Here is a 60,242-nt window from a genome sequence, read left to right as displayed (position 1 = left end):
TTGCAATTTTTGAACGATGATCGAGCCTTTCAGCCCTAGCCTAAACTATTTTAACTTTAAGAAAGTTACGAACGAAACCAGAATGAGAAAAACTTCAAGAACTTAGATACTTTTAAGTGTGTGTTCCCGCATCCATTTCATTGGCCACTTCAAAAGGATTGAAATGTCACGACAATATTAAACATTGTGTGTATTTATCCGACAATATATAACTATGAAGTTTCAAATAGTTCTTGTAAAAGATTTCCTTGCGCCATGTATGTCATGATTAACCCACCAAGACAAGGTAACGAGGATGGTTTTGAAATTTGCAAATTAAACTTCACAATTTGAAATGTGGCACTTATGATCTTCCAAATCGTGAACTTCTACATGCCAAGCGCTTTGAACTATTAAAAGTTCCTTTTAATTCTTAAAAAAACACATTTCCATGAAGTGGACATAGTTTAGCTGGTTAGGTTCCTTGTGGTGGAACCATCTCATCCGAATTCAAGTCTTAGACTTACAACTGACACGGGTGCTCGCATTTACGGCTAATTATTCTTTCAGCGGTAAGCGACACACCCGTTGATAGCGGTCTAGTCTTCTGGAGGCACTCATACAGGTAGGGTGTTTGTGTGTATGTTTAAAAGAGTGAGGGTGCGTGTTTTGTAATTGTCTATGCTTGTACTGTGTCTTAAAGAAACACATTCCTTTTTTCCCCTTTCAGAGCATCAAAACATTTTTCTTTGGATGAAAACCGTCTGAAACCTACATAAATGATATTATTTTTTCATAAACAATTCTTAGTTGTATTGCCAATTTAATTAGAAATTTTCATATTTATTAATTCAACTATTTAGTGTTGACTATGACACCATGCTAAAAGAAATTAGAAATCCAAATTTTATACCCCCTATGAACCCTAAACCCATAGCAATGACCAAAATTAGAATAGATAAAAAAAATAGTGCCACATTTACAGAAATTATACTCCGTCAGTTGGAAATTTTCGTAACACTTCATCCTTTTTTTAATAAGTCCACTTGTTGTTTCTCATCTTTACTTCAAGTTGAATTGTTATCACTAAACCGCAATACTAAAAATCTTCACCCCATCTTAATAAAATCATTCAAGTCAGGTCCCATCCCATAATAGTACGGATGGTTGGTTTTACTGACGTGTCATCCTAATCAGTAAAAAAAAAATTTAAGACATGTGGGCTCACTTGCAAAGTGGCCCTCTACTTTCCACATCCTTTCTTCTCTTCACCTCATCTTCATACTGATAAGCTCCTCCGGCTAGTTGTGAGCTTCACTGTAGTCAGGCAGCCAACGGTGGCGAGGCAGTCCTCGAAGGGCGCTCGTTAGGATTGATTCGGGTGGCGGTGGCTCTGGTGGCAGCCTCAGCACTGTTACGTGGGAGCCCGAACCAACTACCCTTTCTCCCTCATCCTCTCAATCACTTACATGTAACATTTTATTTTCGGTGACTAGGATGACGTAAGCAACCATCCATACTGTTATGGGACCTGACTCAGACGGTTTTATCAAGATAGGGGTGAAGATTTTTTGTGTTATGATTTACGATTGGAAATTAAACTCGACGTAAAGTTGAGGGATGGATAATAGACTTATTCCTCCCTTTTTCAATGGTTAGGTCCGCCCAACGATAACAAACCAATATTTTGTGGCCCATATGGATGCATACATAAGCAAGGGGCAGTTCAGGCAGCAGCCAAGCAGGTGAAACGAAAAGGTAAACCGTCAACAAAAGAGTGTTTCACTTTTGACCCCATACAAATACGAATGACTTTGCGGAATTAATGTATCGGAATAAATTTGTTTCAAGTAAAGTTGGAACAAAATGGTTATATTAAGCTACCAAAACACTCTATCTGGTCTACAACAAAGGCCCACACAATATATGAAGTTACAGAAGTTTCCCAGTCCCACTTGATTCCAGTCTTTCGTTGCAGTAGAACGCTCTTTCGTTGCAGTAGAACGCACCGGTGAACTGAACGATCGTAACATTCATCGTAACATTCCTGTTAGACACCAAATCCTCATAAAATCTCTAGGTATTTAGCAAAATTGTGCCCTGTTCTTTATCATGCAGGGTTCCTAGCCTTTTGTAGATCACTCTGATTGCTCCGCGACTTCACTATCTTCATTAGTTACACCAAATTCCTTTTGGCAAGGAACATTCATCTGCTGCTGTGATGAGATTATTCCCGCTATCGCTTTCATGGCGGCAGCAGTCCTGTCACTACTCACCCCTTCCTCATCGGATTTCTCCACAGGTTCAGCTGTTTCAGATGGACTATCTTCACCTTGCTGTGGTGGAGGCACAAAAAAGGGAATCTTGCCCCTCTGCCAGTCATGAAGCACCATCTTGGCCGTTGTTGTAAGATCAGGCTCCCCACCCTGTGAACCACAAGTGTAAGCACCATCAGAAATTGTTGGTTAATCTTCTAAAGATAGTTTTTTTTTGCTCAGAATCTTCTATAGATGGTTAATTTAAGCTGTTCATATATTTAGAATGGCATGGATCCAATTAACCCATCTTATTGACACATTATATTGTTAAAATTTGTAAAACACTGTAAATCAGTATACAATTACAATTCTCCAATTCTCCAATTCCCCAATCTCATAAAGCCTCACCACAAGAATAATATATTTGATAGAAACATGACTGACAACATGTCAACATATATGCTAAAGCCATACCCTGAGTAGCTTTCCAGTGGTCTTGCTCAGTTGGACAAGAAAATCATTATCATCAACCCTGCAGAAAGATAACATATCCAACATAAGATATGTGCTGTCTCCAATGGTTTAATTGTTTCCATGCACAACAGCATCACAAGGCTAACTACAAGCAAGCGCATCCTCTTCATGGATATACTTTATCAAAAGAGAGCAAATATGCTATGAGTAAACTAACAGAATAGTGTCATAAAAAATGCCAAGTCTTAATGTTCAGATTTATGAGAAAAGAAAAGTAACCCAAATACTAACATACTTATCCAATAGGGAACGCATTGTGTGGAAATAATAACCGTTATGTTCATATCTATATAGAACAATTGTACCATAAACTAAATGTTAAAAGAAGCATACCAGTCTTCAATTTTGTAAGCTCTTTTAAGATGCTCCTTTTTTACACGTCTCAGAACTTCACCAATGTGCTCAGAAGCATCCGCCAAATTTGTCACACGCACCTGACAACAAATGCAAATACATGATGAATGAAATTACCCATCTAGATAAGTACACAAACGTAGCATCTTTAAAATGCCTGGTAATCAACTAGGATAGACATCCATATAAATATAAATATATGCTTCAAAAGTGGCAGTGCTCCAGCGTGTGACCACAGAAAAATATCTGAAGGGCAATAAACAACTATAAAATATAATCCACACTATCCTTGGATTGCCTTGGGTGTTACTGGAATTTTTTTTAAGCATTAATGGACAACTGGACAGACAGGCAATAGTTATAGTCTTGTAGATTGTCCAGGGTAAAAGCTACCCATGGGACTTCTATACCACCTCAGACCAAGATAGCAGCAGCAAGCCCATCTCTAACTCTTATGTTGAAATAATGTTTGAGAAAATGCATTATATATATCTGTCGTACATAAAAGTACCGGCAAGGTGAAAAAAAATATAGTGAGGTGTTTTACTAGATACTTTGTTTTGTGCAATCTAACTAAAAAGTGAAGACAAAAACGAACAAGTGCAGATACATACCACGCCCTTAAGAACAATATCAGTTTCTGAATCATTGTTTTGGTACACAACCCCAGGGCAGTCAATCAGAAATATTCTTTTAGTCAGAGTAATGTACTGCCACACCTTCGTCTCTCCAGGAATTGGAGCCACTTTGCAAACCTATGGATATAGTATACAAACAAAATACTCAGAAAGTTCACCAAAAAGATGTCATCTGTGAAGCCGGTTAAAGAAAAGAGAATTACACTCTTGGAGCGTAACGTGTTGATAACTGATGACTTCCCAACATTGGGGTATCCAACAAAACCAACAGATATAGCTTGTTTGTCACTCTTCAGGCGTGCAAACTGCCGTAACACTGAAAGAAGTGATCCCTGGAAAAGATTCAAATGCGTAAGGGGTAATTTATGGTGAAGCAATGAACTTCTTCAGGATTCTGCTAGCTTACTTTGCCAAATGAACTGTTGATGCTTGCATGGAATGCTAGGGTGGGGTAGTCCTGTGATAAAGTGCGCAACCATCCTTTTGTGGCCCAAGCAGGTACTAGATCACACTAAAAAATGTATACCATCATTCATCAATGTGCCACCATACAAGGATGAAAATAGTCCGTCTTTTGCACTGTGTATTGTTGTGGAACTTATCAATACCTTATTTAGTAAGAATACCAAGTGTTTGTGCTTGGCATTCTCCTTCAGATGTTTCTCCAGATGGTAGCATCTAGTACCCATTGGATCCCTGGCATCCAACACCTGTGCAAAACAATAGGATCAACAAATAAATCAATGCCCACTTCTATTTATTTTTTTTTTAAAAAAAAAGCACCAAAGATGTCTGGATGGTTTGACAGAGTGAGAGTATTTTTTGCAAGGACAAAATGTCACAACACTTACCTGCACGACAACATCTGAAGAGTCAATAACTTTATAGAGTTCACCCCAAATTCTTTTGCTCTGTCCCTTCTCAAACATTGTGTGCCGGACTAGGTCTCGTAAGCCATCTTCCTCTTCCTCTTTCAGCAACTTCGCTGTAGCATGCTTATCCTCAAATGCACCTATAAAACTCAACATTTTACTAAGAGTACAGGACATTGATAGTGGTATTCTTGATAAATAACAGCATACAAGCTCATGTAATTGACTTCTGAAAATAAGAAATACCCAAGGCCAAGAATAGTCTACAACAATCATTAGTGGTTCTAAGTAGCAAAATGGCCAGGAGGCCTGCAAATTAAAATTTGAAGATCTTTTTGGAATATGAGTGCAACATGTACATGAGATAAATTTGTCCAAGTTGCAAAATAGGATTTCAAACTTAAAGGAAATTGTGTTCTTCATAAATATCAGTAATTACATATAACTAAAAAATATTAAGCGATTAAAGTACTGGGTACATATATACAAACTGTACCTTGAGAATCATCAGCTTTCTTCAATAGAGATTCGTAATCAAGAGCCATTAGTTTTGGGCGTTTCCTCTTGCCCTTTGGTCCAAATGCATGCTCAAAAGGTTCAGTGTCAAGAAGATGCGCCCTAGCTTGCTGTATCATCAACAGGGGCAAACATACATACATAAGTGCAACATACGGTACACTGATATAGACAGTAGACTATAGAGCACTTCGCCACAGTTAAAATGGAAGGCACTATGTATTTTAACAAAAGTACTTAATTCTTCAATGTCCAAAATAGATTGCAGACCCAACATTTTCGACAGCCTAATGACCAAAAGAAGTTGTACCTTTTGATGATCCTGCAGTAGTGACAGTGGAAGCTTCCGCTCTTTCAGTATCACATTATAGTTATTGGAAAGCCGACTCTGGAGTTCCTCCCGAAAGAATTCAAGCTCTTTCTGATTAACGACTCGTGTATTTCCTGTAAGTAGCAAGAGCAGAGCAGTACAGAAATAAGCACACTTGCAGACTTGCTGTTACGTCACCGGAATCAAATGTGGAACAAAATGGAAGTAGAAATATTGCAACAGGGAAATGTTCATTCAAGGCATCTACGCATTTTGATCATATATCAAGCCATAACCACCAATCAAGCATACCTTACCGACGTTTCGAAAAGGTTTCAACCAGCAAATTGTCCCTACCATAATTGAATAGCACATTGAGTCGCGCACTTCCATAAGTCATGCCACACAAATTTCACTTGTACAATCATTAGCTACTATTCCAGCAAAAATTAGTACCAAACAGACACCAATTCGACGGTCTATATACGATCCATGCTAATTGCTAGGTGCCGAGTTACTAGCTGAATCAACAAAAATTAGTACCAAACAGACTCCAATTCGACGGTGCATACGAGCCATGCTAACTGCTAGGTGCCGAGTTACTAGCCGAATCGAATTCGCTTCACTTTTCTCCTCAGCTAGTATCATTTAACTCCCAACTAGAGAAGAAAAGGGGAAAGCGAAGAGGGGGGCGCTGGGATCCTCACCGAACCAGCGGCGATCGGGCTCGATGCGGGTGTTGGGGAGCTCCTTGGACTGGAGGTCGTGCTTCAGGATCTTCCCGCCTCGGTCCCTGAGGGGCCTCATCTTGTACATCTTGAGCCGCCGCACCGTGGCCGCCGATCGGCCGCCGCCGCCGCCCCCGGCGCCGCCGCCCGCGCCCTTCTTGTCATTGGCGCGGTTGACGTCGAGCGAGTGGCGCGGCTTCCCCGACACGTTCACCGCCCTCTCCTTCTTCTTCGCCATCGCAGAGGATTTTTCTTCTTCTTTTTCCTTCTTTCTCCTGGTCGGCGGGAGAGAGGAGAGGAGAGGAGGGGAGGCGGTGGTGCGGGGGGAGAGAGGAGGAGGCGAGGATGGGGAAGGCTAGGGTTTTGTACAGGGAGATGCGTGCGTCGCACGTGCGCCTATTGAGGATTGAGGTGTGGCCGTGTGGGCCGTGCCAGCCGGGCCGGGCTGTGTAATGGGCCGTCGTCCCATCACCCGCGGCGACGTCTGCCATTTGTCGGCGACATTCTTTTTTCGAGTTAGTTAACCTGCTCGGTCAAATTTACAAATGACATAAAAATAAAAAATAAAGTAAAAGGGACTAATTATTTATTAGCATGTCAATGATTTAAATTCTAATAGAAAATGCATTATTAGAAACACAAAGCCACGATGTATAATGCAACTTTGGCATCAAAGCTGTCAAAAAAAAAGTGATCGTTTTTCACATAATTAGATCATCAAAATATGTGTTTGTAAAGCTGTTTTATAAAGAAAAAAAAATAAGTAAATTGTAGTTTGGCTCGTATATTTTTACCCTTGTTTCTGATAGCTTACCTATATTTTATACTTTGGACCATATAACTTTACTATTTACTATGTGTTTCACTCAAGACCACATCCTCATATTTTCCAAGTCTGGTAACCCATCATGGCATCACCGATGCACCTACACCATTGCGTGTGTGCTCTCTCTCGTGTGCACACATTGCCATCACCAAGCATGACTATCGGTGTTGTGCAGCCCAATCAATGTGTAACTTGGATCTAACCACGAGAGAGGAGAGTGGTGATGGTGGCAACCTGATCTACAAGGGAGCAGGAGTAGGGCAGCAGCGGGCGTCCACAGTCCCAATGGGCGATGGTTTGTGTCCTGATTTGGAGGACGGAGTAGAGGTAGTGGTTCATTATATTGGCCACCCTATTTGGAGATAGGAGCATCAACGTATGGGATTAGCAACATTGGAGGGGCTTTAGCTCGAGTGTTGGCATACCAGAGGTGCTAGTGATGAACCTTGGGCTAGGCAATAGGCAAGCAATGTTGAGCTCCTTGCCATATCTGCACAAGAACAAGTAGTGGGCTGACTCCTAATGTTGCACTGCACATATATTCCCTTGTGTTCACCTCGTTCTCCTTCTATGGATGGACCAAATAGCCATGGTGGAAACTCAAGCAATAACTCAACTCAGTACTCTATTCGAAGCTACTATGTTTTGGTAAGATTAAATGGTATTATTAAGTGAAAAATTTATAAATTCTTATTTCATCGTGTAACTAGGGTAATATAAAGTGATGGAAGATGAAATTTACTCAATTTTTAGAGTAAATTTTACTTTGGACCACCTTTTTATTACCGGTGTTTCGCTTTGGACCACCCTTTAACTGGTGTTTTCACTTTCAACCAGGTAATCTTACCTTTGTTATACTTTGGACTACTCTAACTCTTATCTCAAGCATATGAATGATTTCAAGTACGCCGGCTCAAATTCATCAGTAAACCCACACCGCTTTATATAGACAATTTATTTGAAATACGACAAGTTTAATGTAAATAGAAAAAGAAGTTAAGGGTGGTCCAAAATGACATAAATGCAAAATTACCCGGATCAAAGTAAAAACATTAGTTAAAAGGTGATCCAAAACAAAACACCAGTAATAAAAGGTGACCAAAGTGAAAATTACTCTATTTGTTACTATCCAACCAACCACTTTCTCATCAATAATTCAAATCATTGTAAAAAAAATGCAATAATAAGGAAAAAGAAGGACCCTCATCAAACAAAAAGGAAAAAGAGGAAGAGAAATGAGAGAAAAAAAAGGGGGCAATAATCACCTAATGGCTTGATCGCGATCCAACGGCTGCGGAGAACCCAGCGTGAGCCATAAATCATCCACCCCCGCGCCGTTGTCCGCCTCCCCTCGCTCCCCTAAAACCCTAACCCCCCTTCCGCCGCCGCCCCCAAACCTCAACCCGCCGCCGCCGCCGACGCCGCCGGCGAGATGGCGTTGTACCTGCTCTTCGAGTCGGCGTCCGGCTACGGCCTCTTCCACGCCTACGGCATCGACGAGATCGGGCAGAGCGTGGACGCCGTCCGCGCCTCCGTCGTCGACCTCGACCGCTTCGGCAAGGCCGTCAAGCTCGCCGCCTTCACCCCCTTCTCCTCCGCCGTGGACGCCCTCAACCAGTGCAACGCCATCTCCGAAGGTCCTCTCGCGTTCTTGCGCCGCCGCCGCCAGCTCAGGCGGGATTCGTGCTTCTTCTCCTTTTTTTTGTTTTTTTTTTCTGACGCCATTCTGCGTGCAGGGATCATGACCGACGAGCTGAGGAGCTTTCTGGAGCTGAACCTGCCCAAGCCCAAGGAGGGGAAGAAGGCCAAGTACAGCCTCGGCGTCGTCGAGCCCAAGGTCGGCTCCCACATCTCCGAGGTCACCGGCATCCCGTGCCAGAGCAACGAGTTCGTCCAGGAGCTTCTCCGCGGCGTCCGCCTCCACTTCGACCGCTTCATCAGCGAGCTCAAGGTGATAAACGATTCCGCTTTATCACCACAAACCCTCTTACTAGTAGCATATAACGATTTATTTGCTTCGTTTGCTTGATAGCATAGCGACTAGAATGCATATGTGGGCGTTTGTTTGTTCAAAGAAAAATGCATGCGTTGGGCATAAGTTACAAAGAAAAATCTCGTATGTGTGCTTAAGTTCAAAATCTCGTAAAGAAAAAATGTATGTACACCCGTTTGCTTATTCTGGTTTTGTGTGATTTACTTTAGAAATCGGACTTGGAGAAGGCGCAGCTTGGCCTGGGTCATAGCTACAGCAGGGCGAAGGTGAAGTTCAATGTGAACCGCGTTGACAACATGGTGATTCAGGCTATCTTCCTGTTGGATACACTTGACAAGGACATCAATTCTTTCTCCATGAGAGTGAGGTCTGGTTTCTTCTTCCGTGTTTTGGGTTAATATAATGCATTTTTTTTTGTTGTGGACATGCATGATTGTTCTATTGATTCACCACACAATGGTGTTTGGGCCATCTGTTCTGATTGAGACATTGGGTACTTTAGGGCATATTACTGGGTACCTTGGTAGTAGCTTAATGCTCCGGTGAATATTGATTGCTCTCTTACCTTGTCCATTTTACAGGGAATGGTTTGGATGGCATTTTCCTGAGTTGGTCAAAATTGTCAATGACAACTACATCTATGCTAAGCTTGCTGATTATATAAAGGACAAATCTGAGTTGGCGGAAAAAGATATTTCGAAGTTAGCTGATCTGATTGGAGATGAAGATAAGGCAAAAGAAGTTGTCGAAGCAGCAAAGGCTTCAATGGGTAATGAGATATGATTACATTTAACTTCTGTTGTAATATAAATCTAGTAGTTTCTTTGTAGTAGTTTTTGTGGTTTATTGATCCTTTTGCTTTTCAGGTCAGGATCTGTCAGAAGTTGATTTGATGAATGTGAAGCAGTTTGCTCAAAGAGTCATGAATCTGTCTGAATATCGTAAAAACCTTTATGAGTATCTTGTTACCAAGATGAATGATATTGCACCGAATCTAACATCATTAATTGGTGAAGTTGTTGGAGCACGCCTTATCTCTCATGCTGGCAGTCTTTCAAACCTTGCTAAGTGTCCTGCCTCCACTCTCCAGATACTTGGTGCTGAAAAGGCACTTTTCAGGTTGTTAAAACTGACTGATTTCTTGGTAGCTCTCAAATTCCAAGTAACTGTATGGAAACTTGTTTCAAAGTACTGATCATAGAGTATATGTCAACTTCTTATGCTTCTTTACTTTCTCCCAGGGCATTGAAAACTAGGGGGAATACGCCAAAGTATGGCCTTATATTCCACTCATCCTTCATTGGCCGTGCTTCAACCAAGAACAAAGGCAGAATGGCTAGATATCTGGCGAACAAGTGCTCCATTGCATCACGCATTGATTGTTATTCAGGTTAGTTGCATAGTTCTGTTTTCAATTTGTATGTCCACTAGTTACTGCTTTTGCTGAAAGAACTTGCTGCCATATTTTGGAATTCAGAGTCAGCTACCGCAGTCTTTGGGCAAAAGCTTCGTGAGCAAGTTGAGGAGCGGTTAGACTTCTATGACAAGGGTGTTGCACCTCGTAAAAACCTTGATGTGATGAAAGCTGCGATAGACAGCATGGTTAATGATGCCACAAATGATGTTGATGGTAAGTTGGCTAACTTCGGTTGCCAGAAATGCTAACATTGAGCTACATGTTACTATCATTTATAAACTGTGCATTGTGCAGATGGCGAGAAGGTCGAAGCATCTGCCAAGAAAAGTAAGAAAAAGAAGTCTAAAGCTGAAGCTGATGGCGAAGCAATGGACCTGGACAAGCCTTCCAATGTGGCTGATGAAGCTGAGCCTGGAACTGAGAAGAAGAAAAAGAAGAAGAAGCACAAGCTGGAGGAGGAGCCACAGGAGCAGGAGAAGAGCGCGGCGCATGCCAATGGCGACGCCGAAGAGAACGGTACTCCCAAGAAGAAGAAGAAGAAGAACCGTGAAGTCTCGGAGAACGCTGAGCCTAAGACGGCCACTGAAGGGAAGAAGAAAAAGAAGAAGTCCAAGACCGAGGACAGCGACTGAGTGATCGGTTTGCCTACTTGCATGGCTGATCTTTCTGATTAGTGTTGTTGGAAGCAGAGTTAAAAAAAACACCTAGATTCCTAGTTCCTGAAGACAAGAGCAGTCCTGAACTATGAAATTGCCCTCCCATCCTCTTTCCCTCATTCGATGTTATCAATTTTGTGTGTGATAGATGCTCCGGAATTATTGGGAGCGAAGTATCGCTGCCGTTATAACAAAACTTCACTTGATATCTTATCGCTCTTGAACTTCCCCGGCGCCGTGAGCTTGTCTGAGCTCCAGGCCGCCGGCATCCAGGTCCTCGATATCTCCCTCGCCTCGCCGCCGGCAAGTGCTAGCAGAATCGTATCTCCCTCGCCGGCGGCAAGGGCTATCAGAATCGCACGAACTTTGTCAGGTTAAAGTGACAGGTTATCTCTGGTTTCTCTTGATTCAAACATTAGTTCGGGGTGTTAGAATCGATTGGAAATTTGGAATCGACAAATCCACTGTTACTTTTTCATAGCAGAAAGCAAAATTCTGGTAATGGCATTAGATGCGATCGAATTGCAAAATAGACGAGAATCAAATCACCAACAATACCAGCAACCATTAGCATATTGTGAGAACATCAGAAGAGAATACTGAACTACTCATCGAAGCTCACAAAATACACTTTGTTGGAGAGAATACAAGAAAATGTACTGTTATCATTCGTAATTTTCTTTTACTGGGATCAATTGCTTTCCGTATTGGATACTTGGAAGTATAGGTGCTTTAGCACACAACTGAACAAGTGAAGAATGGAGTACATTTTACATTCGCTACAATATTTTTTTCACCTTTGATTCTCCCTTGATATGTAAATGCCATTAATTTGAGGAATTGATGCTGGTACGCAGAAACTCGCCTGTTTAGGAGCAAAAGCTTTCGTATCTTCGTTGTTGTTAATTTCAAGTCCACATAATCTACAAAGAGTTTCCAGGTCCAGCTCCTAAAGAAGTTCCAAAACAAGAATCGACATCCAGCTGATGATTTTAGAACTGTTCACTAAAGCTGCAACTAAAATGCACAACTGCAGTAAAAATATATGTCGAAGGGTGGTGTCCGCGTACCTCGATCATTAGGATTTCTGATAAATGTGTCAAAGGGTGGTGTTGAAGTTTGTAGCCACTATGATTGAAGTACATTAATGCTCTAACACGAGCCTTTGGCAGCAAAGCAGGCAAAAAAAATTGATATGTCAGAACGAAATATATCCAGCAATATTAAAACTTTTGAATAAAGAAATGTGCTGGTAACAACCACTAGCATAACACAAACTTGAGATAATTCTCATTCATACTGAAAGGATCAGAACACAATTTTAAAACGGGTGAGCAAAATTTAACTAACAATTGCAGCAATTCGTTTTTTTGCACAAACAATTAAACACTTCAGCAGTATGTGGGCAACTGGGCACCTACTTTACACTTAACAACTGTGTTTGTAAAAGCTAGATAACAGATACCATATGGATATAACAGGCTCAAATGTACATACAGAAGGCAAGGATATCACCTTATCATTAAAAGGGTCAAAATTGCTGTTCGGCTTACCTCATTGAGAAAAGGTTCTAACAGACGCAGCTGAAGATCGGTTCCTTCAGCTGCTATGGCGCAGAAGAAACGCTTGAAGTTTCCTAGGTGGTAGAATCTGCAGAAAGAAGACCAGAACATATATATATCAATTAAGTTTAAAATGATGTGTCTCAATAGTTAGCACTTCTGAGTTGTCCCAAATCATACTGCTGTGCACAAAGAAGACTCAAGAAGCATGATGGCTCTTAGAGCATGACAAAAATGAAGGCTCTATGTATGTTGATACAAATAATATGCATAAAGTTACCTTAATATAGATCTAGCAAATACCATTTCCTTTGATTGTATAATTGAAGCAGATAGATGGCCATACCACAAAGAGAGTGAATCTACCTGGAGATAAACAGGAAATTAGGCTACTATTCACTAGCTGGAGTAAGAAGAAAGTATTGGGAACAAGAGAATAACATAAATTAGATTATTTAGAAGGCAATAAAAATTGGGGGCAAACCATTTTGGGTATCTTGCAGCCCAAATGTAGAAGCACGTAGAAGGAATAATATTCAGTCTCTTTACTACTCTGTGAATTGTTCTTGTGAATTACATCATACATATCAAACAGCGAAAGAAGGCACTTCATTAGCTGCTCCATGTTTAGGTAACACAGGGAAGAAGCATCAGAATCCTGGGAAGACCTAGAAAGCTTCTGATGGGATAGAATATGAAACTTTATCTGCAGAAGGCAGGGGCATGCATCAGATAAAGCTGTGAAAGAGGAATAATCTACCCTATATGCTTGCACTTGAAGCAAATATGTTCCTCCACCTTAACAAAATGACATCCGGCAGCATAACATCAAAAGATAACAGCATCTAACGAACAAAAAGGACCACTTAGTGGCTAACACAGATGCCAAGTAGAAAATGCCTGAAAGAACTAATTCATGCATAATCGGAAAAGAAACATACTTTCTCCCAAACCAATTAGAGAGAAAAGGCGAGAACCTCAACAACATTTTATGCATATTGAGTATTACTCTATCTAACAAGAGTTTGGATGAGTGAAATTTCTGGCCTCAACTACTTAAAAAGGATGGAACATAACCTTACAAGGAAAACAAAGAGAAAGTTGTTGAGTAGTAGTTCTGTGATAGAGTATAAGGATGCTCAATTCTATACTGTTAAAAGTTAGATTCCAGACACAACAATCTAAACCAGACAAATAAGTACCCTAAAATTCAGAGGTCTATACAATAAGATAAAAACATGGATGATATGAGTGTACCACATCCTCGTATATTTGAATTGCTTGGGCATTCACTATGTTCTGAATACTGAGGTCTTGCCTCACAGACCTTGTCCTATCAAATATAAAATCATGAACTATCTCAAACTGATGCTCTGAGGAATCCAATAAATGCAAAAGATAATCCATTGTTTCTCGCAGGACTGGGAGAGGGCGTATATCTGATGCCTGTACACTCGTGGAAGAGATAGTTCTGCAAAACTAGCAGGAAACCAAGTGTTAGAAAAGGAACGGAGATACACAGAATTCTCAAATAGCTACCTGATTCTCTTAAAACACACGCGGTTCATGAAATCTTTCAGACCACATGAAACTGTAGTGCAAATTTGTAATTATAACAGTGTTTTCAGGTGGCAAATTGGCTATTCTATGTGGTTGGTAAAGATTCATTATCTTACACACCTTTTATGATTTTTCAGTGGCATTTTTACTCAAGTTTGCAGTGGCAAGTAAATGAATTCCGACAGTTTCACCTCAAGTGTGCAGAACATGATATCTCATTGTATTACTATTATTTTCGTTGATACAAGCTCTTTTTACCTAATAACAATGGCATGCTAAATAAATAATGTAAAAAAAAGCATAATCTGCTTTTGCACATTGCTTTCTTTTATCTGCAAACATGACCACATATTCAAGATAAAAATAAGTATTAAATGAATTGATAATCCTGTCCTTTCGTCATATCTTCACCCTTGCAAAAATACTAGTACAAGGTAAGTACTAAGTAGGGTTATATTTCATCCAATAAACTATAAAAAGAAATCAAACAAAATAAATATAAATCTGACACTATCGTACATTCAATCTCTTGAAGCTAGGCTACCCGAATAGCTTCCTTACACTCTGGCAGTGATTGGACAAGACAAGCGTAGATCAGATTTAGTGCTGCATTGCTGTTATTGCATTATTGGTGGCATATGTAACTATATAGCTACATCTAACATAAAGTGTTGATTGTTCCAACACATGCTTAACGGCAACTGATCACCCTTTTAAGCAAAAATACATGCACAGTTGCATGCACAAAAAAAAAGCTCCCAGCCCCATATCAAATCCAATCAAAACAGACTAAACCACCACATGGAATGGAACCAAGCTATAGCCTGTCCATTTGCATGGAGAGAACAATCCAAGCAGATACGCACCAAAAATGACCAGCAGTGAAGCATCACCACGACCCAACCGCAAGTTCAAAAAGAAAAAAAAAAATCAGGAATGGCCTCCACATGAGTACGGAGAAAAATGGATGGCTCACCTTCTTCACGGCGAGGGAAGGGGACGTGCGCGCGGGGTCGCCGCCCACCCGCTCGAACACCGCCAGGTCCCTCAGCCGCTCCCTCTGCGCCCTCTCCCTCGCTGCAGCAGGAAAAAAAACAGTAGCATCCATGAGCTAAAACGCGCCAACCAAATCCATCCAATTAGGGGCCAACTGACCGCGCAATTTCGTCGAACAGGTGGGGGGCAATTCGCCCCGCCAAACGGGGGTCAGGTCAGGTCAGCCAGCGTCGGCGTGAGCGCACGGGAGGCTTGGACGAAGCGCGTTACCTGGGCACATGTCGGGGCAGCTGCCCACGATCGGCGGGGCGTCGCCGCCGGTACCAGCCGCGGTGGCGCTGGCCGCCGCCGGGAAGGAAGAGGTGGAGGAGGAAGGAGGAGGTGGCGGTGAGGGGCCGGCGCCGCGGCTGCGACCAAGGCCGCGGCCTTCTCCCCGACCTCGCCAGCCTCGGCCCCATCCGTGGCCACGAGTGGAACTCCGGCCGCGGTGGCTCGCCATGTCCCGGCGATCCATGGCGGCCCTTGGCCTCGAGCTCCGAGGGGTAGTCTGGTAATTTGGTGGTTAGTTGAACCGTGGAGTGGAACAATGGAGCTTCAAACGAACATGCTTTTTTAGTGGAGAGAGAGAGAGGGGGGAGGCCAAGATTTTTTTTTAACCTTTTAAAATCTTAATTTAAAAGTAATGTCCTGTTTTCCAATTTTTTTTTTAAATTTCTAACTTTTCCGTCACATCTAACTTTCTACACCCACAAACTTCTAACTATTCCGTCATATCGTTTCAATTTTTTTAAACTTTCAATTTTAAAGTGGAACTAAACACAGTCTAAATCATCACCAAACTTATTTTTAAACTGAATCTTTCGACCACGTCAGCAAGAGTGGTGTCATGAAATACCGTTGCCACGTCAACTAGAACAATACTACTCCCTCCGTCCTCTAATAAAATGGATTTTGACTTTTTGCATGTACTGTTTGACCACTCGTCGTATTAAAAATTTTTTGGAATTATTATTTATTTTTTACTTACTTTTTGCTTGCACTGTTTGACTATTCGTCGTATTAAATTTTTTTTGGAATTATTAATTATTTTTTTGACTTAGTTTATTATCCAAAGTACTTTATGCACAACTTTTTGCTTTTTTATATTTTTACAAAATTTTTGAATAAGACGAGTGGTCAAACAGTGCAAGCAAAATATCAAAATCCCTTGTATTATGGGATGGAGAGAGTATCACACTACCCTAGCTAGTGTGACGGAGTTATTTTGCCACACGCACTCTGGCTGACGTGGGCACGTGGCAACGTTCTCTTGCCAAGCCATTCATATTGACGTGACAAAACAAAATTTTCACATCAATAAATCGATTATTGATGGTGTGACAATATTATTTCGTCACGCACAGACGAAGTGGCGTGGCAACAAATATTCAGGTTTAGAAATAAGTAAAGAGATGATTTATGTTTAGAATTAAAAGATTAAAAATCATAAATATTCAAAAACCTAAAGGCAAGACGGTGTACCGGTGTTTGAGGTTCAAACTGAGATGTGGGAACTTTTTTTTTCAATTACACAAAAAAATGTATATGCACGTTATATAGTCTACGCACTTGTGAATGCATCATCTATAAAACACTTGCCGAGACGGGGGCATATAATAAATACAAGAAATATAATTGGAAGAATGAGCAGTTCTTTTTGAAAGCTCTGCATTTCTGTCAGGGTTACGAGTAAGATATACCCTCTACCTTTTGATATACATTACATATCGATATGGTATACTTGCACGTATACGGACGTTTTCGGCATACGTTAAGGAAATTTATTATAAAGTTCACAGATGGAAGGAGTCCTACTCGGATAGAACTGAGTCGTCATTATATCGTATCGGGTCCGATGTCTCCGAGTCCTACTTGGAGACCAGTTGACCTGCGGTATAAAAGGAACCCCCCGGGGAGGACCTAGGGCATCGAATCTTACCGCCAACACATCCACCACAGCCTACGAAGCCGGAGCCTACAGGAGCCAACTCGCCGGGTGATCTAGTCGAATCAACTCGATTACGATCTCGTCGGTATCGTTGAGTTCCACTATTCCCTTTGTAATATGTGGTTTCCATCATATAATCCCATATCAACTGGATTAGGGCTATTACCTATCAAGGGGCCAGAACCAGTATAATCTTTGTTTTCTGCCTACTCGATGTCGTATTACGTAGATCCTCGTACCAGCGTACCCTAATACCCTCTATATCCGGTCTACGGGTATCCCCCGTCGACAGTGGCGCGCCAGGTAGGGGCACTTGGTGCTCAAGGTTCTACTACTATGACATCCAGCTTCGTCGACAACGGCGTCAACACCAACCTCAACCAAGGAGTTCCTACTTCAACAACGCTGGTGTGGACTCAAGTCGGCGAAATCGTCTTCCCGGTTTACACCACAGTGCCAATCTCAGCTGGTCCGTCAATGGCCGGAAACGAGAACGCAGTGGCTATAACCCAGGACGACTACATGTTGAACGATCCTCCCGCCGAAGCGGAGATCGGAACGTCGACGACATCCGAGCCTGAGAAGGATCCTAGTGCGTCCAAACCTTGTCTTTCCGACAAGAATCACGAGCCGACGAGGATGACTTCCGAGGTGACAAGGTCCTGGTGTCCTATCCACAAAACCAGAAAACACACCTTGCAAGCCTGCTGGGTTTTTCTCAACGTCCACGCTGAAATTCGTGCTTGCAAAGAGCGTGGAATTCAGCGTACTTCTCCAACTCGTGATGTCTATTGTCCTATTCACAAAACAAAGAATCACGACCTCTCAAGCTACAAGGTCTTTCTCAGCGCCATGAAAACGTCACCTCCTAAGGTCCAACAGTCACACATCCCCCTCAGGGATGAGGACAAGGAAAAAGGAGCGACGCTGATTTCAGATCGATTTGTTGGGGTAATCGACATCGATCCCCACGAACCATCAGTCTTGCACCTGCTCGAAGACTATGGCTCATCGTCAACGAATACGCCGCACGAGGTATTGGTTATCGACGAGACCGGCACGTCAGCGCGCACCAATGCGGAAGCAGGGAATCAAGTGACTACACCGGCCCAGCACATCAGGGTCGTCAACGCAATACTGGGAGAAACCCCCTACGATCCCGTTCTGAACGACGATCTCGCACGATGGACAGAACGGTTACGGGAATCAGTGACCAACCTCAGCAACGCGTTCGAAGAGGCCACTGCTGCAGCGCACCCGGAACAGCCACCAACTGGCGATGCTAATGGTGAAAACCCTGAACAGCGGGAATCGCCTCATCGAGCCACCCCTCCACCTCGCAGCACCGGTGATCTCCGCGATCACCTGAATGGCCGCCGAGAGGCGCTATGCACATGAGACAACGAGAACCGTTCCCGACATCGCGTCTCTTCACGGCGTCACGATAACGAAGAACGAGGAGGCCGTTCGAGCGAAGACCGAGACCGTGATAACCGCCACAACCGCCATGATCACGACGATCGCGAACGGCGGGTGCTGGGTGATACTGGTCGAGGACGTCACCATAATGACGACGATGATGGAGATCGGCGCCGAAACAACAACGGGAGACGACGACAGGATTCTCGAGAACCCAGCCGACGTCCTCGTAATCGTACGCCGGAACCAAGCGACCCATCATCATCGTTGTCATCTTCTTCATCCTCAACATCAGATAGACATCCACGAAGGATGTACGATTGCCGACAACCCACCGCCCCCAGCGCTGGGTGTAGAGCTTTTGGTCGTTTACTTCGAGATGTCCGATGGCCTGAAAGATTCTGACCAGGAGCAATAGTGAAATATGATGGGAGTACCGACCCTGAAGAATTCCTTCAGGTTTACTCCACTATACTCTACGTTGCCGGAGCGGACGACAACGCGTTGGCGAATTATTTGCCAACCGCATTGAAAGGCTCTGCGCGTTCATGGCTAATGCATCTCCCCCCTACTCGATTTCTTCGTGGGCAGACCTGTGGCAGCAGTTCGTCGCCAACAATCGCCACGCGATCGAAGACGATCTACATGCGTTGACACAGAACCCGGATGAATCCTTGAGGGATTATGTTCGGCGCTTTAATGAGTGCAGGAATACAATCCCCGAGATCACCAACGCTTCTGTAATCCGCGCCTTCAAGTCCGGTGTCAGAGATCGCTATACTACCCAGGAATTGGAAACGAGGCGCATCACGACTACTCGGAGATTATTCAAAATTGTCGATCGATGCGCTCACGCGGACGACGCACTAAGACGCAAGAACGACAAACCGAAGACCGGAGGAGAGAAGAAACCAGTCAAAGACGCACCTGAGTCGAGCAAGAAGTAAAATTGCAAGAGTGGGAAAAGGAAAGCTCAAGCGGATGTTCTCGCAACAGAATACGCGGACCCTCCCAAGCGCCCAGACCCACAAGGCAGCGACACGAAGAAAACATGGTGCCCTATACACAAGTCAGACAGACACTCTCTAGAAGATTGCCTCGTCTTCAAAAAGTCGCTCGCAAAACACATGGCATTGGAAAAAGGCAAGCGAGTGCGTGTGGTCGAGAAGGACGCTGAAGCGGCAACTCAGGAATCGGACTCAGCATACCCAGACTCTGATCACCATGTCTCGCACATCTTCAAAGGTTCCACGACATACTCTTCAAAGCGAGAATACAAGAAGGTGGAACGTGAAGTCTGTTCGACGTGGCAGGGAGCTGCGCCCAAGATGAAGTGGTTTGAGCAGAAGATAGAATTCTCTGAAAAGGACCACCCCAAGACTGCTGTCATCCCAGGGCGATATCCAATCATGGTCGAACCCACTATTCGGAATATCAAGGTCGCACGAGTTCTGATTGACGGCAGCAACTCAATCAACCTTCTCTTCGCCAGTACCTTGGACGCAACGGGGATCCCACGAAGCGAGTTGACACCCACCGATCAACCCTTCCATGGAATCACACCCCAGTCATCGTCCAAACCATTGGGCAAAATTACATTACCTGTGACTTTCGGCCAAACAAATAACTTCCGAACGGAACAGATCAACTTTGATGTCGCTGAATTCGATGCAGCATACAATGCCATCATTGGGAGAACTGCACTTGCAAAGTTCATGGTCGCATCTCACTACGCGTATCAAGTGCTCAAGATGCCGGGACCGAAGGGAACAATCACTATTCAAGGGAATGCTAAGTTGGTAGTGCAATGCGACAAGCGGAGCCTCGACATGGTCGAGCACACACCCAGCCCACCCGCCACAGCTGAGCCACCCAAGAAAGTGAGCAAAACAAACAAGACACTGAAACCGGACGGCGCAATCAAAATCTTTCCACTCTCCAGTGCCAACCCCGACAAGACCGTCAAGATCGGGGCATCACTAGGCGAAAAATAGGAACTCGCGCTCATCACCTTCCTCCGCGACAATGCTGACGTGTTCGCTTGGCAGCCGTCCGACATGCCGGGGGTACCCAGGGAGGTTATTGAGCACAAAATCATGGTGCGACCCGACGCCAAGCCAGTAAAGCAAAAACTGCGTAGATTTGCACTAGATCGAAAACAAGCCATACGAGAAGAGCTTGACAAGCTTCTCAAAGTTGGCTTCATCAGAGAGGTACTCCATCCAGAGTGGCTAGCCAATCCTGTCATGGTGTGGAACGCCAACGGGAAATGGAGAATGTGTGTCGATTTCACCGACCTCAACAAGGCGTGTCCCAAGGATCACTTCCCTCTTCCTCGAATAGACCAACTGGTGGACTCAACAGCCAGTTGTGAGTTGTTGAGCTTCCTCGACGCTTACTCCGGCTACCACCAAATCAGTATGGCGAAAGAGGACGAGGAGAAGACATCATTCATCACGCCGTTCAGAGTATTCTGCTACGTTAAGATGCCGTTTGGACTAATAACCGCAAGAAACACTTTCCAGCTCACGGTCCAGGGCACACTTAGCGACCAACTCGGAAACAATATCGAGGCCTACGTCGACGACATTGTTGTCAAGACCAAGACAAGCGACTCATTGATTGACGATCTGCGGGAAACGTTTGACAACCTCCGACGATATCGCCTCATGCTCAATCCAGAGAAGTGCACGTTCAGAGTACCATTGGGCAAGCTGCTCGGCTTCCTCGGCTCTGGCAGAGGAATAGAAGCAAATCCCGAGAAGATCAAGGCAATCGAGAACATGAAGTCGCCTACAAGACTCAAGGAAGTACAGAAGCTAACCGGATGCATGGCGGCACTAAGCAGGTTCGTCACTAGGATGGGAGAGTAAGGACAACCTTTCTTCGCTCTGCTGAAAAAGAAAGACAAATTTGTATGGACACAGGAAGCCGAAGAGGCATTCATTGCACTCAAGCGCTACCTATCAAATCCACCTGTACTTGTTGCCCCCTAACCTATTGAAGAATTATTTCTCTATATTGCCACCATGCCATATTCTGTTAGCACTGTCATTGTTGTCGAGAGAGAGAAGGTGCAATGACCAGTCTACTATGTCAGCGAAGCTCTCCACGACGCAAAGACAAGATATCAACAGATCCAAAAACTGCTCTACGCGGTAATCATGACATCAAGAAAGCTACGCCACTACTTTCAAGCCCACAGGGTCACAGTTGTATCCTCCTTCCCTCTCGGTGAAGTAGTGAGAAACAAAGACGTAGTCGGCCGTATTGCGAAATGGGTAGTTGAGCTAAGCCAGTTTGATGTCCGCTTTGTGCCACGAACAGCCATCAAGTCCCAGGTACTTGCCGACTTTGTAGCCGATTGGACTATGCCTGATAACAGGTCAGACAACCAATAGACAACGAAACGTGGACAATGGCGTTCGATGGCGCACTCAACAGCCAAGGAGCAGGGGCAGGATTCATCTTGACATCACCTTTAGGAGATCAATTCAAGCATGCAATTCACCTCAACTTCAGGGCGACTAATAACACAGCCGAGTACGAAGGACTACTCGCCGGGATAAGAGCTGCAGCTGCACTCGGAGTCAGGCGACTAATCATGAAAGGAGATTCCGAACTAGTCGTGAACCAGGTGCATAAAGATTACAAGTGCTCCAACCCCGAGTTATTCAAGTATCTCGCAGAAGTCAGGAAGCTAGAAAAAAGGTTCGATGGGATCGAGGTCCGACATGTATACCGCAAGGACAACATTGAACCAGATGATCTAGCACGGCGTGTGTCCAGACGAGAGCCACTCGAACCTGGCACCTTTCTAGACGTCCTAACAAGGCCATCAGTGAAAGACGCAAGCGGTGAAGATAGCCCGGTCTCCCTCAACAACAGCTCGGGGGCTACAGAGGCAGAGCGCGCCATTGCCGATATCGAGACCACAGACGATTGGCACACCCCACTCATCAAATTCATAGGCAGCAAAGAGTTGCCCGAGGACGACGCAGAAGCCGAGAAAATATCCTGTAAAGCAAAGGTCTACTATATGATCGGCAATGATCTATACAAGAAGGCATCAAACGGGGTACTCCTGAAATGCGTCTCGTCCGACGACGGCAGACATCTCCTCCTCGACATACATGAAGGGATCTGTGGGTCACATGCCGCCGGTCGGACATTAGTCAGAAAAGCTTTTCGACAAGGGTTCTTCTGGCCAACCGCCCTCAAAGACGCCTGCGACATGGTTCAGCGGTGTGAAGCCTGTCAATTTCAAAGTAAACACACAAGGCTACCAGCGCAAGCACTCCAGACTATCCCTCTCACTTGGCCGTTCTCATGCTGGGGGTTAGATATACTCGGGCCATTCCCACGAGGACAGGGCGGCTACATGTTCCTATTCGTGGCGATCGACAAATTCACTAAGTGGATTGAAGCGACACCCACAGGGGAAATCAAGGCCAACAACACCATCAAATTCATCAAAGGGATATTCTGCAGATTCGGATTGCCCCACCGTATCATAACGGACAACGGCTCCTAGTTCATTAGTGTCGATTTCCAGGATTACTGCATCAGGCTGGGAGTCAAGATCTGCTTCGCCTCGGTTTCTCACCCTCAGAGCAATGGACAAGTCGAGAGGGCAAACGGCATAGTACTACAAGGAATCAAGACCCGCGTCTATGACAGGCTCATGTCACATGACAAGAAGTGGGACGAAGAACTTCCATCAGCACTATGGGCCGTGCGTACCACACCGACAACGTCCAACAAGGAGACACCCTTTTTCGTCGTGTACGGCTCAGAGGCCATGCTCCCCACCGAGCTACGACATCAAAGTACACGAGTACAGAAATATTCCGATGAGGATCAGGAGGAGCAGCGAAATGACGATGTGAATCTGCTTGAGGAACATCGCGAACGAGTTGCCGTTCGAGCAGCCAGCTACCAATAGGCCCTTCGCCGTTACCACGAGAAGCGCATCCGAGAACGCACGCTTTTGATCGGAGACTACGTCCTCCGACGTGTTCAAAGCCAAGCAGGGTGAAACAAGCTCTCACCCAAATGGGAAGGACCGTACACGATCACACAAGTTCTGCGGCCAGGCGCATTCAAAATTGCAGACGGCGATTGTCGCGAGTTGGCAAATTCCTGGAACATTCATCAATTACGTAAATTCTATGTATAAGTCAATAGTATCCATACTTGTAAGACATCTTACAGCTTCAATAATGCCTATTTTTCAGGTCCAGACCACAATCAAAGTGTTCCTTCCCGATGATCCCTTACCCAGATGACACCTAGCGTTGAAACCTACCCTCATGTCCCTTTACGCCGTCTTGACAAGGCCTCCGAGGAACCTAAGGGAACTTCAGCTGGGGCCGCCCAGAGCCGATAAGGCCTTGTCGGATCCTGTAGAGATGAAAGACCATGTAAGATCTGGTCGTGTAAGAGTTCTCGCCGTGTGTATTAACCAAGCCGTGTAATCGGAAATAAACTTTCCAACTTCACGGCTGGGGGCTAGGATCAGTGCTTGTTCAACCGAGGCAGGTCAAAGGTCCAAGAGCCTTATCTTCCGAGAAGAATTCTCCGATGACAAGGCTGGGGGCTAGGGAGAGTGTATAACTCAAACGACTAATCGAAGTCGCGAAGTGAGAAGACACTCATACACGATACATCCAGAGTAAGAAAGCTTAGTTGGATAGATTTCTTTTCTATTTCACAAGTACTTCTTACAATTCTATAAAAATCCAAAATTATATTACACTCTTCCCCTAGGACATTTGTCACAAGACACGGAGACTACCAGGAAGGCCAATGCTAGTCCATAGACTGGAAGACCTTTTCCGCCAGCGGCGCCATCGACTTCGCCAGGCCATCTATCTCCGTAGGAGTTCTCCGAGAACGAGAAAACCCTTCATGGAGGAACTCGAGGTGCAGCTGCGGACAATGATCTCGTATACAGGCCAATACATGCCCCCCGGCATATCGGCTCGATCGACGAGACTCCTGCTTCAGGGCCTCGTCGATACGCTGACTGATGCCCTCAAACTAGGCGCAGGCCCCATTCAGCCACGAGATGTATCCATTCCTCGGGATCCCCACGGGGTACCTGGAGCTCTCTACAGACCCTTGACATGGAGGTGCAGAAACTCTTCAGATACGAGTTGAACCACACCTCGCAGCCCCGTAGTGTCTCCACGGCCTGATCCTTCTTCACTTCCAGCATAGTCCTCTCGAGTTCCGCGACCTCAAACTTCGTCCTCCAATACTGGATGCGACGATCCTGGTCAGCAAGCGCACTCTCGAGGTCTGCTCAGCATGGAAACGACTAAGTCAAACTGCTCTTCTCTCGCGAGAATACAGCAAATCAAGTCGATCCAGACGGAAGAGTAAAGGAGATGAAAACAAAGATAACCAACCTAAGGGAGTCGTCACCATGCCCGTTTCCACAGGCGAATTTTGAGCTACATCGCCCTCCGGCACATGTGGCTCGAACGCAAGTGCCGTAACGATCACTGGCAACTCAGGCTGCCTGCGCTGCTGGACATCCTCGACATCAACATCTCTACAGACGACAATAAAGTACTCAAGATCAAAATGCTAAAGAAAGCTAAGGCGATGACTGCACACACAAAGGCGGTTGGAACCAATGAAAGTTTTACAAAGCATGACTAAGAAGTACAAGAGAGTCAAAATCCTACTCTTCAAAAAGTGGGAGAATAGACTCCCCCAGATCGCCGACTTCTTCCATCACATCCTTGCACGCGTTGCTAGCCGCCCCTGATCCAAGATCTTCCGCAAATCGAGTTCAGGGTGCACCAGTCTCACACACGCAAGGACATGGCACGCCCCGGTATAGATCCCATTGGACGTCTCCTCTCCGATCCTGGCCGCGTGCTTGGAGGGGATCTCCTCCATCGCCGTCGCCAGCTCCGCAAGAGAAGTTGTTAGCGAGAACTCATCGGGATTCGCCGGAATGGTAGACTTGATACCGCACTCCCCGGCGAGCTAGTGCAGACCAGTATAGGTGACTCGCAACGAGCCATGGATTTCCGACAAGTTGTTCTCGCGCTCTGACATGCGGTGCTCGAGTCCCTGCCGTTGTCGCTCATTGCCGGCCACCAGCTCTCGCATCTTCTGGAGGTCCTTGCGAACCTCCGCCAAATCGCGCGCCAGCCGGTCGGCGCGCTCATTCGCCGACGCCGCCGCCACCGCCGCCGCCCTCGCCTCCGCGATCTCGCGGCTAATGCCGCGAGCACCAGTCTCTAGGAGGCGCCCCATCTCAACCTGGAGCTCCTCCCAGGTGAGGACGGCAGCCGGCAGACCTTGACCAGCGGCGAGATCGCTAGCTGGGCCGCTAGGTGTCGCCTCGCGGCTCCTGGGCACGACCACGACATCCGTCGAGGCCACGACAGGAGATGCGCTGGAGGTCCCTCCAGACCGGTCTTGCGCCGCCTTCGCCCACGCCGCCCTGCAGAAAGCTGCAACTGAGACAGGCTGCAACAGTTTGACGAAGTGACAAAACCTCAAAGTCATCCACTTACTTCTCGCCAAGCGTCACTAGCCGCTGCCGACGTGGAGGCGGGGGAGATGCGTCCGAGGCCTGGAGTATAACGGATATGATGTGAGGTGGAAGTTTTCCGACTACGTGATGAAAGAACAGGAGAACTTACCGAGGGGGTGGGTATCTTCCGACGATGTCCGACCATAGAGGAGAATTTCCTCCCCTTTTTCGGAACGTTGCCGCCACTTGTTGTGGCAGCAGCAGGAACAGCGTCAAACGCCTCCTTGGCGACTTTCTCCTTCAGCGACGCCGCCACCTGATGGTCCACGAGCGGCCCGATGATATCAGTCAGAGGGAGAACCTACGCTTCATGAAGTCATAATGCGATCCCGGAAGAAAAATGCAAAAGGACTGCTGAGTACACTTACATTGATGGCAACGTCGCGCTGGGCTACCCCTTTCTCGCAAAGGGGGACTTGGACGTTGCTCGCTGTTGTCGGGCCACTGATCATCAGTTGGCCGACACGGCGCTCCACGGTTGCGCTGTCCAAGCCTGTAGATCGAGACCAGAATCCGATAAGTCGGGAAGAACACGCACATAAGGGAGCCAATTTAACTAAAAAGAAAAATATCCCGAGGAGAAACCCGGGTCGCGTCCTCCGGCCCAGAATAATCAAAGGCTGGATGGGCTCGAGCCTGGAGCGGCTGGATCCGCCTACCAATGAAGTCGGCAGCGACTTCATACCCCGACAATCCCCGTACTCGGAGGTCATCAATGATATCGATGAAAGATTGGAGGGATGGGGTCAAGGCGAGTTTGGCGGTCCAAGATGAAATCTTGTTTGGTTGCTCCTCAGGAACAATAAAAACCGGATCCGAACCTTCTATTTGAAGATAGAACCACCTCCCCCGCCATTTGCTGCGAGATGAGGGGCACTGGAAGGGGATGTATCGCGACTTCAGGCCATCCCGAAGTCGGAAACCGACACATCCAGACACCTTTTTGGGTTCCATCCAACGCAACTCATAGTAAAAACGGAAGAGGTCAAGAAACGGCTCTACCCCAATGTAGGCCTCACAAAGATGAGAAAAGATACTTAGGAAGGCGATGGAATTGGGGTTCAAATGGAGCAAGGAAAGACCGTAGAAATTCAAGACCAAGAGAAGAAATTCAGAAGACGAAGGAAGAAAACCACAGAGAATAAAGTCCTCGATCACAACCATGCGACCCAGGACAGGCTAGGGTTCAGTACCTCCTACTTCTCTCTCCGCGGTCCCGCGACCGGGAAGGGCGCCATCCTCCTGCAACTTCTTCAGCAACGCGCTGGTGGAGGTAGACTTGTCGAGATCCATTGCCACCGGGGATCGCCGGAGAAAGGACCGAGATGAGCTAGCTAGGGTTTTTTGCGGGAGCGGAGAAGACGAGGGACGCTTGGGGGCTGGAGAGTTTTTTCACAACAGGTGGACTTCAAATTGGATCCCCAAAACTCCCTTAAATAGACGCACTTCCGACGATGCGAATTCCAAGGAAAGGAGAGAGATGGCCGCCGGAAATTTCTGGGTCCGTTACGCGCGGCAGTTTTTCGGACTTCAATTTAAATTCACTCATGACCGTTGAGCTTCACCTGGCGTTGTCGATCACTCCTTGTCTCTCGGTCCTCACACCGAGAACGACGACAACTTCGACATCAGAAGTCGCGATCGGTTTCACGAGTTCATATAAGCAGAAGTCGGGGGCTACTGTCAGGGTTACGGGTAAGGTATACCCTCTACCCTTCGATATACGTCATACTTGCGCGTATATGGACGTTTTCGGCATACGTTAAGGAAATTCATTATGGAGTTCACAGATGGAAGGAGTCCTACTCGGATAGAACTGGGTCGTCATTGTATCGTATCGGGTCCGATGTCTCCGAGTCCTACTTGGAGACCAGTTGACCTGTGGTACAAAAGGGACCCCCCGGGGAGGACCTTGGGCATCGAATCTTACCGCCAACACATCCACCACAGCCTACGAAGCCGGAGCCTACAGGAGCCAAGTCGCCGGGTGATCTAGTCAAATCAACTCGACTACGATCTCGTCGGTATCGTCGAGTTCCACTATTCTCTTTGTAATCTGTGGTTTCCATCATATAATCTCATATCAAGTGGATTAGGGCTATTACCTATCAAGGGGCCTGAACCAGTATAATCTTTGTTTTCTGCCTACTCGATGTCGTATTACGTAGATCCTCATACCAGCGTACCCCAATACCCTCTATATCCGGTCTACGGGTATCCCCCGTCGACAATTTCAATTATAACAAAAATGTTGCAAGAATTGAGAACGTTGATTATCTAAAAGAAATTGAGAACGTTGATATTTAGAGCCGGCTTTTGGCATACCTTTATCCTAAAAGCTATATATCTTAATTTTGAATTTAAAATTACTTTTTGGTTGCCGGCCTTATTTCCATTTTTACAAGAGAATGACTTAAATTTAAAAGTGATATATAATTGTTATAAAAAACATATTTTACAATTTTGGATATGAAAAATAACTATAAAAACAAAGATATTTAAAGACCCCGATGAAATTGACACTTATCTTTGCTTTAATTTGGACTCATTGTGACAAACTGAATTGTTTGAGAAGCGATACTTTTTTAAAAGGAGCTGCACCTGTTAGAAGCCACCAAATAGGACTTGGACACCCTACTCCCTACTAAGGGTGGACAAAAAAAAAATCAAGACCGAAGACCGACAATGAAAAAACCGTATCATGATTAAAAAAAACGAATAAATTAGTCACTGGTCTCCTGTTCGGTCTTAGCTGTGAGAAGACCAATCAAATTCTCGGTTCTTAGCTCTTATTTATTGGTTACCCGGATGGCCGAATAAGATCGTAGTTGGTCTAATGCAAGGGAAACATATCATTTGCAGTACTATCCTCTGATTTTGAGTGGCTGACATATAGACCCATGCTCATTAGGCCCACGGGTCAGTGTCCCAAGTCAGAGGTTTATACCGCAGAGGAGATTCACCCCAATGCGAGATCTGCCACAGTGCCACTGCGCGGTCAGCTTGGTTTAGACCGAAGATCAAACTGCGGTTCGGTTAACCGGACATGGTTTTTTAGATAAATTCGGTTTTTCCCATTTGCGCGATTGCCCGGACCGATTTCTCGGTGAGGACCGAAATGGCCGCCCTCGACAGCTTGACGAGGCAACCACGTGACGGGACATCCCATCCGGGCCGTCCATTCCTCCCACCGACGGCCGATCTAGCCTCGTATTCCGTGGCTCCGAATATTTTAAAATTCCCCCGCTCCACATCGTCCCCGACGCAAAATCCCACCCCCACCATGTCCAAAGCCCACACTGACACGTGGGCCCGAAGCGCACTCTGGCCCCACATGCCAGTCACTGCGCTGGCCCCGGGCAGGCCGTGGGCTACGGGGCGAGGAGGCATCTTTCTCGCGGCGGAAAGCGAGGGGGACGACGTGGCTCAGGAATCGAGGCCTGTGGGGCCCACCTCCCCCCTGACGCCACTGCCATGTGGGCCCGGGCGGACAGCGTGGGCGCCACCGCAGCACTGAGAAGGGGAGGAGAGTGGGGCCCTCGGCGACTCGAGTGGGTATAAAATCTGGTCTCTCTGGATCCATCCCCTCCTCTTCTTCCGATATTATTTTTTCGCCTTTTCTGTTCGTGTGTTCGTGGTGGAGTTCATCTCGCCTTCCCCTCTTCCGGTCCTCCCACCGCTCCTCGCCACCACAAACCGCCGCCGCCTCCTCCTCTCCTATCTGGTATCGTAATCGAACCAGCGGAAACCGCTATTCGTGTGCGTGTTTTTTTTTCTATTCAATTTGTTTGCCTCGGGCCGCGTAATCTTGGGAGTTATCTGCAATCAGTTTTCTTTTCTTTCTTTTTCTTTTCTTTTTCTTTTCATTTTGAATGGAGTGAATCGTGTGGAAAAGGTGGCTGTTGTAGAGTTTTTAGTCTTACCATGAACTGATTGATCTACGGGCGAGTGGGAATTTAGCCTGTTCTTGGATTTTAGCCTGGTTGCAGCATCTAGTGTAATTGATCCAGTTTGATTTCTTTTTTTTTTTTTTTGGGAATAAATCAGTGTGAGGCAGCCTATGAACCGAACATAAGTATCTAGTATTAGCCTGTGAGACAAACTGTCCCTGGCTCTATAAGAGGGAAACCTGATGTGTCTGAAAGAAGTTGCGAGTTCAAGAATTCCTATCTGAAAAAAGCAAAGATCAGGCAAAGATCATCAGTTTGGATCATGTATAAATTTCCCATGTTGCAGTCTGTCTTAATTAGGAGGATTATTCATTAACAAATGTCATGCGAAAAATTTATATCTTCGGAAACAATCGCTTTATCATTCATGAGCGAATTATTACTTCGGATTAGGCGGATTTGTGATAATTGATGAATAATTCTAAGTAATCCTTGACAGTTCAGTGATTTGGACTGGTACTGGATGGTAGGTGCCCATCTGTGTGCCTTTTTGACTTGTCTATATGCCTTGGTACCATTGTGAAACTTCAGGTATTCAGTCTTGTTAGATTTGTGAGTAGCATTGGAATGATATGCTTATGTACTACATTACTAGTGGAGCTGTTGCGCTGATATATTAGAAATTATGCCATTTTTTTGCAGTACGGAGGAGGTATACCACACCTTTGGATTTTGGGGAAGCAGTACATTGATTGGAAGAAATGTTAGGAGGTAGGCAATCATACTGGTGCTACCAATGTAGACAGCGGGTGAGGCCCCGCGGCCAGGATATGGAGTGTCCCTATTGCGATTCCGGTTTTGTGTCTGAAATGGATGATGTTGATGCTCTCATGAGCCACTTTGTTGGGATGGATCCTGATTTCCATCGTGATCCAAGGTTCGGTATCATGGAGGCAATCTCTGCTGTGATGAGGCATGGCATGGCGGGAACGAACCGGGAAGTTGATGTGAGAGGAAGGCCAAACATATTTTCTGACCTGGAGATGGAGTTTGGCTCAGGGCCATGGTTGCTCTTCCGTGGCCAGCTTCCTGGTCATCTCTCAGAAGACAATGGTTTTGATGTGTTCATCAACGGACGCCGTGGTGTTGGCATGCGTAGGGCAAACATTGCAGACTACTTTGTTGGACCTGGACTGGATGATCTGATTGAGCAATTGACTCAGAATGATCGACGAGGGCCACCACCTGCCACTCAGTCATCGATTGATGCTATGCCTACTGTGAAGATTACACAGAGGCATCTCAGTGGAGACTCACATTGCCCTGTCTGCAAGGACAAGTTTGAGCTGGGATCAGAAGCAAGGGAGATGCCATGCAAGCATTTATACCACTCTGATTGCATAGTTCCTTGGCTGGAACAGCACAATTCCTGCCCTGTTTGCCGATATGAGTTGCCACCACAGAGCTCTACTGGTGCTAGCTGCTCGCGCACAAGATCAACCAACCAAAGTCAGAGTTCAAGTAGCAATGGGAGAACCAATGGACGTCAAAGGAGAAGGAATCCGTTCTCGTTCCTATGGCCTTTCCGATCATCAAGCTCTAGCTCTCGTTAGATTAGCCTGGTAATCTGGTTGGAGTCCTCAAGACTGTTTAATCGAAGATGCTCATAAAATGGGTGTTATGCATGGCATCTTATCGTCCAATCTGTAATGTATGGCTTGTTATGATCACCACGGAATGCTTTTCCTTGCAAGTATATCCTTCCACAGCTTCATATCAGATACTTCTTTTACTATTCTGTTTACATAAAAGGTTAACGATAGTATGATACTTGTTTAGATAGCTAGAGAAGGTTATTTTCTTAATGTTGTATTACTTAATGTTCTACGGCAGAATATACTTCTGTCAACTGTCATTAAGACGTTTTTTTAGCTGTACAATCTCAAGGGATCAATGGTAGCAAGCATGATGATATAATATAGAAGCAAGTTGCCTGAAATTTCAGTTAAATAAGTACTAGTTAATGCTAGGTTAAGTCCTTGTGTCATCCGTGTTGGCATATTCTGCCCGATTACTATTTGCCTTGCGTTTTATAAGGTTGAATTGAACTGCTTACAATCCTGTTTTCTCTTAAACCTGCCTATTTGAAAAAAAAATGCCATCTTCATACTGATTTCTCAATGTATAGGCATGAATTGATTTTTATACAAAGTTTCCCAAGAACAGTTGCGCTGTTGTGCTATGGCATGTTATTGGTTCTTATATAGTATTGACCACTGGCGTCTAAATGATTTGCCAGACCACTTGTGCTGTGCCCTGGAATCTCTCGTTAATTAAGTAGGATTTCCTTTTAAGTCATGGTAAACTATATATTACCCTTGTTATCTTGTTGACTCCACTAACCAATAGGATCACTGCCTCATGTGAAGAACCAGTCAATGATGCAGGCAGCATTGGATAGTTATCCAAAAGAATAAGGTAGGCTCTGTGACAATACTGTTATGTCAAGTGTTCATCAGATTTTTGCAGCTGGAAACTTGACCTGCAGCTCAAAAACTCTCAGCTGATGCGGTTGATGTTCTCTTGATTACTGCTACTCCATATGCTTTTGCTACCTAGATTAAGATAACTATATTCTCCTCTTGATAGTTTCTTGAGCTTATCTCAACTGGACTTGGTGGTTATGATGTGAAGCCTTGGATTTGATATATGAATTCATGGGGAAAGGTGATGGCCCTCTTCCTGTCCTGGTCCATCCGTGCTGGTTTCTTCAGACAGATACTTGTCTATCCACAGTGCATTAATCACTTGGAAACTTCACGTGGTCCTCCTGTATCCCTGTATTATGCCCCTAGCAAATGGTTTAGTACTCCATCCATCCCATAAAAAACGTATCAGTATCAATGTGACATATCCTAATACAGATATATGTTTAGGCACTCCTTCCGTAAAAAAAAAAAACCCAACCTAGGAGTTCGATGGGACATAACCTATCCAGATTCATTATATTAGATTATGTCTCATCCAACTTCTAGGTTAGATTTTTTTTTTTTTTTTTTTTTTTTTTTGGGATGGAGTATCATATAGGGAGTACAACCGTTTTTCATTCTCCCCAACAGTGAGTTGTGATCACAGCGAGACTGCCTTTTTCTTCCATTTCTCCTTGTCATTTTCAGCTTGTTGCTGCCACGAGCCTACAAGTGGTGGTGGTGAGCTGGGTTCAGGATTGACAGTCCGGTCACCGAACTGATATCTCCGTTTTTTTTTTTTCGGAAAACATTGGTAAACCGGCAAAACAAGATTGAGAGTTGGATAGATTTTGTCAAAACAAGAAAAACAGTTTGAATTTTTTTTAAAAAAAGATGAACAGGATATTGAGTGGTTTGTCTTATTGAACTGATCCGACCAGTTTTCGCTGGAATTGAGAACCTATCAATTGCTGTGCGTGATGCGTACGGGCTCGAATGATTTTGGGTTCAGCTGCCTGGCTCGGCATGGGCTGATGATGCAGACTGCGAGGAATCTTGCTGCGTTTTGTTTTTTGTTTTGTTCCCCTCTTCTTCCAGTGATGGCAGTGTCGCTTCTGAAAAGGTTTTGAATTTTGATTGGGAATTTGGGATAATTGTGTTTTTGTTTTGTTCCCCTCTTCTTCCAGTGGATGGCAGTGTCGCTTCCGAAAAGGCTTTGAATTTTGATTGGGAATTTAGGATAATTGCGGCTGGAAGGACAACGACGATTTAGATTAGGCTAAAGTATCCTACGACCAAACTGCACTTGAAACCAATCATGACGACATCTTTGAACGAGCCATGTCCCAAAAAAAATCATCTTTGTTCCTCAAATAATGAAGCACTTGTTTTGCGCTTGTGAGTTGTGATTACTTTTTCGCGTTCCGTGTTGCTTGGCATAAAAGAATGATTCCTGCATGCCAGTTTCATGGCCCCTTTTGGGGAACAGAAATGTAGAAATTCTGCGAGATATTTTTTTTTTCCTTTTGAAAGAGACTTTTTTTTTTAGAGTAAATTGCACCCACGGTGCAACAACTTGACAGGTGGATGTAATTTGGTGTAATAGCTTAAAAAATGAGCGTTCTAGTGCAACAACTTGGCAAGAATGTGCAATTTAGTATAAGAATTTTATAAGTGATCGTATAAATACAATGACTTGCAAGGTAGGTACGATTTTGATACAATAAATTAAGAAGTTGTGACAACTTAATTATTTGGAGCATTTTTTATATAAATTCAAAATTTTAAATACTTGACAATATACTAGCGTGGATTTGTATAAATATATTTATATTTTTATCCTAATAACTAATAACTGAAAGTCAATTAAACTGGATGTAGAAACTATTATATTTCGGTTGATATTTAAGAAGGTGAAGAAAACAAAAAATTCTTAAAGGTAACTGAATGTAAATTGTATGTGCAATATAATTCTTAAAAATTAAACTCATTATTATAAGGTAATATCTATAGGATTACTGTGTATTGGCATATTGGCATCGTGAAAAACCTTATCTAGCATATGCTTAGCTAAATTGATTCACCAAAATATTAAATTGTCAAGTTCTTGTACTAGAACGCACCCACTTATCAAGTTGTTGCACTCGGACGTTCAATTATCAAGTTCTTGCACTATATCGCACCCACATGCCAAGTTGTACTGTGGGTGTAATTTTTTTTTTTTTTACTTCTTTTTTGGGGGTCCTAATGGTTTCTGTTTCTACGACAGTTTTAGCTGACGTAACGTGTTGATTAGGCTGCCTTATGTCTCGCGCAACCATGCTCCCTCGAGAAGCCAAAGAAATGGCGCCCGGACTAGCGAGAGCGGTTTTCCTAGCCTCTCCTCCTCCGAGACACTGCCATCGCCACCCGGCCGACAGCCTCGGCAGCGCTCGGCCTCCTCCAATCTCTACACCCTTGCCGTGAACAAGCTCAGAGATGTGCCGCCGTCGGCTCGTCCACAATTTGTTTGCCTCTTTCTTTGGTGTCTTCTTAATCGAACCTTGGATAACAGGATTAGGATTTGTTATAGACTTCAATTAAAACTTGAGGACTGGCTAGCATCTGACCACCTGGGCACATAAATCAGTTGAGTACCAACTATAATTTGAGAAACACCCAGAGGTCTTTTGGGCTCCGGCTAGCTTCACAAGACGGTGGGCTAGATAAACTGGGTTCGAAACCTCACCCCTTCTTATTATTTGATATTAGGTCATTTCCTAATATTCGTGTTTCTTTTTACCAACTAAAATTTGGGGCTACAAGCTTGAAATCTCTCCCTCTAAGTAATTAACTAAGGTCAGCTATTGATGTTTTTACCATTACTGACAGATCATCTATTGCCATTGCAAAATTGAATTTATGATGGGTCTTAACTCTTGACACTTTTTATTTTCTATACAAGTGTAGGATGATAGTTGAGGTAGACTACCCTGCCTTTAGTATAATGAAAAACCATGACACCGCATCTTGTATCCATGAAATGAAAATCCTGACAATTAAGGAACACCGTCTTGTTTTCAAGATGATTGATTTTTTTTGTCCGTTCAAAAAAAAAAAAGAAAGATGATTGATTTTCCTTTTTTTGCCAGTAAAGCATGTTTCATGAACTCCACAAAATACCATCTAGAATTGTGAAGTCAGCATACATCATACATGTCTTATTTACAGCAACTAAAACTTCCGTAAACAATATTCTTATGTCGCTAACTATTAATTCCTTTTTCGGATAACAAATATTTTCTTCAGATCTGAATATAGTGTATAAAGTGAACTTTCCTGGCATAGAATGAAACAAGCGCAAAGATATACGAACTCTTCTTTTTTAAAGGATTAGTTTGTGGTTTCTGTGCTTGCTTTGTTGCCCTGCTTATTTGTTTTAAGTTGTCATGGAAATGAAAACCTATGATCGTTATACTTTTCGCAGAACAGATTTAGGTTAGGTAAAATTGTTATCAACTATCCCAATTGTTCCATATTTTTGGAACACAATAATGGTATTGCTTGCAAAATGGATTAAATAAAAAGTAATTTGTCAAACACCAAAATGACTAAAAGCGGTTACACTTAACGAGATTATGATAACCCACTGCTATGCCAAATGGAGCTTTACACTGTCATCTTTTGTGTATGTAATCTGATGACTTCTTCACTCCCTTCTCTATCTAAAAGAACTCAATATCTTCTCTTTGGTGGTAAATTTCTAATACATTTGCACTAACACGATGCAGCATCAGCCTCTGGCCTATTGTCCCCCTGCTGGGTCATTACATCACTCGTATACCTGTGCATGCGACTACTGTAGAGATGTTTCTCCCAGATGGTGAATTTCCTGAAAACCTTGGATCACCATTTTGCAAATGGACCTGGCTGTCAACTTCAGATGATTTTCTTTGGTGATCCTTATGTAAATACATGTATAATGCAAGCTGAAGGGGGTGTAGTCGTGGTCAAAGCCCTAATGATGTCCGGTCCTAATCGGCTTACATTCTCTGTGCTGCTTTGTACAATCATGCTGCAGATCAAATAAAGATATGGCGTTTTTGTTGAGATCTTAATGAGCTGAATTTCCTCTAGACTGAGAACATAAAAGGATACTGGTGGGGTTGGGGATATCATGTTATTATTCTACTTTTGACATTAAGAAACAGAAACATTCTTGAAGTTTTTCTTATGAAGCTAAATTTGCAATACTATAGTCAATACAGGAAGATTCATCCGGGAGCATACACAGAGATATCAGCAGCATGGGAAGCAATTTCTTTACTTCTATGATGTTGATGATTTCTCACTTGTTTTTGTGAATTCAGAGAAGAGGTCAGTAATACAGTATCACTATTTATGTCTGTTGATACTCTGGTAGCAACAATGATTCTGCTTTGTGGAAAAGCTACCTATCAATGCCAGAATCTGTGTCAAGATTTGCTGAGAGACTGAGACCCTTCAAACAGCAGCAGGAAACTGTTTGGACAGAATCCTATGAAATCATGCAAGTATTCATTGAATTTCTCAAAAGCTACTGGGTAAGTCTGTGCTTGTAATGAGATAGCAGGCTATTAGTTAATTATAAACATATTTTAATGAGATAAACGATGAGAGAGAAGAGCAGCGTGCTACAAATCTGTAGCCAGCTGCAGCACGAATTCCAAGACGCAATGTGTGTATGACAGGTGTGACCATATATTAATAGTATAGTAAATAATTATTGTATAAATTAGCTATTAGATTGGCTATAGATAAATTGGAGCTAGTAGTGAGCTATACTATTAAACTTGCTCTAATAATCTTCATGCCAACATGCTTGGATTTTTTAATCTCCGGAATACCTTAATCTTCATTAGCATAGCAGATACATGGTGGTTTTCATGATGATTTTGCTCAGTGGTTCACTTCATAGTTGAAATCATTTTGTACTCCACGTGTGTGCTCTCTACTGCTTCAGGTAACTAAATTATACTACATCCCTTTTATGTACTCCAAATTGATAGTGTTGAGTGAACTATACACAGTTTGACCACAATTTTTTCAACAAAAGAATTTATATACTTGGAACTCCACAATACCATTATGGCAGTATGATGTGAAATAAATCTAAGCAGTGTGATTGTTAGGCTGTATTTAGTTCACACTGAAGTTTGGAAGTTTGGTTGAAATTGATACGATGTGATAGAAAAGTTGTGTGTATTAAAGGTTTGATGTGATGAAAAGTTGGAAGTTTGGAAAAAAACTTTGGAACTAAACAGCGCCTTAACCTACCAACAATGACAACATAGAAATTGCTATTGGTCAAAGTTTGAACAGGATATTCAACGCTGTCATTTATCCTAAAATGGAGGTAGTAGATTGATGGCTTGACAGAATCAAGAGACCAACACATGTATATAGGTTACCTTTACATTTCAGATACAAAACATTGGCTGTACTATAGATTTGCCTTTGGACAGAATAAAGTAAGCAAGCATTCAAGTAACCTTCTTTATTTGATTCCAAATGTGGCGTGACAATCAGTTGAAACCCAAAAAACTTTTCTATCGGTTATAATAAAGTCATTAAAGAAACTATCAACATCTAGTTGTAGGTAGTGGGAGGTAATTTCAGGGCTAGAACAAGGAAGGTGTAATCAAGAAAAGTGCAGAGAACTTATCTTAAGGTCCAGTTGAATGGTGAACCATCAAGGGAAAAGCATAGCAAAAATGGAATAAACAATGACACTGAACGAATGATGACAAATAGAATAAATGTGATTCTGCTGATCTTCTCTCATAAATAAAATCCAGTAAGTTAGCTCTTCCTACCAATTCTAGAAATTGCAAGAAACTATTTTCCTAAAAGATGAATCAACAATAACTTATTTTATCATATATATCAGCATATGATATCTAGTTGCTGGTCTGATTCTTTAAGATATATTATTCTTCAGTGCTCAAATTGCTTATTTGTTGGTGCGACTGTTATCTGTCTGACTTCTTGAGACCTTTGCTGGACTAAGTCGATAGCATCCCTTTTTTCTAGTTGCCAGTTCATGTCATTCAAGTTGCTCGACCCTGAATTCTGAATTGGAGAACAGTATCTCCAACCGACAGCGATGTGCGGTTGTCCCATTCAGGCGACCGACATCTCAGACTGGCCCAGTGATTTGAGCGTCTCTGCGACAGCCAGCAGATATGCTTAAAATACTGAGTACTCCATCCATTTCATATTATGGTTTAATTTTTTTAGTTACTAAGTTTGATCAAATTTATAGAAAAAATTAGCAACACCTAAAATATTAAATTAATTTCATTAAATCTAACATTCATAATATGTTTATTTTGTGTTGAAAATAGTACTATAGATTTGATCAAAGTTAAAGAAGATTGACTAGGAAAAATGTTAAACGGCTAACGGAGGGAGTAGATTACTATCTACTCTGCGGTGTCCAAATACAAACGGTGTTCTCCCCTACTTGCAAGAGTTCTTCGATTGGGGCTCCATCATCCATGCTATGAGAGGAACCCATTCTCTTTTGGAGGGTACAAGCAACTCTGTCCCCAGGATGCTTCACTTTCCATGGTAAGACATGATGCCATTTAGATGGTACTGTTCTATCTTTTATGCGTTTCTTTATAACCAGTTGTTCACTTGATACTACACAGTTTGCCATTTGGATGGTACCATCGCATCTTTATGTGTTTCTTTATTACCAGTTGTTTAACTTGATACACATTTTGCAGTATTTGCACAGCTCCTGAGTGGCTTGGTTGTAGGTAAGGCCATTGATACCCTGTAACTGTGAGAAAATGTGCAGGGACTTGCAGGTTACAAAGCATATGACCTTACATTGCGAGGTTGTGCGTTTCATGCATCTCCATTGCTGGGAGAATTTGTGCTGGCATAACCTGATCCTACATGCACATTTTCTATGGTCAAATCAATGATTGTAATTTCGGTAATTTTAGACCCCCACCGGCTAATCAATATATCAATCAAAATTTTCGGATTTTCTCAAATGTTTGTTGAATTTGGTCAAAGTTTATTCAAATCTAGTCAAAATTTATTAAAATTGAAAAAAACTATCCAAAGAGTGCCGAAAATCACAAAATTTTGGTCCAACCAAATTTTTGGCTGAAATCGAAAATGCAAACCCTGGGTCAAATCCGCTTGCTCATTTCAACTTCTCCCAGTTAACTTTCTTAACCTCGTTTATTCTTCTTGAACCATGCCTGACTTGAGATACTTCCCTTGCATCATATGCAAGGCATAATGACATAATCCAAGGTTACTATTTTTTTTAATCAAAATTAACGGTACGCTTTGAATCTTAATTCCGACGCCTCTGTCGACGTCGTATCCTCACTTACCCCTTGTTACTGTGATTACCCAGTTGTTCTTATTCAGACGAACCAGATGAGATGTCCAGATGCAGTCGCAGACAATGAGAAACATCGAAGAACCATCGCCTCTGGTGGGTGGAGTCATGGAAGCAGCAAAATTAAGCACGTTGGCGCTTCCCACCAACCATTATTGTTCAAAGTTCAAACCATTCTTGTTCAAGTCTTCAAAGGACAACACTAGTACATGGTAGTGATTGAGCTACATGACTTACATGCATGCGATGCAAATTTGTCGTGGATTTATTTGTAAAATCTGATTTTAGGCGTCGATTTACGTTAGGGGAGGTACACTCGTGTGTATGTGCGTTAATTTAACTCTCTATTTACATAGAGAAATAAAAGGAAGTAAAGGGGAAAACACAACGCTAACACGCATTACATATCAACGAAATTTCTTAATGTTCTTTTTGTGCAAAAAAGTGAAAGAAAGAAAAATGGCGAGAGGAACAATCTGTCCTACACGTTGATTGCACTCACGCACTATGTATCAACAACAAGAGGTTAGTTCCTAAGCAACTACTAGTACTAAGTAAGGTAAGGTAACCACCCTTGTTCTCTTTCCATCACCTCACGCACCAAACTCACATAATTGTAGCTTGCAACGTTGCCAAAACCACAGGGTTTGTTACTGATTAAAACTGTTTGTTTAATCCAGAAACACAAAACCAATTTATACTGAACAAAAAACAAGCAATATTGCACACATACGTTACTGGTCAGTTTTGTACTCCCTCCAGCCAGAATATATCAACTTAAGAACGTCCCATCCGACACCAGAATATATCAATCTACGACTATACGGATTTTCCGATATCATAATATATCAACCTAGAACTATACGGATTTGTACGTCCCATCCGATACTCGATTGCTATATTCCGAGACAGAGAGAGTAGCTACTAGCTACCCTTTCAGGCTTCATGGAAGGCCCGAGGCCAGGCACGCCTCCCAGAACTTGCGGTCCTCCTCCTGCCGCCTCGCCGCCGCCGCCGCCGGGTCCTCGTCGTCGCCGCCGCCGGCGCAGTCGCCGTTGTCATTCGGCGGCGACGGCCAGAGGAAGCTGCTGCTGCTGCTGCTGTCATGGCGGCTCCACCAGCTGCCGAACTGCTGGCTCCTCCCTTTCTCCTCCTCGTCGCGGCGCCGCCCCGCCCCGCCGCCGCCGGCCGCCGCGCCATCGTCGCCGTCGACGCAGCTGCTGCACCCGTCGTCGTCATCGTCCCATCGGCCGGCGCCGCCGCCGCCGCCGCTGCTGTCCGACGACGAGAGCTCGATCACGCCACCGCTCGCCGCCGCAGCCGCCGCCGCCGCATCCGTCGTCGGGCAGCGCGACTCCGCCACGCCCTCCTTCCAGCCGTGGCAGTAGTAGTAGTACGGCGCCTGCGGCCGCGCGGCGACGCTCACCGGAGGGGGCGCCGCCGGCGCCGGCGCCTGCACCGGAGACGGTGGCGCCGGCGGGTGTGGCCGCACGGTGGCCATGAGACACAAGAGATCGATTTGTTTGTTTGGTGGGTAAAAGAAAATGCTTGTGGATTTTGGTTAAGTTTGGGCGTGTACGTGTGCACATAGTCATATATATATATATACACGTGGAGAAGCCTACTTGGCTTAGCCAAGTAGTGGTAGTTAATAGGGAATATTAGTAGTATTTCTGTGTACTACGTGCACATGCATGCACGTTTTGCCGGATATTAACTGATAATAAAAGCTGTGCTTGCTCCTGATGAATAATTAAAAGCGGCCGCAGCTGCCAAGCAAGCAGTTCAAGCTGGAGTAGCAATTTGGTTGTTCAGTGATCAAAAAACAAAATGTGTTGCTGCTTTTGGGGACTGTTAGGAGTGTAGCGTGGCTTGGTACCTTACCGTTGTTTGGAGTTTGTGTTTAGCCGCCGTAGTTTTCTAAGCTTCAGTTTTTTTATTTTGCCTTTTCTCCCTTCCTCTGGCATAAGCCGGTCTGGCTGATTGCGTTATGTAACTAAAACTCTTTTCTTCTAATATATTGACATGCAATCTTTTTACGCGTTCATGAAAAAAACAAATTGTGACTTTTAATAAAAGACAAAAAAATGAAATGTGATTTTTTTTCAGAAAAATAATTTTTGGTAGGTTTTTTGAGTTGTCTTCCTAGCAAATTATGGCCATGTCGGGCAGCTATGACTATCACAACCGCTGCGGCTGTGACAGTTCAAAATCATTGTAAGCTACAGTAATTTTGAACTGCTGCAACCGCAACTGTTGCGAAAATAACAGTCGAACACACCATCTGAAAGTAAACCTTTGACAACGGAAGCTACATATGTGTGTGTGTGTGTGTGTGTGTGTGTGTGTGTGTGTGTGTATATATATATATATATATATATATATATATATATATATATATATATATATATATATATATATATATATATATATATATGAAGGAAAGCCTGCCTAAATTTATTTTGAAATTCAAAATGAGATACAGTTTTTCTTTTTGGTAATGAGATGCAGCTTTAGAAGAAGGGATGTGAATAGTGTGCTCCAATGCTCTATATACTTCGAAGTATCCCTTCTACATGCACCATTTGTTATCGGCTCCATCTAATCTTGCATTTAGTAAGCTCTGACATAGTGACACCCATAAACACTGGAGTTACCATCACGTGTGCTTATCGTTGTCAAATTATATTTCGAGCAGGTCGTTAATATCAATATATTGGTCAACCATTGTTCGGTGGAAAAGCTATGTATTATTCTCGTCTGATCAGTTGGGTTAAAAAATTAGAACACGTACAGCAGAATAATGTTTGCCATATAGTTCATAGGTAAAATGTTTGTCACATTTCAGAGGAGAGTAAATGAACAAACTCTTACTATAAACTTTGTGAAATTATAGTGTTTATTTGATCATTATCTTTACTAGTACTCTTCAAATTTAGAGAACTGTTCATCCCCTCTTCCCTCGTGCTGCGTGATTTACAATCCACTCATTATTATGTACTCAATCTGTTTTAAAATATAACTACTATATATTTTAGGAAAGACGAATGGATAACTTATAATTTATTAATTAAATTGCAAACAATTACTCTTCATTTCGATATGATAAACATTCTTCGAAGCAAGTTTAATAGTATAGCCAATTACTAGCTCTAAATCATCTATAGTCAACTTAATAGCTAATTTATAGGATAGTTACCTATAAACATATATTATACTATTAATGTATGTTCTCATCTATCATATACACATTGTGTCTTAGAGTCTCTACTATAGCTGGCTACAAATCTATAGGCCGCTACTCTTCTCTCTCCTCTTTTATTTTTTTGATATCTGTTTATAGCTTGTTTAGAGCTGGTTTATAGTCTGCTATTGTACCTGCTCTAGGAAGGCATCAGCCGACCAGCCGGAACAGTGTGTCTATTAATTGTACAACCCCTTTATTAGATGGATATGCACGCATAATTGCAGAGGAAAACAGCAGGCTTTATGATACTGACAGGTGCCAGCTGATTTGATTCCTCCTCCTGATCTCCTTCTAGAAGGATACGAGGGTTAGGCAAACGGCATGTGCAGCTGTGCAGTGCAGGGCTGGGCTGCCTTCTAGAAGGCCACGGGAAGGAAGGACGGGATTTGCCTCGGTTACGTTTTCCTTTGGATTCCAGCGTCCCATCTTTGTACGTTTCCCACATGTTCCTGATTGATTTGGTTCCGAAATTAGGAAAAAGCAATGTGCCATGGGCCTCAAACTGTCCCAATGACTGTCCTTGCTGTTGGTATATAAAGATACAAATTTCACCTCATCTTTCGTCACCACGCTATCCAAACGGTTAAGCTGTACATTTCATACGAAAACTTTATAGTATACTCCCTCCATACTCATAGAGGAAGTCGTTTTGGACAGCGATACGATCTACAAAACACAACTTTAACTTCTTGTTTCTATAAAAATATTTATTAAAAATAATATATGTATATTTTTATGAAAGTATTTTTCAAGACAAATCTATTCATATAATTTTTACTTTTTCAAACTCAACAACTTGAGAGTTATTTATGATTTATATTCCCAAGATTTGACTTAAACATTGTCCTAAACGACTTTCTTTACGAGTACGGAGGGAGTATACTAGTAGGAATTGGTTGAAAATATCAGATAAATCTATTATTTAAGTTTGTAATAATTAAAACTTAGTTAATCATGCACTAATAGCTTAATTTCATATTTTTCGTGCTATAACTCTGTCTTCATCTTCATTAAAAATAAACACTAACTAGCATGATCCTAATGCATATGGAGTGCAATTGATTTTGATCCCTGCACAATTTCTTGCAAGGGACTATAGACTATACTCCCTCCCTCCCTTAAAAAAAAACACCAACTTTTAGCTATCTAGGTTATATTTAGATACATATCTAGAAGTTGGTTTATTTTGAGATAGATGGTGTAAGTAGCTATGTGTGGCTTGTTTGGACAAGTGTTCATAATTTTATATTGGAACAAAACAGGCAAATTTCATGAATTTGAAGGGAAATTTTGATTTTAGAAAAAACCTAACTAGTTGGAGGTATGAAGTCTTATGGTAGTTGACTTCGAAATCAATTTCATGAATTTAATGGAAATTTTGAAATTGATTTCAAACATCCAATCAATAAAAAGCTGAATATAATTTGGAATTCAAATTGATTGGATGAATGAATTAAAATTAAATTTTGGGTGACGGAATTCAAATGATATTGCGAGCCCTGATTGGATGTATGAAATCGTTTTTATCTAAATATTTGATTCTTCTTGCAGAAAAGAAGAAAAATTGTCCTTACCAAGTGTTGACACCTAGTGAGGTTTATGTAAAAATTATTTGCAACTTCCTCGTAAAACACTTACGTTAGTCCATTCTTCCGGTCCTCGATCTGTAAAAAAATGCCTTGTGGATCTTCATATACTTTCAGCAAAAGATCGATGTAGATTGCAGAGTCATGTGTGCACGCAAGGTATTTTTAGAGAGAGAACAAAAACGTTTCTTGTGCTTGCATGCCCTTCTAGATGCAATGTTTTCTACTAGGCGCATTTCGATCTGCCACGGCTGGCACCATGGCGTAGTTATAGCTTGCTTATGATCATCTCATGTGCACGAGTTTAGTGCAGGATTTGACGGATTTTTGCAGGATTTTTCGCTCTACTTTTTGACTAAGGGTTGACGCGGCTGAAGCTTCCTGGCTCAATTGAAGGTTGAGTGATTCTCGTCGTGCGTCCAACGATCGATCGCAGGCGCAGCCAAGTTGACAACAATGGATTTGCTCTTTGCTCTCAAATCTTATCCTCTACAGCTCTACTGCGACCATTGCTAGTGTCATTGAAGAAGTTGCGACGACTCCACCTCCAGTGTAATCTTTATTTGTAGTTAGAACAGATCTTGTAATGCTTGTGGATCATCTAATAACGACGCGGTTTACAAAGCAATTCGGTAACTGAAAACAGCTTTGGAGTGGTTTTGTCGATGCATAGACATGATTACATCTCCGTTATCGACGAAAACGAGTGAAACCCGAAAAAATTTTCTACCAAAAAAAAATTGAATTTCAGTTCAATTTATTTTTAAGCTTGACCGATTTACCGATTCGTACCGGCTTGATGAGTCGATATTGTGAGTTGTGACATTTGTCAAACTTCGTAGGTATAAACTGTCGTTGTATGATTCAGATGCTGGTGTCTACCAATATTACATCCACGTAGATACATTTTCTCCGCCTTCTTAACGTGTGTCAAGGGGCCGCACTAGCAGGTAGGTGAGTATGTGTTTGCGTGTCCTTGAATTTTGGTTATATGTTTCACTGGAACATTGATAATTTATATAATTTTATGTTTGTAATCTATCACACAAGGGCATTTGGTCTAGTGGTATGATTCTCGCTTTGGGTGCGAGAGGTCCCGAGTTCGATTCTCGGAATGCCCCCGGCTATCTTTTTTTTGTTCTTTTTTTTTCCCTACGTTTCGTACTTGTGACTTATTAACATGCTGTGCACGTTCTATTCGACTCGTTTCGAGTTTCAACTGCACTTTTACGCGTTAAGCTGCGCCCCACTTGGATGGCAGAGACCAACCGGGCAACTGGCCTGGCCATCGGTGAAGAAATACAACCGTATCCCCGTAGAAAAACGCTTTTGGGCAATAGCCTAGACAATCCGATCCTCTCTTTCACCACATTGAGAAAAACTTTTATATACGTTTCCTTTGCAATTAAAAAACAAATACTAAAAAATAAACTACATTGAGAAAACTACAAAATCAACTCCAAATTAAATTTTAAATTTTAAATTTTGACTTATAAGCATAAGCGAAACACAATTGGACTCGGGGACTGATTGCCAATCTTACTTGCGTTCCGTTTACTCGCAAAAGCAGAGAGATAAAACGAGCGAACAATGACCAATCGCAAAAGTACGGACGAAACGAGCGAACAGATGTAACGACATTCCGAGGAAGAGAGCAACATCGAGTCTACAAATGGTACCCTTCAGCTTAAGGTTTAACACAAAACACATAGTTCATTGGGCGCCAACGATGCGGGCGACAGAATGGTACACCAAAAACCATGCGCAGAGATCAGGTGCTTATTGTAGAATCTAGAGTAGCCACTCAGGTAAAGACGAAACGGCTAAGAGCTCGTAGAGTTTCAGGCTTCTGGTGCTGGGAGATGGAAGGTGAGTTCACACCTCCAGGTTTCAGCCTTGAAGTCCGATGATCCCTGAAGTAAAATTGGGAAAGAATTAGAGAAAAGGAGATGAAGTGGTGAGTCGATCAATATGTGACACGAAGCTGATTTTCAGGTGGGCTGGATTGTACGGCCTCTGAACTTACCGCAAGCAACACGGCCACCAGCGTTTCCGGTGGTCTTGCTCAGCTCGTGCCCACCTAAAAGAGCACCAAAACCAATGAATGTTATTTAAGCTGCACTGATAACTGGCTCACTGCAATGAGAATTGGCACAGATAGGTTTATGGTGAAGTGCACAGATAGGAGATTCAAGTCAAATAGTTTATGGTGAAGTGCACAGATAGGAGATTCAAGTCAAATAGTGCCTGGCATAGCAGAACAACTTATTCAAATTTTCCATGTAAAGTTCAGATATCCTTTACCCCCAAAGGTAAAAATGCCTACAACACAGTAGTGTGCAACTTGGTATGATAAAACAAAAGGACCCTACACATTTCTGACTACTAACTCAGCATGTTTATGCAATCCATTCAATAGAAAGTGATTGTTGTCATCATAGACCCAACAGTAGTGAGATCTTCCTTAGCAAAAGAGAAGAAAAGGAGCACACAAGCACACAGACAAAATAAATGAGCACAAACAGTTGTCTGTAATATTACCCTTTCCAAGATCATCAGGATCAGCATGCACAACGACGGCTCTGCCAATGATTGAATTTGGTCCAGTAAGTGGAATCTGACACAGATAAATGGTTATCCATGTTAACACACAGGAAAAAGAAAGAAGGAAAAGACAAGGTAACAGCAGAATAATAAGGGGATGTGTGGTATTGGTTCCATAAATCAAATGACGGAGAATGTTCTTTTTCTGAATGTTTACTTACCTGACTGTCAACAACATGGATATTAGCAACACCTGACAGCAGAGAAATAAACTCTCAGCAACAATTATTACTACAAATTGACAATGAGTTAAGGACTACAAGACCACAACTAATATGGTTATGTTAAATCATTAACAGGTATGGAACAAATAAAAATTCGGAATAAAGGGAAAAAGAACAAACCATCTTCTCCAGCGGTGACATTTCCAAGATCACCAGCATGGCGGGTCTCATCTTCTGGTGCTCCATGCTCCTTTCCGGCAGGATTGTAGTGTGGCCCTACATTATGAAACAAGTGCATCATAAGTAATCAATTCAACAGATGATGATAGCCTGTATCAATCCTGATGGTACATCTAGGCAGGCGAGAAGCCAATATATATGTAATAACAATAATAATTACCAGTTGACATGCAACCATTGGTGGTGTCACCAAGTGCATGAATATGGAATCCATGGAGACCAGGCTTGAGGCCAGAGACACTTCCAGTCACAGTGGTGGGACCTAAGAATCAAACATGCCAGTAAATCTCAACGATTCAAGGACTAAAATTCAATTCAAGACAATCATGAAAATGGTGATGACTGATGGCATACCATCTCCCTCTTGGACAAAGTGGATAGTGCCCTTAACAATCTCACTGCTACCAAGCACAACAACAGCCTTCACCATTGTTAATGTGATCTGTAAACAAATTCCACAAAACAGTTACTTAGCAAGTGGCAGAAGTAGCCTCTAGAGGTCCTAAAACCCAACCAAGTTCCCAAAGAACATATTGAACTATGAAATTATCCTAGTGAAGATTGAAAAGATGTTAAAGCAGAAGCAACACAGACGCATCATTTACTACTAGTCAGAAAAAGATAACAATATGGCCCAATCATCTATTGTTTTTTCCAAAGCATGTAAACCAAAGGCATCATAGAACAAATGCCACTGCCCACTGCAAACATACTAGATACAAACAAAACACACGTCTAGTATAGAGGAATTATCCCTAGAAAATCGGTTTGGGATATGATTTCCCACCCATCTAAAGGGTAAGTTTCAATCTTAGCTATCCATTCTTCTCACCCCATTTCATCCTATCCCTCCATTCATTTCTGCATGAAGGGATCGAATTCACGAGGAAACTGTCTGTTGGCTAGTCCAATAACTCCCAAATCTACAATTCTCTACATCCACCCAATCCCCCGACATATCAGGGAAGGACACTCTGCAATCAACTCCACACTTGCAGAAAAAACATGTCTAAATCTAATCATGAACATATCACAAAGCCCATCGCATCATGAGCAGCCAGAGCCCAGTACACAATTCCAATGATTATTACTAGTAATCGGCAACTAACAAATCCGTATCCCTCCGCAGCAGCACGAATCATCGCTCAAAAGGAAAAAAAAGAAAAGGAAGCAGCAGGTCCACGCATCAAAACACTCTCGCATCACTTGAACTTGCATATGGATTCAAACACACGAGACGAGCTCCCCACCAACCAACCAATCGCCCCGAACCAACAACACCGATCGATCAATCAACATCCACAACAATCCCCCCCACCACCCCCAGCCCGCCCGAAGCCCCAAATCCCCGCGAAGCAGCAAGACCAACAAGGAAACACCGATCCCATCTGAGATCCACACGCAGGGAGGGAGGGAGACCCACCGCCTCCCGCGAAACCGGAGGAAGCGAGGCGCGGTCGAAAACCCTAGAAGCTTGCTTGGGTGGGGGGGGGGGGGGGTTGTTGGTGGGATTCCTACCTCAGGCGACCCCCGCGGCGACGACGACGAGGATGAAGGAGGAGGCGAGGCGACTCCTGCAGGTTTGGAATCTGGAGCTTCTGGAAGGTTCCCCTCCCTCCAGCGGTGTGCGGTGGTATTTGTAGTCAAACTGGCAGCTTGCAGTTGCAGCCACCAGCCAACATTGAGGGCCCTCGTTTATTTATTATAATAATAATTTAATTAAAAAAATTTGGGGTCTCATCTTTTCACTTATGTTTATCACAACCAAATTTTGAAATTTTCAATCTTAAATTATAGTTTATTTTGAGATTTTTTTCGTTGAAGTTTTTTTTTCATCTTTGCATTTAGATCGCTAAAAACACGTATATAAAAGTTTTATTTATAAATTATTTTTCGTTTGTAAATATACTGTTTCGCTTTTTTCCCGAATAAGCGAAACGATGGTGTTGTGTACTCTTAACGATTTAAATGTTAATACTGAAAAGTAACCTCTGATGAAAAGACTTTTTTGATGTTTTTGGACATCTAATGTTTGTCGGAGGGAGAGTAGTACTATAAATAATATGGTAGGATAAAGTGTTTTAAGAATATTTTTTTTCGGGGAAGAAATTTCATTTTTAGAAGCACGGCAATAATTTTCGATAGATGAGCTTGAAGAACTAGGCTTCAAATACTACTCGTATAATAATCTTCATCGTTGAATTTACAATTTATGCTCTACTGAATATGGCCGTAATACTGCCATCTAACCCTCTTACGTTATTACTCTCCCGAGCGAGTACCATCGTCTTGTGTGTACACCGATTCTGAAAGGACCGGCAATTTCCAACCACGTTTTTTTTTATTGACGGATTTCCAACCACGTTTTGTTGACACTAATGCTGCTGCAAGCAGTGTGTGTGAAAGGGATATCTGGCATACTCACCGACCACACCCGAAGAATTAAACTCAGCTGGGAGCACTTCATTTTAATTGATCAATAGATCCAGATCAAGCAACACAATTCATTGCGCCAGACCAATCCATCTATGACGGTCTATCTACGATGGACCAAAAAAATTTGTCTCTGACACGAGTTAAACTAAATCCTGTTGTAATGAAGCTCAAGGAAATGACTAGCCACATGTAAGAACTCATCTATGATAGATTTATATAAGGACCGACACATAACATCTCTGATGAGCTTACACACAGGCCCATCATAGATGACCTCTTATCTATGATGGGTGTTGAGTTTGCATTCATCACAGATGAGATACCCCACCTCAAATATGTTCAATTCTTATACCCGTCAGTGATGACTAAAAAAAATCCCCCCGGGCCTGCCAACCCGCTAGCCTGCTTGCCCTTTCTCCTCCCCTCCTCCCGTCCCTTCTCCTCTCCTCCTCCGATCTCTCTCCCCCGATCTCTCTCCCTTTTCTCTTCCTCCCTTTCTTCTTCTCCGACCACTTATCGTCGTCGTCGATTGCTAGGAGCTGTCTTCCCATGCCCTCATGCAACCGCCGACCATCAGCCGCACCGACCTCTTTCCCACGATCGTCAGCCATCGGATTCAGCCTCCACAAGCATCGCCGTCTCCTTCGCCTGCTGCCGATCGTCTGCTCGTCTCATTCACCCCCGAGCGTTGTCGGCCGTCTCTCCGCCCCTAAGCTCCGGCCATTGCCTCCTTCACCCACCGCCTAAGGTCGTCGGCAGCCGCCTCGAGCTCTGGTGCACTAGATCTAGTCTCTAGGTGGTTAGGAGCCACTGGATCAGGATGGCCCCTCGAGCGTTGGTCGCCGCTGCCATTGTCTGCTCGTCTCGTCCATCCCTGAGCTCTAGCCTCCTTCACCATGCGCCCAAGGTCACGGACTGCCGCCTCTCCGTCACCCCGAGCTCCTTGGCGCTAGATCCGGTGTCCAGGTAGTTGGGGACCACTGGATATATCCTCCTTTGCCCCGTGTTCTATTCTGGTTAATTTCGTGATGTGTTTCGTGTTGATTTCGTGATGCTCGGATGTGTGATTGAGAATGTGATTGTGATTATTTTTATGATTTGTGAATTTGTGAGATGAATGCAACTGAATGAGCAATAGAATGGAACAAATATTGTTTTTTCATTGGTAATCTACATCATTGATGGGCCGCATTGTGCTACCTGTCACAGGTGTTACCTGTGACGAGTTATGATGTCACCAGTCAAAGGGGTCAACATCACCTCTGACGGGTTACCATTTGCAGCTCATCAGAGGTGTCCCATAATAGAGATAAGTTTAGTCATCATTGACCACTTATCTCTCACCAGTGCCCTACCCGTAAGAGGTGATAGTCTGAGCTCATCACCGATGACCTGAACCATTGTAGTGATTGTTGGGATAGTAGGATTATTCTAGCCCTACACAGACCATGGTATTACTCATTCCGTCCTAAAACATTTATCATTATTGATTGCTTAGTGTAGATTAAGGTTTAAGAAAATAAATTATAGTTTCCTTTGTGTGATCGGTATGAAAAGGGTTAGGTTCATCCCTATTCTTTAGATGGGATAGAGTCCCATTGATCTATCCGTTTAAAATGGGGGATGGGATGGTCCTACTTTCCAAGTGATGGCTTATATATCAGCGAGAGAAAAAAATGAATTGGATTGGTTTCTTAGTTTTTTCATGGATAATGTCAACCAGGATCTTATAGAAATATCCTATATCAAGAACCATCCTATCTCACCTATCAGTCTAACTTGGCTGTGAAACTGCGCATATTGTGGATTTAGAATGTGTTCTCTTTGCTATGGATTTCTATATATACTCTATATAATATTTATGTATGGTTCTGCTTTGATTGACATACTTCTATGGTGGTGTTCTTTCTATTGAAAATAAAAATGAAGTTAGAGCATGGAAAACAAGAGACCTATTAGTACATGATTAATTGAGTTTTAATTATTACAAAGTTGAAAATAAATTTATATGATATTTTAAAACAACTTCTATAAGGAAAGCTCGCACAAAATATATTGTTTAGCAGTTTGAAAAACGTGATAACGAAAACCAATATAAATTCTATACCTTAAGACCATTCCCGGTGGGTGTTTCATTTTGTTCTTTTCAGGAGTGTCGCATAATCTAAAAATATTTGGGTTGATGAATGAAACAAAAGTCTCCAATACACAGTTTCATTTCATAGTTTCTCATATGCTACCCATATCATTTAATTATTCAATGGTGTTATGAAACTATTTGGTTATAAACTTATAATGGGGTTTATTTTCGTTTCCAAGACATATGATGAAATGATTCAGTCCCAACGCAGTTTCATTGTTTCGTGTGTAATATTAATTTCATCTAAATGAAACTCATTCATTCTCTCTTAATAAATTTCATGTTATATCATCTTTTGATAAGATTGAAACTCTTTTGAAACTTGCACTGACAAGGCCTAATCACAAAAGAACAGGACGGGATCCGTGAAGGTGAAGCAGAGAGAAGCTGGACCATTTGGCAGCGGATGAGAGCAATAACAGTTGACTATCGTTGTGTGTGTTCGAGTCCTGTAGCCGAGCGGCGATGGTGAAAGTGGCCGCAGGCCAAGCCCAAAAACACCTCTGCCATGTGGAGTATGGGCCACCGTGTTTTGCTTCGATGGCCCAGTGCTGACAAATGCATCAAATGTTAACCGGTCTGAGGCTCTGTTCTTAAATCACCATTTTTCCAAAGTCTTTGGGTAAATAGCCAGTTTAGTCCTTCAACTTTTGCTCAGGGATCGAATTAGTCCTTGATGTTTTAAATGTCCAAACAAGACCCTAAAGATTATTAGTCCTTAGACCCACTTAAAACGCCACGTGGACATGCCACGTCATTCGTGCATGTAAGATAATATTTAAATGTCCATTTTTAACCTTCAATTTTCTATCAAATAAAGAAAAGAAAAACAAGAAGAAGCAATCATAAAACAAAGAAAAATGTCAATTTTTTTATCTATCAATGCTACATATTTTTGCCAATGGTCAAAAGCTTTTTTTGTGTGTTTTCTCAATAGTTTTTCTTTATTTCCTATGAAAACATAAGGGTGTAAAGGACATTTAAATATTGAATTTGCATGCATAGATGATGTGGCATGTACACATGGCATGTTTAGAGGGTCTAAGGACTATATTGAATCACACAATAAACTTAAGGTAATTGTTTGGATAATACGAAATGTTAGAGACTAGATTGATCCTTAAACGAAAGTTCAAGCAGGGGCGGAGCTAGTATATAATAGGGGGTGTCCAGGAACCTGGTTAAAAATTTTTTTTAGCTATACCTCATCTATTTTTACCATATATGCACCCTCCTCAATATAAACTTAGGCATCCGCATAAGCTTAAACTTGATCTAAAGTGAGTAAATTAACTAAGTGGCACCACCCTCCATTTCACTCTAGCTCCGCCCCTGAGTTCAAGGATCATGTTGGGTATTCACCCAAAGTTTTTCTGTATCCGCATTGCTTAGATAACTTGTTCTAAGCAAATTTATTTTATAGATCTATAATACATATACTAATATACAATTTGTCACTATAACATTCGTACTCTATCCAATCATCCGTAAAGAACATCGCCTGCAAGCTCACTAGACACGGGGGGGACCCTTCTCCTCCTCTCTCGAGAGTTCTCCCGAATCCTTTCTACAGGAATCCTTCGTCCCCTCCGGCCCCTCTCCCTCCTCCTCCCCGGTGGCTCGCCGCCGTGGAAGGGATGGAGAGGGGTCCGGCCCCTCCACCCCTCTATTAGTTGTAGTTTTAGTCGGGTCTTCTCGTATGGTCGTGGTTCTCCCGTAGTTGTTTTCGGTCTTTTGGCTTCCAAGGCAGCCGTCAGCGCCGGCTTCCCTCGTCCTGGTACCACGGTGAGTGCCGCCGGTTTCAGAATCGGTGATGGTCTTCGTTGGAGCTGGGTGTCTATTGAGCGCCTTCGTCGGGGGTTCATCCAATCTTGTGGAGTCAAAGGTAGCGCCAGCCTTCTTTTCTTTCTCCGGCAACCTCCTTCCAAAGATGGCGGCCTTGTTCTCAATATCTAGCGAAACTCTCTTTCAAGGCGTCTGAGGTTTTCAAGCTCCACCGAGGCAGTTCCAACCTCCTATGCGCGGAGGCCCCATAAGGATTCGCCTCCTGGTTTCTGTAGCAGATCGCCATGTTTTTCTTGGATTTTTCGCTGGTCTGGTGGATTCATTTGTCATCTTTGGAAGCACTGCCTTGGCGTTGTTCCTCTTTTTCAGCTCTGTTAGAATTTATATGTGATGATGCTGATTTCTTCCATTGCTTGTCACCATCCAAACCTCCATGTGTGTGAGGCCCCTTCCGGGATTCTGTGGTGGCTTAATCTTAAGCGGCTCATCTTGATCCAGCCTCCATCAGAGCCGAGCTTCAAGAACTCCTCGGCAGCGTTGAAGGCAGACAAAGGAGAAGGACCTGATTGCTTTTTCGATTTCTTGTTAAGTCCTTTTCTGCAAAATGTTGTCTTAAAGTGTAATTTGCCCAATCTTGAGGGGCTCCTTTGCAAAACTGGATGTATCCCAGTGACCTGTGCTCTGAGCACTGTACCTACTCACGTACTTTCTCTCTCTGAACTTTAATTAAATGCATGAGTTTAAAAAAAAAAAGAGAGTAAAGTCTATCACTGGTCTCTAAACTTGTACCGTTGTGTTATCCCGGTCTCTAAACTCGCAAATCGACCGTTTAGGTCCTCAAACTTGTTCGACTGTGTCATCTCGGGTTCCTAAACTTGCAGATCACTCGTTTAGGTCCTCCAACTTGTTCAGTTGTGTCACCCCGGTCCCTAAGCAGGACGGTCTAAAAACTTTATATCAAAAATAATTCATAACTTTTTCATGTGAACTCTAATGAAGACAAACTTTATATCAAAATTATAGCTCTCGACGTGACCTACAACTTTGTAGTTGATAAGTTTTTGAATTAAAACTGTTTAGGGTCCCAAAATATTGTTGCATGTTTATAGATTTTGAAATTTTAATTTTAAAATTACATTTTGGGACAAAAAATGACTTAAAATAAAAAAAATCAACTATAAAGTGTCGAGGGCTATAAGTTTGATATAAAGTTTGTCTTTATTAGAGTTCACATGAAAATAAATTATTTTTAAATATAAAGTCTTTAGACCGTCCTATTTGACTCAGATGATATTCAAATCTAAGTTTAGGGATCGAGGTGACACAACTGAACAAGTTGGAGAATCTAAACGAGTGATCTGCAATTTTAGGGACCGGGATGACACAATTGAACAAGCTTGAGGACCTGAACGGTCGATTTACGAGTTTAGGGACCGCGATAACACAGTGATACAAGTTTAGAGACCGGTGATGGTCTTTACTCGAAAAAGAACATCGCCTGCCCAGATTTTATCGACGAAGCTCTAGAGGTAACTCGGACTGTACAGAGGCCGCTATAGCGCAGATATATGATCCCTCGTAGTATAGTCTGGACAAATTGTTTAAATTAGGAATGAGCTTGACAGTTTGTCTTATTAAATAAACTATGTAAGTTTTTTTTTTTTTGGGAATCAAGTTTTTTTTTGGGATGGAGGGACTACTTATCACGCTCAGATCCTCCATCTTTCTCTTCTTTCCCGTCTTTGATTTCTGGGTGCATTGTCAAGCATAATTGCCGTTTGGTGCGATTGCAAATCATGAGCTGCTGGGAGCCTTAGGAATACGTTTGCTGGAGAAGGTGATCCAAAAATTTCACGTGCGACGCGACATTGGGGCCATGGCTGCCGTACTCAGGTTTGTTCAGCAGTAGCAGCAGCAGCGTCTTCTTGTTCTTGACTCATCCTTTGCCCTGTCTCATCCGATTACTTACGGTCACCAGCTGCATCGGCCGGCGAATTAACGAAGATGTGGACGACTCCCCAACCGAACCGAAACGGCTGGGCAACCTCGGTCGCAGGGTGAGCAATAGCACCACCGCACCTTGCATTTTCGTCTCTTTCTTCTGAATTAATTCGTTGTGTTTTTCTCTTCCAAAATACAACCCCAAAGAGAGATGAAGAGCACAGCTGTTTACTTTTACTCGTTGTGCGCACCTTCCAAGCTCCTAACCGTATGTTTGTTTTGTAAAAGAACAGTGGTATTTCTTAGAGAACTATTTTAAATGAACCATTTTAACTTTCTAATACGTAATTCATTCGTTTTTGTCTTCAAATATATAACTGCGTGAACTTAGTTTTATCCATCATTCGTCGGCACTTAGAATACTAAATAAGTAACATTACAATAGTCATGGTGAACCGAGGGTGGATCTACATTACAAATGCAGGTCAGGTGGCTTTAACAATCTTCCACAAAATATAATGTTAAGTGATACTCTTTCCTTTTTTCTAAAAAAAAAATGCACTTTTAGAAATGAGCTTGACAGTTTGTCTTATTAAATAAACTATACAAGTATCATTTATTTTTATTATTAATATATTTTAAGCATGAATCATTGTTTTTATATTTTTTGTTAATTTTTTAATAAGACGAAAGGTTAAACGTATATCTAAAAGTTAATTGTGTCATACACTAATATATTTAAAAATAGAGAAAATATATATTTCTATACTATCTTAAAAGATGCCGGTGGTGGTGGTTCTGTCACTCTATCTATAGGACAAATGGGGGCCACCATCTAGTGGGCTTGTCATTGTTGATCAAAAATATACTAGAGTGAGAAGCTCTATTTGCTTCAGGTACAGTGTACACAACACACTGTTTATCCTATCATCGTTAATAGGAGCTTAAGGGTGATGATTTAGTTTTAATTAGTTCATCTAATATAATTATAGCCCGGTGCAACACAGAGTATTTTGCTAGTTTTTGTGAAGATGATGACACTAGCGAATCCGCGTCGCCAAATGGAAAGGCAACTTTGGTGATTTGTTTTCTTCTAGCCTGCTTTACCCAAGTCCTTGAGATACTCAAAGGTGTATCCACACTTTTTCACGGATCATGGAGTAAGATACTACCAGTGGCGATATTCTCAATTGATCTCCTCTTTGAGTGTGCCCCTTTTGATCCACAAACACAAGTAAGCTATAAAATTCAACAAGGCAAGTAAAAGGTGTAGTGTGCCACTCATTTTGCAACCCTTTTTTCTGTTATAAAAAAGGCACATGTTGCTATACTTTTCTTTTGAAGGAAAAGGTTCACATGTTTGTTTCGCTTCTTTAATTCGGAAAGGTTCTTTATTAATGCAGGTCAAGTAGCTCATGATCTTGCTCCTAAAATAAATTTATGCATATCCTTCTTTATTAATATGTACAGTGATTCATGTTAGATATAATGGAGGGTGGAATCTTGTACAACTAATTTGGAAGGATGCTTGTGTTCTTTTAGACCATCAAGCCACGAAATGGATAAGCGCTGTCTGGACCCCGCTAAATGTAACCAAAGTGTAAGCAATTTTGGCAATACCAAATTGGTTAAATTTAACAACAAATAAATACTAGTATGCCCTCACCACATATCCAATTCCAGTCCTAAACAAAGAACTCATATCCATTTGTGATTTATAGCAGAATATTATTTCTCCGACAAGCTCAGAGCTTGAAAAAAAAAAGATGCTAGCACACGCTTAGTTTGAGAACGACATAAGATAGGATGGTCTCGTCTCTTATTTGGTTAAAGGGATAGGATCACCATTATTTTTCTTTGGGTTCTTTTTTTTAAGAACGTATTTTACTTTAGTTGGAGGTATATAAATGGTGTGATAACATGTGAGTCTCAATGACGAACGGTGTACACAAGTGGCGTGAGCTGATACAATTGATGTATGAGATCGGTGTCATATCATTACGAGGGAATATTTTCTTCCATGGATGATTCATGTTTCCAAAACAAACACCTTAAAACCTTACAATTGTTTAAATTTCCTTTGAATTTCAAAAATACGGAGTCATCCGTCATCCAACCAACCAAACACACCATCGCTAGAGTCTTCAGGGTAAGCCCATGTTCACCATTACTACTCCCTCCATCCTATAATATAAGGGATTTTAAAGGTATGTAACATAGTCTGTTCAAATTAGGAATACTAAGATATGCCACATCCCTATAAGATCGGGAGTAGTGCTTATTCTCTCCGTCCTAAAAAAAATTAAACTCTATGTGTCCAGATTTATTCTTAGAATTTAAGTTTTTTCTGAAATGGAGGGAGTACCTAGCAATGAAAGCGGCATGAAAGCTTTTCACTGAAACCAGGAGTTAACACTACCGTGCTGCCGAAGAGGAGAGGAGAGAAGAACTGGATAGAGCCCGTGACGACGTAGCGTGGCTGGGCGCGGTCTCTTGTCACGCCTGCTCACCCTCTTGTCATGTTTCTCTAGTTGAGGGAATGAATCCTCTGTTTTTTTTTTTTGACCATTCCGATTCCGAGTGCAGGCAGATGGTCCTGACGATTTCCATCCATCATCCGGCGGCCGCACGCAAGGACGCAAGTTGCAGGCCGACCCTCCTCGGACATGCATTGCTGCACTGTCTGTCTGTCTGCGGCTCTTGCTCCTCCTGCGTTCTCGTCCGTCGGTACTAGTACGATCTCCATTACAGCTGCCACCGGTAGCACTGTGCAAGTGATGCCAGGACAGACAGCTGCCTGATCCTGTGTGCCAGCGTATATATGGGGATAGAGCTAGTAGTAGTAGGAACAAACCGATGTGTTCTACCTGGATTTTTTTTTCAAAATTTAGTCCTTTCCAAAAAAATTATTTTAAAAATAGACTCCCTGAACCAACTTATTTTAAAAATGGTTTTTTTAAGGCGCCAGAGTCACTGGCGCCGTCGTCTAATGGGATGGCGCCGTCCTCCTACCATTGTGACGGGTCGGCGCTGACGTGGCAGAGGAGCGCGCCAATGAGGCTGCCCCCCCCCCCCCCCCCTCCACCCACACACACTATTTTTTCCCTCTCCTCTCCACTCCCTCCGTCCCCAAAAAAAAACTCAACCCAGGAGGGGTGGGAATGTGTCCCAACGAATCTAGACAAAAGGGAGGGGTCACATCTCCTCCTAGGTTGAGTTTTTTTTTGAGACGGTGGGAGTGTAGAGGATAGATGTGCAACTTTTTTTTATTATTTTTTTATATTTTTTCACACTTAAGAGTCCACAAGAACCAACCATAGAAAAGTTAAACTCAAATGGATGAAATATGCAACCTTTATAATTTTCTAAAACTCTACCGAAAAACTTCTCGCCTCAAAAATACAATCTTGCAAGCGGAATTTGGAGGTTCTAATTTTTCCAAACCCAACGAAGCATGGAGAATCGGATGTAACTTTTCTGGACATGTTCGTGGATATATAATTTGCTCGATTTCGAGTCCGTATGAGAAAGTTATGCCTGTTTTAAGGAATGCCACTTTGAATGTAAAAGAAAAAAACTCAACAAACTCTAATTTTTTTATAGGATGTAAAAAGGGCAATGTACTATTTTTTTCGGTTTTTTGGACTATAGGAAAAACAAAAACAACGGAAAACAACCTCTTACATAAAAAAAGCCTCTCTTACCTATATAATCTCGAGTGAATTTGAGGAGAGCAGAGAGAGAGCATCCCGACTCGGAGCTGGGGGTGGTGCCAGAGAGGCTGGTGCGCTCCCCCTGCCACGTCAATATCTGGCTGCCATGGAGGCACCATTAACTCTGGCGCTCAAAAAAGACCATTTCTAGAATAAGTTTTTTCAGAGTTATATTTGTGAAATAAGGTTTTCAAAAGGACCAAATTATGAAAAATCTAGTGTGTCCTACTCTCTCAGCCTTGGAATAAACTAACCTCGTATTTTGATTTTTCTTTTATCCTAGTAGTATGTATCATATCTTGTACTTAGTTTATTTACTTTTGGATGAAGGTGATACGAATTTGCACGAGCAATATCTCATTACTTAAGCTTTGCCGAATAAACCACCAAAAAGTAAAAATAACAAATTATAAATTATAAATAAACATGTTTATATTACTACTGGCATTTGGAATCAACACTAAAGTAAAGTTTTAAT

At 42.8% G+C, this 60,242-nt stretch overlaps 6 protein-coding genes and 1 non-coding gene across 11 annotated transcripts; 3 read left to right on the top strand and 4 right to left on the bottom strand.

Moving 5' to 3' along the window:
* Positions 1–1,780: 1,780 nt before the first annotated feature.
* On the bottom strand, positions 1,781–6,531 carry LOC127767669 (nuclear/nucleolar GTPase 2). Its single transcript, XM_052293080.1, has 11 exons — positions 6,169–6,531; positions 5,462–5,595; positions 5,132–5,261; positions 4,615–4,775; positions 4,372–4,473; positions 4,170–4,274; positions 3,967–4,095; positions 3,740–3,880; positions 3,105–3,205; positions 2,712–2,769; positions 1,781–2,405 (listed from the first exon to the last, which is right to left on the bottom strand). Exons 1-11 carry the CDS (start codon positions 6,425–6,427, stop codon positions 2,118–2,120), a joined length of 1,608 nt encoding a protein of 535 aa, XP_052149040.1. The 5' UTR covers positions 6,428–6,531; the 3' UTR covers positions 1,781–2,117.
* A 1,822-nt stretch (positions 6,532–8,353) lies between these two features.
* On the top strand, positions 8,354–11,289 carry LOC127766839 (nucleolar protein 56-like). Its single transcript, XM_052291999.1, has 8 exons — positions 8,354–8,652; positions 8,752–8,966; positions 9,218–9,375; positions 9,590–9,777; positions 9,875–10,127; positions 10,250–10,398; positions 10,486–10,638; positions 10,720–11,289. The coding sequence occupies exons 1-8, from the start codon at positions 8,448–8,450 to the stop codon at positions 11,055–11,057; spliced, it is 1,659 nt and encodes a 552-aa protein (XP_052147959.1). The 5' UTR covers positions 8,354–8,447; the 3' UTR covers positions 11,058–11,289.
* A 293-nt stretch (positions 11,290–11,582) lies between these two features.
* Positions 11,583–15,812, bottom strand: LOC127766840 (SAC3 family protein C). Of its 2 annotated transcripts, none has more exons than XM_052292000.1 (8): positions 15,470–15,808; positions 15,180–15,280; positions 13,901–14,122; positions 13,128–13,349; positions 12,924–13,009; positions 12,635–12,731; positions 12,152–12,244; positions 11,583–12,030 (listed from the first exon to the last, which is right to left on the bottom strand). In XM_052292000.1, exons 1-8 carry the CDS (start codon positions 15,711–15,713, stop codon positions 11,875–11,877), a joined length of 1,221 nt encoding a protein of 406 aa, XP_052147960.1. In that variant the 5' UTR covers positions 15,714–15,808; the 3' UTR covers positions 11,583–11,874. The 2 variants fall into 2 exon arrangements, with proteins under 2 accessions (XP_052147960.1, XP_052147961.1); XM_052292001.1 differs by having other exon boundaries at positions 11,874–12,064; positions 15,470–15,812.
* A 13,942-nt stretch (positions 15,813–29,754) lies between these two features.
* LOC127768051 (probable E3 ubiquitin-protein ligase RHC1A) lies at positions 29,755–31,809 on the top strand. Of its 3 annotated transcripts, XM_052293561.1 has the most exons (3): positions 29,755–29,887; positions 30,553–30,644; positions 30,756–31,809. In XM_052293561.1, the coding sequence occupies exon 3, from the start codon at positions 30,815–30,817 to the stop codon at positions 31,664–31,666; it is 852 nt and encodes a 283-aa protein (XP_052149521.1). In that variant the 5' UTR covers positions 29,755–29,887; positions 30,553–30,644; positions 30,756–30,814; the 3' UTR covers positions 31,667–31,809. The 3 variants fall into 3 exon arrangements, with proteins under 3 accessions (XP_052149521.1, XP_052149519.1, XP_052149522.1); XM_052293559.1 differs by lacking the exon at positions 30,553–30,644; XM_052293562.1 differs by lacking the exon at positions 30,553–30,644 and having other exon boundaries at positions 29,755–29,922.
* Positions 31,810–40,574: 8,765 nt separating this feature from the next.
* Positions 40,575–41,468, bottom strand: LOC127767945 (BURP domain-containing protein 14-like). The gene has a single exon (XM_052293435.1). The coding sequence runs from the start codon at positions 41,407–41,409 to the stop codon at positions 40,852–40,854; it is 558 nt and encodes a 185-aa protein (XP_052149395.1). The 5' UTR covers positions 41,410–41,468; the 3' UTR covers positions 40,575–40,851.
* A 4,322-nt stretch (positions 41,469–45,790) lies between these two features.
* Positions 45,791–45,862, top strand: TRNAP-UGG (transfer RNA proline (anticodon UGG)). Its single transcript has one exon. It is a non-coding gene; the product is annotated as a tRNA-Pro (tRNA).
* A 486-nt stretch (positions 45,863–46,348) lies between these two features.
* On the bottom strand, positions 46,349–49,418 carry LOC127767991 (superoxide dismutase [Cu-Zn] 1). Of its 2 annotated transcripts, none has more exons than XM_052293490.1 (8): positions 49,268–49,418; positions 48,104–48,191; positions 47,910–48,011; positions 47,690–47,785; positions 47,507–47,538; positions 47,283–47,358; positions 46,768–46,821; positions 46,349–46,654 (listed from the first exon to the last, which is right to left on the bottom strand). In XM_052293490.1, the coding sequence occupies exons 2-8, from the start codon at positions 48,177–48,179 to the stop codon at positions 46,632–46,634; spliced, it is 459 nt and encodes a 152-aa protein (XP_052149450.1). In that variant the 5' UTR covers positions 48,180–48,191; positions 49,268–49,418; the 3' UTR covers positions 46,349–46,631. The 2 variants fall into 2 exon arrangements, with proteins under 2 accessions (XP_052149450.1, XP_052149449.1); XM_052293489.1 differs by lacking the exon at positions 49,268–49,418 and adding an exon at positions 49,173–49,193.
* Positions 49,419–60,242: the final 10,824 nt, after the last annotated feature.

Source organism: Oryza glaberrima, chromosome 3 (assembly GCF_000147395.1).
Source record: "Oryza glaberrima chromosome 3, OglaRS2, whole genome shotgun sequence".
NCBI classification, from domain to species: domain Eukaryota; kingdom Viridiplantae; phylum Streptophyta; class Magnoliopsida; order Poales; family Poaceae; genus Oryza; species Oryza glaberrima.
The sequence above is the reverse complement of the archived record's forward strand: the minus strand, read 5'-3'. Positions and strand labels throughout refer to the sequence as shown.

Excerpts from the sequence above, each read along its gene's own strand:
- LOC127768051 (XM_052293559.1), top strand. The coding sequence starts at position 30,815 with ATGTTAGGAGGTAGGCAATCATACTGGTGCTACCAATGTAGACAGCGG.
- LOC127767945 (XM_052293435.1), bottom strand. The coding sequence starts at position 41,409 with ATGGCCACCGTGCGGCCACACCCGCCGGCGCCACCGTCTCCGGTGCAG.
- LOC127767991 (XM_052293490.1), bottom strand. The coding sequence starts at position 48,179 with ATGGTGAAGGCTGTTGTTGTGCTTGGTAGCAGTGAGATTGTTAAGGGC. Across the intron at positions 46,822-47,282 it reads TCCTGATGATCTTGGAAAGG|GTGGGCACGAGCTGAGCAAG; the intron begins GTAATATTACAG and ends GTGCTCTTTTAG. Across the intron at positions 46,655-46,767 it reads TGGTGGCCGTGTTGCTTGCG|GGATCATCGGACTTCAAGGC; the intron begins GTAAGTTCAGAG and ends ATTTTACTTCAG.
- LOC127766840 (XM_052292000.1), bottom strand. The coding sequence starts at position 15,713 with ATGGATCGCCGGGACATGGCGAGCCACCGCGGCCGGAGTTCCACTCGT. Across the intron at positions 15,281-15,469 it reads CTGCCCCGACATGTGCCCAG|CGAGGGAGAGGGCGCAGAGG; the intron begins GTAACGCGCTTC and ends TTCCTGCTGCAG. Across the intron at positions 12,732-12,923 it reads TTTGCTAGATCTATATTAAG|ATTCTACCACCTAGGAAACT; the intron begins GTAACTTTATGC and ends TTCTTTCTGCAG.
- LOC127767669 (XM_052293080.1), bottom strand. The coding sequence starts at position 6,427 with ATGGCGAAGAAGAAGGAGAGGGCGGTGAACGTGTCGGGGAAGCCGCGC. Across the intron at positions 5,262-5,461 it reads TACTGCAGGATCATCAAAAG|CAAGCTAGGGCGCATCTTCT; the intron begins GTACAACTTCTT and ends TTGATGATACAG. Across the intron at positions 3,881-3,966 it reads ACACGTTACGCTCCAAGAGT|GTTTGCAAAGTGGCTCCAAT; the intron begins GTAATTCTCTTT and ends CTATATCCATAG.
- LOC127766839 (XM_052291999.1), top strand. The coding sequence starts at position 8,448 with ATGGCGTTGTACCTGCTCTTCGAGTCGGCGTCCGGCTACGGCCTCTTC. Across the intron at positions 8,653-8,751 it reads GTGCAACGCCATCTCCGAAG|GGATCATGACCGACGAGCTG; the intron begins GTCCTCTCGCGT and ends TTCTGCGTGCAG. Across the intron at positions 10,128-10,249 it reads GCTGAAAAGGCACTTTTCAG|GGCATTGAAAACTAGGGGGA; the intron begins GTTGTTAAAACT and ends ACTTTCTCCCAG.